Source organism: Equus przewalskii, chromosome 23 (genome assembly GCF_037783145.1).
Source record: "Equus przewalskii isolate Varuska chromosome 23, EquPr2, whole genome shotgun sequence".
Taxonomy (NCBI): domain Eukaryota; kingdom Metazoa; phylum Chordata; class Mammalia; order Perissodactyla; family Equidae; genus Equus; species Equus przewalskii.
The window spans coordinates 11,898,149-11,959,096 of record NC_091853.1 but is presented as its reverse complement, the minus strand read 5'-3'; the positions used below and the strand labels follow the sequence as shown (position 1 = coordinate 11,959,096).

Sequence of the window (60,948 nt, the reverse complement as noted above, 5' to 3'; positions counted from 1 at the left end):
CGCATTTCCCCTCATTTCCGCGAGGATCAACCCTGAGAAGTGGAAGCTCTTCACAGTCAGAGGCATCTGGCAGGAGCAGAGGGACTCAGGCGAACCAAGATTTCTGTTTGGATACCGATTAATTCAGTCTCCCCGTCCCCAGATTCCAGTGTCAATACCTCCTGCCACTTTCTGAATCCTGAGAGGAGGACTTACTTTTGGAATCAGAAAAAAAAAAATCACTGCTTAAAGGCTTCTCTTTTTTGAACCGTGTTTAGTTGGATCAGTTATAATCTCTTATTTCCCATGATAGATTTTACACAAGAATATTCATTCAATGAATATTTACTGAGTGTCTGTGGGAGGCAAGGCCTGGTTCTAGCATTGAAGGGGGATGTAAAATATACAACACATCTCTTTCTCTGTATCTACACATGTAATATAGATTATAATCCAGTGGCGGGACACAACATATGCAAAGGTGGGAGACCCTAGCGGAGAAAAAGTTGAAAAATGCTGCTCCTGGACCTCATGACTCCAGCTTGTAAGAAAACCTCTCTTTCCTTTCCTCAGGGGGAGGAGATAGTTCTGATGTCACTGAAATGTGTGAAGACTCATTCCCCTCTCCTACTGTACCCATGCAAAGGGGGTGGCCCAGATTTAAGCTCTTCATAGGGCATTGTTGCTCATTGCCGTGAGCCCCATGGGACGTACTATGTGGCTGACTGCAGGCCCCATGCCGTCATGAGAGGAGAGCAGCTCAGCGTGAAGCACGTCCAGGTCCACGCCCAGCTCCTCCACCTCCCGTGGGCCTTCGTGTGAGCTGTTTCACTTCTTTGAACCTAAGTTGCATCATCTGCAAAGTAGTAGCATCTACCTCATGATGTAAAAATTAGAATGAGATCATGTATGGACCACACATGGGACACAGAAAATGAGCAGTTCACGTAAATTCCCTCTGTTCTAATATCAAGATTTACTTTATCTTTTCTTTCTTCTTCTTTTTTTAAAATTTCCTCTTCTTTTCTCTTGGGGTGGGGGTGAATGCCCGAATCATCTCAGTTAGTCTTTCTGGGTTCCAGGCACATCTGAGATTAATCTTGGTCAGAACTTGAGCATCACGGCCAAATTGTCAGCTCCTTCTGCTAACACGTGGACCACATGAAGGGACTTCTCTCAGTGCTAGGTGATGCTAATTGCCGTCTGATCTGAAGCCAGAGTTGCTTTCCTTTGTTTAATAATTTACATCTTCTCTGAGAACACTGAGCTGAAGTTTAAAATTACAGAAAGGGATGATATATCTAAATGCCAACAAAGCTAAAGCATAGTAAAATCACCCAAAGCCCCTTTGTGGGCTGCCAATCACTCACCACCCAAACACGGGTGGCATTTGAGGGAGTGCACACGTGAGACAGTAAGAGCGTTAAGCTCTCGAGATGCTGGGTCTTGGTCAAGCCTCGCTCTGTGGGCGTCACTGGCTCGTGCTAGCTGAGAAGCATGGCAGGTCATTGAAATGAGCACAGTGGGCGTGCCCCGACTGGACGGTACTGCACTGTACTTTCCATTTATTTTTTCCTCAAGAATTTATTGAATACCTACTACGTGGTAGGTCCTCTGCTGGGCACTGTGCAGAGTTAGAAAGTTCTGGAGACTGCTGCTTCAAGCTGCTCACAGCCTGGCAGAGAAAATACACATTAATAGCCGGTTAGCCCTCCTCCCCCTCCCGACCCATGCTCCCCATGTAGCAACAGAGCAACAACCTCCTCCAGTATTTTTTCTGCTTTGTAGCACTTTGGAAGTGTGGAAGTTGGGGAGGGTGAGGGAATAAGACGAGAATAACAGGAATAACCACTTACAGCAGTTACAACGTGCCAGGTTTAGCACTAGGCATTTTTATATAATATCTCAATTAACTGGCGAATCCAGGAGGGAAAGAGATTTATGCTCCATAGATGGGAACAGATCGGGAATTTTCAGCTGTGTCCCTTCCTGATCAGATTGAGAAATCCAGTTTCACTCTACAAACACACTTGAGTTAACAAAGTTGGTGGTACTCTGACTTTGTGGAAAACTCGGTTCTGTAAGCTGACTTTGATCACTCAGGTGCTGAAGGCAATACTCCCCGTTTCAGAGAGACTGTGACAGCTGTCCCTGAGGGGCCACCAGTCAGAGCACAGTGAAAACGAGCTGATCCTTGCTCTCCCAGGTCCCTCTAACTGGCAGGCTCTAGCCCTGCATCCCCGTGGCTGCTCCCTCACTCCTCAGCAGACTGCAAGGGGCCCCCTGTCAGGCCCGTCTCCCCTCGGCTCTCGGGGTACACTGAGCACCCCTGCTCCTGGCATTCTTGCCATTCAGTTTTTCTCCATAGCAGAGACCATCATCTAACATACCTACTTTACTTCTTTGTCACCTCCCTCCCCCTATGAAAGGTAAGCTCCTCGAGGCCTTGTAATTTCTGTTCCCCTGCTGTACTTTCAGCTCCCGGAGAAGGACCTGGCCCAGAGAAGGTGGCCAACAAGTATTTGTGGAATGAATTGATGACCTGACAGTATTAGGAGGAAATGACTCTGCAGCCAGAGGAGGGAGAGAGCCTTTCCTACACGGCAGGATGATGGAATGTACCATTCATTCATTGATTCGTTCATTCACTACGTGTTCACTGAGCAATTAAATGGTGGCTGGCACAAGGCTAGTCTTTGGGGGAACAAATATAATGAGACACAGTTCCTCCTTTCAGGGAACTCAGCCTACTGAGGGCAATGGACACAGAAAGAACGCTAATAGTAGTAATGACGATGACTCACGTCTATGGAGTGTCCTATGTGCCGGGTGCTGTTCTAAGCACGTTTACGTGTATTAACTCTTCTAATTCTTACAACAAAAATGAGGTAGGGACTACTCTTATGGCCATTTTGCAGATGAGGAAACAGAGGCACAAAGAAGCCACCCTCCTAATTACAGTGCAGGGTGAGAAGTGTTCTGAGGTGCGGATGGGGTGTGTGAAAACAGCTTCCACTTTAACCGGGCACTCCCAGGGTGGGCAGGGGCAGGTGGCAGCTCTGAGAAGCCTGTCGGTGATAATTGCTCTCCTGCCCCCATCCCCACTGACCGGCCCTTTAAGTTGCTGGACGCCTCTACCCTCCCTCCTCACTCCCATCCAGCTGCTGGACCTGGTCTCCACCCCGCCCCCCCCACCCAGCTCAGTGAATGCTCTTGCTCTGACGCTCGCGACCTCCTGCTGTTCTGATCCTGAGTCTGCAGGCCCCTCCAGTGCTCTAAAGCAGGCAGATGGCTCAGCCCAGATGCCCCAATTCCCCACCCTGTGCTCTCGAAGCTGTGCCCTCAGACACCCCGTATTGAGTCCTGCTGCCCTCTGTGAGAGGGGAGAGTGTCAACAGCCCCGGATTCTGTCACTGCTCCTCTGCCCCGGACCCTGGAGGTCTCCATTCCCTGAAAGGGCCTTCGGGAGTCTCCCAAAGGAGAAAGTTTAACCCCTTCAACCTCTCTCCTTCTCTGCTCTCCCCTCAGTCCCTTCTGAGTCTTGGGTGACCACCCTTTGTGCTTCAGAACTCTAGGAGGCCACTTGTCTTCCTCGCCTAATGATGTGTTACAGAAAACAAGCTTCTATTACTTGCAAAAGTGTGACGGGAACATGAATATTAATAACTCCCATGGGTTTCCTGCAAACATCCATCACCTCGGCTTAGAAGGCTTGTTCTGACTTGCCTGGCATGGGGGTAACAGCTCCGCCGAACAATAATAAAGCATTCATGAGCCCAGCTTAGGCGGAGTCTTCCTGGGGCTTTGAACTTCAGTGCTCCTGCAGGGCCGAGGTGGGGAACATGCGCTCCTCCACCCGGATTCCGGCAGGAAGATGTTGGACTTCAGTCAGGGACAGGACTTGGCAGCTGTGCCCGGACCCGGTGGAGCTGGGGTAGGGATTTCTCTTTATCAAAAAGAAATTCTCCTTGGTGACAGAATCTTGGTGAGCAGGTGCATTTGACCTAAGCTGAATCCGGATGCTGAATCTGGAGCTGGAGAGCTACCTGGTCCAGTACAGACTTATAGAACTTCAGGGCTCAGAGATCATCATTTTGGGTAAACTGAGGCCACAAAAGGCAGAAGAAAAAGCAGCGGCAGGGTCAAAAGTAGAGAATCTGGAGATGACCATTTCCTTTGGAGAACCCTAGAGCAAGGGACATCAGGACAATGCCGTCCTTGTCCTTTACTCAGTGTTTCCATCGAAATCTGCTGACATATTCTTCTCAATGAAAGTCCTTGTCTCCTGGGAGTCTCCAAGTAGGAGCTGTTTTCTGCTCTGGGTCCCTGGATGCCAGATGAGGATCTCAAAGGGTAGGCCGAGGCTGTGATAGAGCTCACAGGATTCCCATCTCAGGCAGTGCCCTTCTAGTAAAAAGGGCTCCTGGGATCTGAAGGGAATTCCTGGCAAGGCAGTAGAGTGGATAGAGCACAAGGAGATCAGAGCCCCCGAGGCAGAGAAACACGATGGTCCTGTTTCTTGGGTTCTGTTGTCCCGGAAACCCCATGTGATCTTTGGGGGTTCATCTCCTGGTTTGATGGCTGTTCAAGAACACTGCATCCTGGGGCCCCTAGCTGAAAAGCCACTGTTGATATTTATTTTAATGTCTTGTGTGTGCTTTTCTTCTTATTAGAATTTAAACGTCATCCATATCTTTAGCTCACAAAAGTAAAATAGAAAATCATTTGGATTTTCTAGAGAAAAATATCTTCTTAGGTAATTTCAATGTGATCAAGCTAGCATCTCTTCTGCTGAACTTTAGGTCACTCATTAAATCCATGGTGTTAATGAAAATGCTCATTTTCTTGGGCAGCAGCATGCAAAATCTCTCTGCTGGACAATTAACAGTGGTGGGGTGATCTCTGCCATTTCTGCTAGCTCTCAGATTTTCTTGTGGTTAGCATTCCAATGTCTTGCGTCGGGGCAGGCCATGCAGATGGAAGTCATGGAAACAGTCATGGCTTTCCCCCTAAAAGCCTTTATTGCAGGAGGTCCTGCCCCCGCAGGGTTCTGACATAGGATGCTCTGGGTCACAGCAGCTTCTGCCTAGCTATGTTTACTTGGAAGGCAGCTTGGTATCCTCATGGAAGGAGTGAAAGAGTTGGAGCCAGAGGATCGGTAAAGTGAACCCTGGCTCTGAAATTTGCTAGCTGTGTGATTCTGCCCTTTCTGAGCTTCGGTTTTCCCATCTGTAAAAAGAAAATAAAAGTAACTACTTTTTCTACCTTATAGAATTGTCCTGGGGATAGCATGAAACCGTTTATGGGAAATTGTTTTAAAGACTGTGCATTGCTAAAGGGTTATTGTTTTGGTTGGATATAGAAACAGAGTTAGTCAAACTTTTTCTAAGGATATCCAAGAACATTCTTTGAAACATCCATAAAGTGGTTACAGGGTATGTACAATCAAAGCTTATAATACAGGAAGGCTATTTTCCAGTCAAAAAGGATGAAAATTAACATGGGATTATAACAGATAATGTTGGCTATCTATTCAACATCTATTCTTCTTTTGCTACTTCATAAGAGAACCCCCATTTTGTTTATATATCCATCCTTCGTGATGACCACATGTTTCAAGGGAGGCAGATTTTAACCCAGAAGAAGGTCTGGATTGAGCCGGTAGTTCCTAAACTTTAGTGTGCATCAGAATCACGAGGAGGGCCTGTTAAAACACAAACTTAATTGGCAGGGTTTCTGATTTAGTAAGTCTGGATCGGGTCAGAGAACTTGCATCAGGTGATGCTGATGCCGCTGGTCTGAAGACCACGCTTTGAGAGCTGCTGTCTAAGCCAGTCATGGTGGTCCCATTCTCTTCTCCAGCTGTTGGTTAGATAGAGATACATGAGGCAGTTCTGGCCAACGAGATGTGATAAGTCTGCTGGGGGCTTGTGGAAAAGGTTTTCTCACTCTTCAAAAGAGACACAAGGAAGAGGTGGTTCCCTTTCTACCTCTGGACCTTGTCTCGGGATGGAGCACCCGGGACTGCTGCAGACATTGACGGACTATGAAGGGAGAAATCCTAAGGACAAAGTGGACACTCTGAGGGTGACCAAGAGAAAAAGATGAAAGGCATCTGGGTCACTAATGATGTCCTTGGGCTGCCAAATTAACTGTGGAGCTGCCCACCTCTTATTTGCTGAACCATTTTGAGTTGGAATTCTCTGCTACTTTCAGTCAAAGGGAACTTAATGGATAAAGGATAATGTTAAAATTTCTTTTCCCACATGGGGACATGGGCATAGGTTATGGAGCCCTGAGCCTTACCAGAGACAGTGGGAGATGTCTGGCGCTGAGATTACACTCAGCCCGAAGCCATGCACCTGCGTCAAGGTCTAAGGTCTATCAGAAAAGCTGGGAAGAGACCAATTTTAGGAAGGGCTGCAGGTAGCGAGGCTAAAGGACCACAACCTGGGAGATGTGGCCACATTAGAATAGTTTGGGAGCACATGGTAGGCGGAAAGGTATACCGGGTGTCTTAAGAACAGAAACTTTTGAGGATTTTGTGGTCTGAGCGGGACATGATGGGTGGGAAGACAGACCCAGGTTTGGAAAGAAAAGCTGAGGAAATGCAAGCTAAGGGGGTCAGGATTGGAAATTAGAAAACAAAAAAATGGCAAGGGGACTTGGGAGCTTGGGTGCTGATTGGGACATTATGCCCCCACATGATACATTATTTTCTTCTATTTTGACACAGTACAGCTTGTCTCGGTTAAAACATAACGTGGGGTCCTGAAGTGGTCCTCATCCAGGGGTATGCATGCCATCAGGGTGGCCAGTAGTTTCACAATACTTATGAAAAATTCTCTTTTCCTCAAACTCTAGGACTTGTTGTGAGTGTTTTCTTCCAGTAACCAATGGGCCTGGTCTGTGACCTTCTGGGGTTTGTCCCATTTCCTTCCTCATCTCTCCAGAGCATCTTCAATGGGCCAGTACCTACCAACCCCACCTGTAAACATTATCTACTGTGGTTCTGCCCCTGCCCGTCTGCCCAGAGCCGGGTCTGAGTGTGTCTGCTCTCAGCATTGGTGAGGCAATAATGGCAAGGCGGGAGCCTTGATCTCAAGGTGCTCAGTCTAGGGCAGCGCTGTCCAGTAGAAATACAATAGCAGCCACAAATGCAAGCCACATGTGTCATTTTAAATTGCTAGTAGCCACACTAAAAACAGTAAAATGAAACAGTAATACTAATTTTAATAATATATTTTATTTATCCCAGTGGTTCTCAACCAGGGAGATTTTGCCCCCTTGGGGGGCATTTGCTAATGTCTAGCAACGTCACTTGGCAACGTCCTTAGGCAATTCTTGGTTGTCACAACTGGGAGGGTGCTACGGTATTTAGTGGGTGGAAGCCAGGGATGCAGCTAAACATCCTACAAAGCACGGAGGACAGCCCCAACAGCAAGGAACTCTGGGGCCCAAAATGTTAATAGTACTGAGGTTGAGAAAACCTGATTTAACCCAATATATCCAAAAGATTTCATTTCAATATGTAATCAAATATAAAAAATCAATAATCTGATATTTCGCATTTAAAAAAAATCTGTTTTAAAATCTGGTGTGTGTTTTATGCTCATAACACATCTCAATTCAGGCCAGCCATGTTTTAACCACTCGATTGCCACGCGTGGCTAGCAGCTACACCATAGGCGAAGGGAGTGTATAGTTACAGGGCAGAAAGCTCTCCGTGACCCCTGTTCCCTGGGCATGGCAAATATGATGAGACACAAAGCCCTACTACCTTTAAGAGACCCACACGATAAGGAATTAGGATAAAAGAATTGCACGAGGTCTCTCTGATCGTCAAACTAGGTAGGAAAGAAGTACTCAAAACAACATCTATCCAACCGCTTGCATTATTTCCTGCAAAATGCCAGCGAGAGGTTGCAGTTTATGATTCCCCTGAGGCAAAGGTCACCGGACCCGGTGGGAAGATTACTGAGCGAGACAGCTTCAGCGCAGCTCTGAGGATTTAGATATTGATCACTAAGGCTTTCATGTAGTTAAAACAACCAGCCGAGCAACACCCTTTGCCTCCTCCAAAACAATCTATAATTTTTCCCTTTTGAAAAACGAGAAATAAAGGTTTCAGGTTCAAAAGAAGGCTATCATGTAGTAATCAGAGCTTTAGAACAACCCAAACCGACCTCAGCGCCACACGCTGCACTTGGTAATCCCCGACTTGAAGGCTTCGCAGCATCTCATTAGTCTGGAGTTGCAGCGCAGATAATTCTGTATTGAGTGAGTAATTAAATGTGACACAGAAGCAGGCGAATGGATTAGCGACACACCCAGGGGTCCCTCTGAGCAGGCCTTTCCTGTCTCTGCCCGTGAGGGAAGGCGTAGGGAGGCTTAGCAGAGTCCCTATGAGGGGGATGCTGGTGCAAAGGCAAACCAAGGTTTTGTGCATTATCTGTGGGCCAGGGCGGTGTGCCAGTCAGTGTGGGGACAGGAGCTTGTGGAAGGACCCTTATGGAAGCCAGGCCCCATCGTGAGGCAACAGGGTCTACTCTGTGGTGCTGCTGATCCTTCCCGGGCTAAAGCTAGGGGTCCGCCCTTAGCTTTCCCGAGTGGGCTGCTCTTTCTGTCCTCGGTGGGACGAAAGCCTGCTGTGTTTACTTTAAGTCAGAGTGGAGAATGCTACCCGTTATTCCAGAGCCCTGGGAAACCTGAGCATCTCTGACAAAGCCAGGCTTTGTCTAAAATGAAGGAAGACAAAAGAGCGTTTTCTCATTTTTACAGTGTCAACATGACACATTTTCATAGAATTGAATGCTTGGAGAGCGACTCACCTAGTTTACCTTTCAGTTTGCAGAAAGCTTTTCACTCAGCTTTCCCACACACCTGAAAATCTATCCTATTTTTCAAAGTCCGCCAGGGAAGGACTACATAAAAATCTTTTTGGAAACAGTCCATTTCTTGTCAGCTCTCGATGAACATATATCGGGGAGGGACTCTGTGCAAGGAGTTAGGAGCCAAGAGATTCAAGGAAAGAGAAGACACAACTTCTGCTTTTCAGGAGCTCATGAGAGAGACATAAACAGATGGGGTGACAAGCGCACAGCCATTAAGGCCTGTAGGAGTTGAGAAGGGGAAACTCATTTAAGGCTGTGGTGGAGAAGAGAGATTTCCTGGAGTAGATGAAGTTTGAGTTGGGCTTCAGGGCTTGGATGGAGGGGGAGGGCTTGGCGCAAGGAAATCCCATCTCATACTCTCCCTTCCCCTGTCCTCCCTTTTTAAGTTGAGTCACTAATGTCTGAGCAGCAACGCTGGGCACCACAGCTACAAGAAGAGTCAGGCTCAGTCCCAGCTTATAATCTACAATGGACAGATGCAAATTTCCAAAAACATGGTCTTCCATAGAGACGTGACTCATGATTCACTTGCTCACTCATTCAACAAATATTCATTGAGCTTCTCTTCTGTGCCCGGTCCTGTTCTTGATGCTAAGGATGTGGTGGGAAAGAAGACAGACACAAGCCCTGCTTTATAAAGTCCATGGTCTAGAGGGGTGAAGACAACGAACTACTAATTCCAAGTGTGATGAGAATTATGAAATGGGAGCAAGACGTGCTGTGGGAGGACATAGCAAGGTATTCGACCTGGTCTGGGGAAGAAGGGTTCGCTTGGGAAGTGCCGTTTCAGCTGAAAGGTGAATGCAGAACCGAGTACCCAGGTGAAGGGAGAGGGGGCAACGAGGGAGAAGAATGTGCCCGTCAGAAGGAGGAGACGGGGAAAGCCCCAAAGTGGACAGAATGTGGCACTTTTGAGGCACTAAAAATTGTCCAAGATGACTGTAGCAAGGATGGAGATGAAGCCCAGAGTTTGGGCAGGCCCTTCCTGTGCTGGAAAGTGACCACATGTTCCCCATGGCACAAGGGTCAAAACAAATCAAAGCTGAAACAAACATTGTCTCTTGTCTCCCACCGCTAGCTGGGGGAGAGGAGGCTGCCTCCTCGCACGGTTGCGGAGGGCTAGTGAAGACCACGTGCATGTTGTCTAGGAGGGTTCCTGCACCCACTGCCTCCTCTCTTCCCCCACCAGCCCCTCAGCACAGGACTCATGGATGCCCTCGACCAACAAGGTCCGCCCCCGTGTCCCTAGGTTGATTCTGACCATGAAGGAAGTGCTATGAGATTGTGAGTTTCTTGAGTGCCTGGAGCCGAGTGTGCTCTGTGAGTGTGTCTCTGGTGAGCCAGGAGGGCGCCTGGTATTCAGCTCTTTCTTGCAGTCGAGCTGAGTCCTGAATACCTGAGAAGGCTCCAGGTGGCAGTCTTTTTAAATGCCACTGACTTAGTTCATAACTGGGCTTCTGCCTCAGTTTCCCTGCTTAATATTCTACTTACCTGCTGAGGCTGGAGTTCTGCCCGGAAACTCCAGTCCCCATTGTTTACTGAGTACCTGCTGAGTGTAGAGACAGTGTCAGGATGTTGAGGACTGCATACATGACAAAAAATAAACGCACTGGAAGACCTGGCCTGTGATCACTTATAGCTGAGTGTTTGTAATAATTTAATGTGCTGGATTATCATTAGTATTTTGAAAATGTGAAAATCATCTTTTTCATTACTTCAAAGGAAAAGATGATTCTTATTATAAATATGACACTTACGCAATTTCACCCTTTTTAAAAAAAAATTTGGTCTTTGTAGGTGCCAACAATTGCTTCTTTCTTTTTTCACTTGACAGTTTTCACATTCATTACATTTTTATGTTATGAAACCTACATGAAGTAAAAAGTGGCACCGGTTCAGGAGACAGAGTAGAGTTCAAAATTCTTAATTAGACACTGAAAGCCTTTCACCATCTAATTCCAACCTCTTCTATTCCTTTTCACTTTCTCTACGCTTTTGGCTTTCTCCTCTACATTTTTGCTCAAACCCTCCCCTCTGCCTGGAATGTCCTTCCCCTTTATCTGCGAGCGGCCACATTCTCTTCCATTCCCACCTGCTCTCACTCTTCCTTCTCCATCTCTGACTTCTTCCTCTATTCTTGGTTCCTCACTTTCCATCTTCATCTTTCTCATCTATTACTTGGTCCCCAGCTCAGACACATGTTCTCATAAATCAGCTGTGTGTAGCTAACATCAATTTTTGAGGGCTAGCCTAGAAAGCTAATGACAAAATATCTTCCTAATTGTACAATTAAAACTGTTTATTTTTAAATTTGAGAAATGTGGAAAGTATGAAGAACATAAGGGTCTCCACTGACTATGGAGCAGTGGTGAAGAGCTCAGGTTTCAAACCTCAGCTTTGTTGCTTTGTGATATTGGGCAAGTTACTTAGCTTCTCTGAGCCTTAGTAATCTCATCTGTGAAATGGAAATGATAAACCCTATCTCATGAGTTTACTGTGAGTATCACATGAGGATTACGTGCAAAATGCTTAGCACACTTTCTCGCAAGTAATAAGCACTCAATACTTGGTAACTATTGTTATTATAATAATCATGGTAACATTTTCAAACTCTTATTTATAATGTCATTTCTATTAAAAACACTTTTCACATTCCAATCAACAATCTCGAAGGCAAAATTTGGATCCATTTCATTATCAAGCTGTGGACTGCTTTTTCTCCCAGTGTGGACAAATGACTGGCCTTACATCAAAGAAGAAATCACAGGTGTCACCAGGAAATGGAACACACCTACTTGACTCTCTTATCCGTGCCTTCAGATCGTGTTGAGGTGCTGAACACAGTCATCTCGGTGTGAAACCAGCAGCAGGTGAGTGCTGAGGGCTCAGTCACTTGACTCAGTAACAGGTGCCATTTATAGCACCCAAATTCTTCCCCGGAGCCTCTTTGCATTTGTGACATGGACCGTGTGTGAAGAGTGCATGCAAACCACATTTTGTCACACGTGACACACTGACGGTAGAAACGACCTTTGGTTTTGACAATGCAGTGGAACCCTGTGGGTCGAGCAGGGGCTTCTCCTCCACCACCCAACCTTCCACCCCATGCCACTCAGGCTGTCGGGATAACTGGCTCACCTCCCGTTAGGAAGAATTACCATGATCACTAATGGGTAGTTAGGGACAGCATTTCAGTTTAAAGGTTTTCATGGGCTGTGAAAACTAGTGAGTAAATAACCATTTATCAGCCAGTCACTTAGAGGACACAGCACGAAACGATGTTCCAGGACTTCCAAAGGCATAGGAGCCATACATCATAACGGCACATAAAAGTTATATGGGAATAGGCTGTAAAACTGAACAACTGTTTACCTCCATGAAGGTTTTATTTACATGCCCTCCAGCAGATACTTAAATGCGCTTCATTTGAGGCTCCGATCACAGCTTCAAGCAGAGCCTGTAAGGCGGCGAGGCATCGGGTAGATGCCAGTTGCAGCGTGATTGCAGGGGCCCAGGGAGAGCCTCTCCGGCTCCCTCCAAGTCTCATTTTGCCTGCTCGATGCTTAAAACTTCTTGAAACTATAGCTTTATTTCTATAATTGAGGAAATTTAGTTTGACAAGTTCAACGTTGGATCCAATACGAAATACTGTGTAATGCACGGACAGCCGACATTTGTAGTGCTATATTCTTTACAGAGCGCGTCTATGTGTGGATTCTTCTTTGTCTCTTATCTGAATTTCTGCTTACACTCCGATAAGTGGAATCGTTGCCCCCAGTTATGAGGAGGGACCTGTGACGTGGAGAAGTTAGATGGCCTGTCTCAGGCACATACAGGTTATGGCAGAATTGGGACTGGTAAACACTGTACGGGAGGAAGTCCACGACTGCAATTTATACCATCCTGGAAGGCAGTTTCGCAAGGCAGAGATGTGAGCGGGAGAGTGGGTCCTCAGTCTTCCTGGGCCCTGCTCAGCTGGGGCAGCCCTGAGCTCTCCTCCTCTGCAGGGCTCCCTGCCCCCTCCTGGTTGATCCTGCCCCGACTGGCTGGGGAGTGTGCACACACTTCCTCTAAGCTTTGCTGAGTGGACTCCATTCCACACTGGCCTTCCCTGGGGATTGGAGCCCTGTTCCCATCCTCACTCTCCTTGCCTGAAGTCCTGGAAGCCTGCTCCTTCTTTGCCCGTCCTCTCGCCCAGGAAGCTAAGCTCTGTTGCTTCTGCTCCCACCCTCAGCTGGGGTTGTATTCCTCTGGAGAGATCTGCCAGAATTGCATGCTGATTGTTGTATGTTCCCTCTGACTCCCGCTATTGCAGAGAACTGCCAGTTGTTCATTATTTCTTCACTCGTGGAACACGTTTTCATTCAGCACCTACTACATTAAAGACACAATCCAGAGTGGATTCCCCCGGCCTCTCAAGGTAACCCTAATGAAACACGAGTTTGCCACGTGCCTTTGGAAACCGTACTTTGTTCTACCGTTGACCAGTTCACCAGATGCCTTGAAGCTGGGCCTTGGTTCCCTACCTCTCCCACCCACTGTCACTCACGGGAATTGACAGCTTAATGGGAGCACTGAAGAGGCTGGAGGGAGGGTGGGTCATGGTTGGGGCAGAACACAGGAAATGGGTTCTAGGAGACCCTGAAGACATGGGGATTTCTTATTATCACAAGGCCTGGCTGGCCTTAGCTCCAGGTAAGTCAGCAAGCGAGCGACTCTGCTGAGTGACAGTCGATGAGCCAAAGCTGAAGTGGGATAATTTATAGAAAAGGGTAACAAGGAATGACCTTCAGCATCATTGTTTAATAACATTACCTTCACAAGCTGCAATCTTTTAGTTTCGCAGATACCGGTGACAAGATTTAGGGAATTTTATCTGAATTTCTACTTTATTTATCTCCCTGCTAGCTTCATTTCTAAAATCACCTTTTCTGAATGACAACTCAATCAATTCAATAACATGCAATTTTACACAGCAGGAACCTATTCCCGTATTCCACTTCGTACTTGTAATTGTCAGCTGCTTTCCTGAATAGCCTGTGTGTGTTTCAAAGCCGAGTTATTTTCATCTCTGGACTCCCAAGGTGGAACGACACTGTGAGATGGATGGAGTTCTGAGGCTGGAGCTGAAGAGTCCCTCCTCTTCCCCTCTTTGTTCACATTCATCCGTCGTTTGTCACAGCCAGAGCTGCCAGCTCACGTCCAATTTCCCATCAGTTCAGTTGTGTTAAGGATGCTTCGGCTTGATCAGCTTCATTTTAGAAGCTTTCTGAGATGCTGGGATTTTTCACTTTGTTTCCCATGCTTTTGGAATCCTGCCAAAGTAAATGAAGGTAAAATGAACACGTACATTTTGGCTTTGTTTTCCAGGGCCGGGTAAGGCTTTGGACAGGACTGTATTGCTAGAGGAATTAAGGAGGAGAAGGGCAGCACGCATTGGTTGATCCACAGAGTCTGCGGGTAATGAACTGGAAAAAAACCTGCTGATTGAAAATTTGAATAATTAAAAGCACTGAAATCAACAGCATCTTTTAGAATTTCAGTCTCCTCTGATTTGCTTAGAGTCAGTGCTGCAATGGTCTGAGCCACAGGCCAAATTGTCAATCAAAATGAGCACGGTTTGCTCACGGTCTCTGTGGTTTCAAAGATTATATTAAACACTTCAAAAGGCTGCAGGAACTCTTCCAGGGCACCCGAGTGGTCAGCATGGCATAGTGTTCCCCCGACTTTCATTGATTTAGAATTTGCATTTCTCATTGTTTGCAAATGACCCTCTAGGTTCAAAATATATTATCTTCTGTATTTTTGTTGAAGCACGAATTAGAATTGCACTTGTGGCTGGGATGCTGGAGTGTAGTAGTTAGTTACCATGGCTGGTGAATGAGTCTAATACCCTGCCCCCAGCCACCCAAAGAAAAAATGTTTTTCTCTCATTGTATACCAATACCATAGGGGTATTATGTGATATAGTGGTTCTTTGTGAATCGGAGGGATTCGTGAAGGTCTCGGATAGAATTACTCTCGACTATCAGGCTGTTCTGTAAGTATATCTTATTGTAATGAAACTGAGGAAGGCAATGCCCTTCTTATCTGTGGATGACTTATCTGGACATTACGAAATGATTTCTTTTGTCATCAGTGTGTAAAGAGAAAGGGCTGCTGAGCAGGTAATGTAGATGTTCCCACACCTATCCACACTAAAACTCATGCTCTTAGCTCAAAGGTGATCTCCTCAAGTTCTCATCCGGAGCTACCCTCTGCCCCTTTTTCTCCAGTTTGGACCTCAGGGGCACAGAATTGAAGTCAACATCCTAAGACGCTCATGGCATCTGCCTGTTCACGTTCTCACCTAGGTTAGTTTATTTAGTACGCCCCCTTCATGCCCATCTCTATGCCGAGTCTCTCCCTTCATGTGTAGTAAACATGCATACTGATATGTTTAGAATATGGCATTGAAATGTATGACATTTAGATTTATATAATGGTATTTCAGTATATATCTTTTTTCTCCATTTTTTCTTTTTATTGTTTCCACTCAGCATAGTTTTTCAGGATTTATCTAGGATTTGTCCACATTCACCGCGTTTGTGAGTGTGTATCTGGTTAATTTTTCTGCTGCATTGTCTTGCAGAGAATGCGTCCACCATGTTTTACTTAGAACCCCAGTTATAGACATCACTGTTGGCTCAGTGCTTTGCTACCACAAACCACACTGTGAGGACCATCCTTACCGTCCTGGTGAGTGTTCCTGGCGTGTTAGCCCTAGAGTGGGATTGCAGATTACAGGGGATATGCACACTTCATCTCACATAGTACTGCCAACTTGCTCTCCAGAATGGCTGTTCCACTTTCCTCTCCTACCGGGAGTGAACTATTTCTCCTATTGTCTCACATTCTCATCAATATACACTTTTTCCCCAAATAGATTCATATAAATTTACTTCTTTAATTTTATTTAGCATATTTCTGGTTACTAGTGATGTAGAACATCTCTTCATATATTTATTAGTCATTTGAATTTCCCTCCTGGGAATTGTCTAGTCATATCCTTGTCCATTTTACCATTGGGTTTCTTGTCTTCCTCATTAATTTGTTGGAGTTCCATGTATATTTTAGACATCAATTTTTGTCAGTCTTATTTGATGCAAGTTTATTCTGACATCTTTTGTTGACGAGCAATTATTTTTTATATGGCAAGTATTTTATTTTGGAATAATTTCAGATTTACAGAAAAGTTGTGAAGATACTATAGAAAGCTCCCATATTATTTTCACCAAGCTTCCCCTGTTGTTAACATCTTGTATAACTTGGTACATTTGTCAAAACCAAGAAATTAACATTAGTATGATACTATTAACAAAAGCACAGATTTACTCAGATTTCACTGTTTTTTTCCACTGATGTTCTTTTACTGCTCCAGGATCCAATCCAGGGTACCACACTGCATTTAGTTGCTGTATCTTTTTCATCTCTTTTGTTCTGTGACAGTTTCTCAGTCTTTCCTTGTTTTTCAGGACCTTCTCAGTTTTGAAGACTATTGGTCAGGCATTTTGTAGAATGTCTCTCAATTTGGGTTTGACTGCTGTTTTCTTATGATTAGACTGGGCTTATGCATTTTTGGAAGAAGACCACAGAAGTGAAGTGTAGTTGTTATCACATCATATCAGCGGGTACACAATACCAACATGACTTATCACTGGTGTTGGTAACGTTGAACACTTGGTTAAGGTGATGTCTGCCAGTTTTCTCCACTGAAAAGTTAAACTTTTTCCTTTCCTGTTCTTTGTTCTTTGAAGTACTCTGTTCTTTGAAGTAAGGCACCAGGTTCGACCCACACTCAAGAGGAGAGGATTTAAGCTTCACCTATGGACAGGAGAGTATCTACGTATATTATCAGGAATTCTATAAGAAAGAAGAAATCCTTAATTTTAATGTAATCGAAATTGCCCAGTTTTCACCATACAGCTTGTGCTTTTGAGGTCTTGTTTAAGAAAACTTCTCCATCCCAAAGGCCATGAAGATATCCTTTTACATATTTTTTTCTTTATACACACACACACACACACACCCCTCAATACACTATCGTTAATATTTAGGTTTTTAATCCATCTGGATTTTAGCTTTATATGAGATGTGAAGTAGGGCCCAGATTAAAATTATCTCCAAATAGTTTTTTTAAAACTCTTTTCTTAGGGGCTGGCCCCATGGCTGAGTGGTTAAGTTTGTGCGCTCCGCTGAGGAGGCCCAGGGTTTCGCCAGTTTAAATCCTGGGCGCGGACATGGCACCACTCATCAAGCCATGTTGAGGTGGCGTCCCACATGCCACAACTAGAAGGACCCACAACTAAGAATATACAGCTATGTACTGGGGGACTTTGAGGAGAAAAAACGAAAAAATAAAATCTTTAAAACTCTTTTCTTAAATAGATGCTTCCCCACTGATTTATCATGTCAGCTGTCCCATATATCCAATTTCCAACTTGGAACTCTTTCTGGGCTCTATTTTGTTCCATTGGTCTACGAGTCTGTTATTGTGCCAGTACACAATAGAGTTATACTATAGCTTTACGGTATGCCTTCATATCTGGTAGGGTAAGTGTTGTGGGTTGAATGGTGGCCTCCAAAAAGTTGTGTCTACATCCAGATGCCTAGAACTTGTGAATGTTACTTTATTTGGAAAAAGACTCTTTGCAGATACAAATAAATTAAAGATCTTGAGATGAAATTAGCCTGGATTACCTGGATGGGTCTTAAATCCAATGACAAGTGTCCTTCCAAGAGACAGAAGAGGGGAAGATGCAGACATACAGAAAAGAAGTGATGTGAAGACAGAGGCAGCGATAGAAGTGATGCAGCCACAAGCCAAGGAAGGCCAAGGAATGCTGGTGTCCAGTAGAAGCTGGAAGAGGCCAGGAATGGATTCTCCCCTCGAACTTCCAGAGGGAATATGGCTCTGCCAACACCTTAGTTTTGGACTTCTAGCCTCCAAACTGTGAGAGAATACCCTTCTGCTGTTTTAAGCCACTCAGTTTGTGGTAATTTGTTACAGCAGCCCTAAGAAACTCATACAGCAATTGTCTGCTTCTGCCCCGTGTTTTGCAAAGTTGTCTTTATTATTCTTGGACATTTATTCTTCCATACTCATTTTAGAATCAGTTTGATGAGATGTGAAAAAAATCCTATTGAAATTTTCTTTGTGATTTCATTAAATTTTGTAAATAAATTTGGGATGAGAATTTACATCTTCACAGTGTTAAATAATCTCATCTATAAAGCATTAGGTTTTTCTGCATTAATCAGAACTTACATGATTTAATGGGTTTTAAGATGTTCTGGATAAAATTCTTGTGCTTTCCTTGTTTTTTGCAAACAATGGCAGTTTTGCTCTTCCCTTACCATCTTCATGTCTCACTGCATTGGCCGAGACATTGAGAACTATGTAAGGCAGTGGCAGTAATAGTGAGCATCTTTGCTTCTTCTCGTATTAAAGGAGGTCTATTTAAAATGCATTGATTATGTGTGAAGGTTCCTGTGGGTCTTTTTGGTAGATCTCCTTTCTCCTTTATCAACGTAAGGAATTTCCTTTTCATTCCTGATTCAAGAGGATGGGAAAATAGACCCCACATCTTGATAAAAGTAGATGCAAAATTACATTGCAAGGTCAAGGACATAGTGACTAGTGGACAATTGTGATCATTTTTGCCCATTGTGACCATGTATGTACCACGCCCCCACTGGGTAAGTTATCAGCTATATTTGGCGTAGTGAGTTTCTGGATGGAAGAAAGATGAAGAGATTGGCAGGTGTGGAGTCAGGGACTCCTTAGTCTTGAAGGAAACATCCATGGCTTAGAGGTGGGTGTTGGTGAAAGGAAACTAATGGCAACAGGGACATCATAGGGCAGAATACTGAAAAATGCAGTCATATTTTGTGAAGATTTTTTTCAGAGTAAATTACCAATAGGTAAAACCTTGTGTATTATGGAATTGACCATTAACTTGAGCACCAACCCATCAGCAAATATTTACTAAATCATTACCATAGGCCAAGCACTGTCATTGTGTCTGGAGGAAGACAAAGAAAAGGACAGTTTACCCTCAAAAATCTTTCAATCTATCGGGAAGATATGACATTCCCCCGGAGAGGGTCAATAATACAAAGTAAAATGTAACAGACATCAAAAGAGAGGCCCATAGAGCTGGCAATAAAGCATTCATCTCTTTAAAGAGGTTTAAAAAAACATGAATATGTCTTCAATAATGTAACGAAAACCAGTGGAGAGGAGATTCACTTTTCATAACTAGGCCACCAAAGTGTTTAAATTCCAAAAAGCAAAGAACGCTTATATTAAAATTTCGTCACAAATGGCACCCTACTAAGCGAATTTCCTAGAGGTTTGAAAGAATTATTGTGACTTTGAAATTAGCTTCTCACAATCCGGCTCTATGAATTAACTGTAAGAGACATGAAGAGGTTCCCAGACCTTTTGTATTTGAGTCTCTTTACTTGCAAGCCACTAATAACAAAACTAACTCAATTTATGTGTTGACGTGAGAATTAGCTAATAGAAGCCATTGCAAAGCCCTATGGGAATCTTAAGTGCCATGGAGTTAGGTCAGTAATGGACTTTGGCTTGCCTCCAGTTGCTCCTGAAAGGGAGAAGGAGTTTGATGACAGTTGAGTGACCATTTAACCTGCTAAACAGGTGACTGGAGGGTTGCCTGGTGACAAGCGGAAGAAGAAAATTTGTAGAAGACAAAGATGGTGCAGCAAAAGAGATCAAATACTATGCTTCTCAACAGAGGCACTGCTGGCGTTTTGGGCAGGACGAGTCTTTGTTGTCCGGACTTCCCAGTGTGATGAGGATATTTGGCATCACTGGCCCTTGTGGAACTAAATGCCAGTTTACCTGCCCTCCCCCTCAACTTATGAATATAGCAACAAAATAGAAGAAATAAGAAATGCCAACTAATTTTCAAATCCTTTGCCTCTCCACTGGTTGGAAATCACTGAGACAGAGAGCTGGGAATCCTTAGGAAACAATATTGCCAGGGAGTTTTGAGGGAGCAGAGTTTGAAGATGCAATGAACGGGGAAAGTGAAAGGTCTGGTTAGAATGACAGCAAGGCTTTAGTGTTTGAGCCATTTCAGTCAAGTTAATCCGTTTTGCACAGGGCTGCCAGACTATTCTCAAAAATTTGCTTGCATCTCATCATGGCTCTGCTCTAAAGCCTTCAATGACTCCCTATTGCTAACAAATGTAGACCACATTCCAAGGCCTGACATTTACCTTCCCTCCAAAACTCATTTCCATCCCCCCATCTTCCATTTTCTCATGTGGACTTTTCTGGTTCAGTTAGAGCCTGACAAAAGAAGCTTGACTGATCCAGAATGACCAAGATGGGCAGAGAACTAATGTTGAACTATTTTGTGATTGAAAGTGTTGATGAAGAGTTTCAGATGGGCTCACCCCCTAGGCGTAGTCCTTTGGTGCTCCGTACTGGGACTCGTTAGCAGTAGCACCCTAAGTCGCAACAGTTCACTCTCTCCTTGCAGTTGCCTCACTTGAAATCACCTCTCCAAAGTTGTCCTCATCACAGTCCTCCTATCTGGACGTTTGTTCTGAACCTAGGAAGCTTTGCTTCCGTATGTTTCCCCCAGCCCTTCCATCTGGTCTTCTTTGTGTGGGTTGTCATTTCCAGGGGACTGAACTTCAGAAGAAGATGCTTCGGTTGACTACAAGATCCATTGCTACCTGGAAAATTTGTCCATTTGAGGCTTCAGGGTCTAGAAATTAAGTTTGTTCTTTGTTATCCGGTTGGTAAGATTAAATCTGTATTTAACATTGTCTTGAAATTAAGAATAAGTATCATGTAAATCCAAATACTCTTAGGATTTCTAACTCATAAATTGAAGCTGGATTTCTCATTTATGACAGAAAGCTGGGACTCATTCACTTCCATCTCCTCTCCCTTCTCTTCCTAACCAGTCCCATATCCTGAGGATCTAACCTCCTAAATAGTTCTGAAATGTTTTCACTCCTTTCAATCCTACCGACAGGTCCTTAGTTCGGGTTCTTACCATCTCTCACTTGGATTATTATAAATAATCACTAAATGGTTTCTGCTTCTAGATATTCTCCCTACTCCTTGCCCTCCCCTCCCCCCAGAAAAACCCTCTCACTTCTACCCCAGGCCAGCTTTTATCACATTGCTCCCAGCTAGAACCCTTCAATGTTTCCTCTTTCATCCCAGGGTGATATCTAAAAGACTCTAGTCCTCTCATAGTCCGGTATCTGCCAATTTTCCCAGTCTCATTTCCTACCCCTCCTCCTTACCCTGTTCCCTCCAGTGGTGCCAAATGACCATAGTTACAAAATCACATTATATTTTTCATGCCATATGATGCTTTCTAAATATGCTATTCTTTTGTTAATGACTACTCATTCTTCAAGACCCATCTCTGGAATCACCTCCTCCTGGCAGCCTTTTCTGACCTACCTGTCTGGGTGGGATGCCTCTTCTCTGTTCTCTGCGAACTCCCTGTGCATTTCTCTGACTTAGCTCTCGTCGTACTGCATTGAAGTGATCTGTCCAGCTGCCTGTCTACCCCCCGACTATGACCTGGAAGCTAACGTATGCCTGATTCAGCCTTACATCTGCAAAGCCCAGCACAGTGCCTGGCACAAAAATGATGCTCAATAAATGTTCCCTGAAAGGTTGAATTCAAATTTGTAGACTTTATAGGTGAGAGAGGCCAAAGAAAAGTGTGAAGTTGAGAAATACCTGGTAATTTGAGTGATAGTGACAATTCAGACGTTTCAGTCCAAAAGACACCACACAATTTTTATGGTCTCTCAACAAAAGATTAGACCAGGAGTTTCCATTTGACCTCTGACCTCTCCTCTGCTGAGATGGGAGAATTGAAGGCAGGCCCCTGAGTTATGCAGGTCTAGGGTGCTTCTGAGGACTGACAGAGCTTCCTCAGCAGAGGGTGGCAAGGGGTGCTTATTACTGAAGGTTCCGGGGAATCAGTCTTCTCTTGTCTTGGGGTCTGTTGAGGGGTGTGCATGTGAGTGTATCAGACACATGCATGTGGTGGTTGTGACAGCAAACAGGGTGTTTGGAAGAAGCCCGTGGGCATTGAAGGAGTCATCTCCATTGGCCTGATTATAAGGTGCCAGAGACCTTGAAGGTGGAGGACTTTATTCACCAATTCTATCAACCAACATTTATGGAGCACCTGCTATGTGCCAGGCAATGTTCCAAGTGCTTTGTGTGTATTGACTCATTTGATCTTCACAACAACCCCATGATGTAGGTACTATTATTGTCTTCATTTTATAGATGAGGAAACCAAGCCACATAGAATTTAAGCAAGATGTTCAAGATCTCCCAGCTAAGAAACATCAAAGGCAGGGGCAGTCACAGGCCCTCCGACTCAAGAGCCCAGATTGAGGCTAACCTGCCTCGAGCATCATTCTATCCTGCCTGTCATGCGCTGTGATGGTCCTGAACCAGTGCTGCTCACTCTCTGAGAGCCCAGGCCTACAGCCAGTCACTAGAAATGACAAAGGGATGTTGCTCTCTAAGGAGAGGTGGGGATCCCTACCCGGTGGGCCTCTGGGTGCCGGGGCAGCCGAGCGCAGCCAGAGAGGAAGTCTCCTTGGGAGTGTATCCAGAGCTGTGATCTTTGGAGGAAGAGCGGTAATTGCTGGCCAGCCAACAGGCTCCCAGTGCACCCTCCAGTCCTGGTTAGAAGTTGGACGGGACCATGGGAGGCTGGTAGAGTGAACCCGCCCCGCGAGAACTGTGGGAGTGGAACCCGCTGGGTCCAGAGGTGGTAGTGGAGTAACACAGTCATGATCGAGAAGCTAAGTGCCAAGATCCATGCCTGGACTCTCCACATGCTTACCTGGACTCTCACACCAACCCTGCAAGGTGGATATTCACCCTGTTTCACTGATAAGGAAACAGTCTGGGGGTGGCTAAGTCACCTGCCAAGTTACAGCATTGATAAGTCTCTGAGCTGGAACTGAAGCCAGTCCTACTCGATTCCAAAGCCCATCTTTTAAACCCATACCCACTCCCTTTCCTACAGAATGCCTGTTTCTTTTCTTTCTTTCTTTTTCTTGTTTTGATCAAACTTCCTTCTGAATCTTTGAGGGAGCACTGTGGCCTGCCTTGTGGACTACATGGTGGAAACACTTCCCCAAGATCTGGGGGAGCACCAGAATCAGGAGGACTGTGACACTCCCCGCAAAAAAGTAGAGTAAAATTCACTTTTAACTTCCAGGTGTCTGCAGTAAGAATTCACCTCAAATTTGGTGTCGTTCCTTTTCCAGCTTGTCACATGCTTGGGAAGTTGGTATGTGAGCAAAAGCTGCGAGTGTGGAGCCCAGAGTACTCTCCGTGCAGCTCTAGAGAGGGCTCAGGGGGCAGCAGTGGGATGCATAGCTGCTGGGGGGCTGGAGGCCTGATGGCCGAGAGCCTGCAATTCAGCGAGGGCCTGGAGACCTAATCCTGAAAGCAACAGGCGCTCCTAGAGCCTTGTTGACTTGGAGATTGGTAAAATCAATACACACTTTCTGTGGATTATTCTGGAGACATGTGCATGGTGGGTGGGGAGGGGGAGTGACTGAGAGAGAGGAGGTGCGGCAGGAATAGAGACAATGTGATCTGGGGCTGAAATTAGACAACGGAGGGGCCCTGGGAAGCCAGGGACAGATGGGAAAAGCATGAAGATGCTGCAAGGAAGGAGTAACAGGACTTGCTGGAGTGTGGGGAGTGATGGAGAGTGCCGTGAGATGAGAAAAGTAAGACATCACAACAGAACAGAGGAAATCAGCATTGGGAACTCCTTTGGGGAGAAAGAGAGGTTAATTTTAAACAGTTTTAGCATTTTGGAGTTTTGGGGGTATTGTGAAAAGCATCAGGTTGGCAATGTTTCCATTGCAGAGATTGTCTCTTGCCTTTCAGAGACCCTGTAATTTGGGAAATGTGAATCTTGTACCCATCTATTCAGGACTCCTGAAGACAAAGATGAGCCTTCTGTTTCCAGTGATCATGGGCCCCAGATGAAGCCAGCCTGGGGGTAATAAACCAGGTAATTATCTCCATCCTTCCTGTGACAATAATGGTGTAGAGGCAGGTAAAAATTCATCAGAGGTGGCTTCGCAAGTCACCAGGGAGACTCACGATAAAGGGGCTGATTGTCAGAATCCGCCTCTGCAGCATTACACCAGGGCTCTGTAATGACGGCCCAGGGCCACATTGTGCCTCCAGAGTAAAGAACTGTGGAGATGAAAAAGAGACAGACACCTACATTCCAGCACGGTACCCCACCAAGTCTGCGTGGATGGCCTGGATCAGTAATTAGAAACACAGTGCCGTAAATATTGAAAGAAACTTCTGTAAACATTCTAGAGGACAATGAAATTGGAAACAATAAGCAGATGGGCTTTTATTCAAAGCAAATCCTGCCAGATGGACCCAGTACTTCTTCTTCTTCTTTTTTTTTTGATAAAAGTACAAAGTTGGTGATGAAGGGAAAATGGCACGTTTGATGTCATATGTTTGAACATTGTTAAAACATTTGAGTCTTCCAAGAAGGCTGATTTGCAGAATTGGCTCAGAATGCTTGGAATAGAAGCACATACCTGACAAAAAAGTTGGATAAATGCTGCTAATTGGGCAAGAGAAAGTGCTGGAATACTGGGCTGGCGGGACAGCCTCAGGAGCGGTCCTTCAAGGAACCATGGAGCTTTGCAACCTGAAAGGACCTTAGAGATCATCAGTTCCAACCCTCTCATTTAAGGCTAAGGAAACTCAACCAAAAGGAGACAATGACTGCACACAACCAGGGCTAGAAGAGCTTACTTGACAATTCGTTCTACAGAGTGAGGGCTAGGTCTCCTCTCCACCTGGCAGCTCTCGTATGTGGAAAGGAAATAAAATGTGGTCAACTACAATTCTGAAAGGATTCTCAATACACAGATGAAATAATTGGACCCTGAGCAAATCAAGGCCAAGATATAGATCATGCGCCCTTAACATGGTGCGGCCTCAGACACAGCGGAGATGGTGGTTGAGAAGTGGAAAGTTTTCCTACAGACCATGCTTCCAAGGTCCCTGCAGTTTTTAAGTCCCTTTCAATGGTATTAATTCATCATTGCTGTGAAGCTGAGAAGATGTCAAAACTTGGGGAGATTTGATGACTTGTCCAACTAAGGTCAAACAGCAACATGTAGTTGATCGGGGACAGAGCACATGTCGTCTGAGTGTAGCCAGGCTCCACCTCACCCCAATTTGGCCTTTGGTAAAATTCTGATGAAGGCCTAGCCTTCTCTTCTGCCCTGGGACCCCCTCAGAAGTCTCCGCTCTTTCTCTGCTGGGCCCTTGTCCGACTCAGGTTCCTGCCCTTACGCAGTTCCCCAGAAGCCCATCGTTCCTAACTTCACAGCCCTGCCCGAGCCCTCCTCCCATTCCCTCCCCATTCTTCGCCAGAACCTCTGGGTCTCCTTTCCTGTTTCTGCCCAGCTCTGTGCTCAGTGTTTTGTCACCCTAAAATGCATAAAGCTTTCATAAACTAATTTCCACCATTGCCTTCACAGGTGATAGTTTCACCTTCAGGAAGTCATTTCTCCTCCCAAGCCTGCTTCCTCATTAAAAAACAGAACACAGCAATGATGTTTGTGACTTACAGTGTGTTGTGACCTACAGTGAAGGAGCGTGCGTGAACACCACCTAGTCAATGCCTAATACAGGTAGATGCTCATAGTGCATTTATTTATTGATTTTTTTAAAGATTGGCACCTGAGCTAACAACTGCTGCCAATCTTCTTTTTTTCCCTTTTTTCCTGCTTTTTTCTCCCCAAATCCCCCCAGTACATAGCTGCATATTTTAGTTGTGTGTCCTTCTAAGTGTGGCATATGGGACGCTGCCTCAACATGGCCTAATGAGCGGTGCCATGTCCATGCCCAGGATCCGAACCCTGGGCTGCCGAAGCGGAGCGTGGGAACTTAACCACTGGACCATGGGGCCGGCCCCAACATTGGGTATTTATTAAGAGAATTTTAGGTTGGGAACTTTCCTCAAGGCACCTCACAATAGCTCTTCCTTTCTTATGTAGAGTAATTTATTGCCCTCAAGTCATATCGAAACACCCCTACTCTACCCGCTAAACAGGAGACCCTCTGCTTAACAGGACCCAGTCTTTTGGGTGGATTGCAGGGTGAAGCGGGAGGTAAAATGTTCACAAATGATTTTGTTCCTTTCACACATAATCCTTTCTCTGTCAGGGTGTGGAAGAGCTTTTTTAACAGGCAGCTTTTTTTTTTTTTTGAAAGAGGAGTTACTGAAATTCAGGAAAAAAATGGAAGCTTGTCTGCATTTCCTGCTACTGCTGAAAAATGGCTCCTTGGTCTTCATTGGCCCAGGTTTTCTGCTCTGGGTGACCCATGAGGCAACACAGTTAAAATAAAACTCTTGCAGTTATTTTTTGCCTTTTCTTTTCTTTTTTTTGGAAATAACCTTTATTGCACTCTTACTAGGAAACACTCTCTTTACCATCTACTATGGACTGAATATTTGTGTCCCCCCCAAGTTCATATATTGAAATCCTAACCCCCAAGGTGATGGTATTAGGAGGTGAGTCTTTGGGAGGTGATTGGACATGAGTGTGGAGGACTTGAGGCCTTCTAAAGGAGGCCTAGGAGAGACCCCTAGCCCCTTCCGCCATGTGAGGACACAGCGAAAAATGGTTGTCTATGAACCAGAAAGTGGGTCCTCACTAGACTCTGAGTCTCCTGGTGCCTTGATCTGGGACTTCCCAGCCTCCAGAGATGTGAGAGAGAAGTTTCCGTTGTTTTAAACCAGCCACTCTATGGTATTGGTTGTAGCAGCCCAAGGGGACTGAGACACCATCTGATGACTGTGGTGTTATTTTTTCTTTTACTTACCTTCCACAGAGGGGCACAGCAGCTAAAGAAACGTCCTTTCCCCGCTTCTCACGAAATGTGAGCTATTGGAAAGAGCAGTGTCTGGGGGTTACTAGACCTGTGTTTGCGTCCCGTCCTACCACACGGGGAGCCTTGGACAAGGGTCTTCACCTCTCTGTGCTGCAGCCGGTCCTGGGTCTGTTGAATTCAGTGCACTATGACCTCCCTGAGGGCAGGAAACATAGCGCGTAGCTTGTTTATCTTTATAGTGCTTGACGTAAGAGGAACAAATTTAGTCAATGTTTGGGAATCAGACCTCTAAATGCTGCTGGAACACATCATCACACACACACATCCATCGCTAACAAACATCGCTCAATAGAGTGCCAAATGTATGCCTTTCACTGCTTAATCTAACCATCGTAACAACTCTGCGATACAGCTGTTACTGTCACTATTCTGCCGATAAGAAAACTGAGGTGTAGCGAGATTAAGTGATTTACCTCTTTGCTAGTTGGTAGCAGAGTCAGGATTTGAACTCAGGTCCGTCTGCCTCTGGTCTTCTACTAACCTGCTTTCAGGGTCTATGATGCTCATTTAATAACACTTTACAGTTGCAAAGGGCTTTCGACTTTTTACGTGTAATATCTAAGAGACTTTGCTCCAACACTGAGTAAGAAGAAGCCACAGATTCTGAAAAGGAAGCTCCAAAGGGCTTTGACTGCGAAGGGGAAAAATCTAGTCTTTGAGATGTTTTTCTCCAGGACTGCCTCTCTAGGCCCCCTCCCTCTGCGGGTCCTTGACCTGGTTTACCTTGGATGTTGGATGCTGGCTGTTTTGGGGTTTGCCCCACACCTAGGTTCAGATGCTCCATCTCTTCCACTCAGAGACTTCAATGAAGTCAGCATGGTTATTGAGCCCCTGAATGTGCAGCACGTGAATGAGATATGCCTTTCCTGTTTCTTCTGGGAACTTCTAGTCTAGTGGGGAGACGGAGAAGTAAACAGACAGTTCCTACGAGGTGGTGATTACAGGGAGCCGTGCAAACACGTGGCGTCACGTAGCTCAGCCTTGGGAGCTGGGGAAGTTGGGCTACGCAAAGTGGGCTGTGTGTAAAGACCACATGATGAGTGGGCTAGCCTGGGGTAAGGCAGAGGCAACAGCCTAAACAAAGTCCTGGAGGCCATACGTAGAGAGCAGCTTAGGTTTGGAGACTGAATTTTGCATTATTTTCTTCTGATCCAGAGCAGCAATATTCCGGGAAAACATTCACCCCCCCCCAACCATACCCCAGTTTCACTCAATAAGGCCACTGTACTTATTTTCTAGCTTCACCATCAGACACTCCATCTCCTTCCCTGTCCCCGCTGGTGGTGTTTGCTGGAGTCCAGGCCTCTCAGGCGCCGACTCCTCTAATGAGGTCGTTTCAGCACTTTAGGAGCTGAAGGGCTCTGTGCCACACCTGCTCTGTATAAAATTCAGCTCAAAACCAGTACTATTACACCTGGGAGCTGTCAGTGTATTTATCTGGCCTGCATTTTTACTCAGGGACAACTGGGTGCTTAGAAGGAGGCTCCGATACTCAGTTTATGTGTTTTTTTATGTAGAAAATGTATAAAGAACATCCCAAGTGGCTTTTACTCACTTAATTATCGTGTTTCCTCTTAACCTTCCTATGCTAATAGTAAGCAAATCCTATATATTTTTTTCTCTTAAACCTTTCATTGCAATCCCCACTTGAAAGTTTTTCTCTTTCTTTCTTTTTTGTACTTCTTTGATAGGTTTGATTAATGTCTTCAGAAAAAGAAGAGATTGGTTTTTCTTACTCCGTAATTAGCATTACTGCAGAGGGAGACAGAAGCTGGAGCCCAGGGAAGAAAGCCTGGGACAATGGCTTCATCTCCAGCGTGACCTCCACACCCGCATGGAGCCAGCAGTAATGGAGCAGCCCTCATTGTGTTGAATCTTCCGTCCGTCCTATTATTTACTATCTTTGCGGCTAAAGACAGAAATCCTTCCATTTTCCCGTATGCTCGGAGAGGTCTCTCCAAACGTCCTGCCTACTGTCCCCAGAGCAAAACTATTCCTCACAATGTGAAATATGGCATGCACAACTTTTTCTAGTTTTCTCCTTCTTTTTTCTCCCCCCAGGTTTTGCAAAGTAACTCTGAAAGCAACTTCTGCAGTGATGTGAATCTGCCCACGGGGTATTTTTACCCTGAATAACAATAACTCCCCATAGAACCGAACGGCTCCTTTTGGCAGAGCTCTATTATTGTTATTTGGGACTGACGGCCTGTCAGTCTTTTCTTCCAGAAGCAGAAATGCTAATCAGGCCTTCAGCATGATGGGACTGAGGACTCACACTCCTGTGCTTTGCTTGGGCCCACGTGGACAACGGTTTTGCTGAATCTTGTTTTTGGAGGTCCTTCTGGAGAGGCGGCCTGAAAGAAACTCTGGCAATCAAGAGAATGTTGTTGTAACCCAGCTTGCTGTACGACATGGTTCACCAAATTACATTAGCATATAAAACTTGGACTATTGATTTCTTCTTGACTTGTTGCGGTTTCTGGGCAAAAGTCCAGTTTATAGAAGCAGAGAGAACATACACACACTTGAGTTGGGAGTCGTTTATTTATTTATTTTTTCTCTATTTTAGAGACTGCTGACATGATCCAGAAAGGGAGTACGACTTCGTGCTCTGATTTTCCCCACCCAATGCCTCCATCAGGCTGCACTCAAGCCTTCCATGGTACAGGCCTTCCAGACTCGAGAGGGAGGAACAGGCAGGGGACCGTTTGCCAAGGACAGCAGAGAACTTGCCTGTGTTAAGCACCTACCACGCATCAGGCAGTGAGCGCACTGTGCAGTGAGGGTACAATGAGAAAGTACCCTCATTTTGCAGATGAGGAAATTGGGGCTTAGTGAGGTGCAGTGACTTGTTCCAGGTCATCTAGAAGCAAGGGCAAGATTCATGGCTATTTACTGTGAAAAAGAATCTGGAAGTTCTTCAAAAGAACTAGACATAGACTTCTAAGTGTATACCCAGGAGAAATGAACACATATGTTCACACAAAAATTTGTACACCAGTGTTCATAGCAGCGTTATTCATAATAGCTAAAATGTAGAAACAACCCAAATAGCCATCAACTAATGAATGGATAAATAAAATGTGGTCTATCCATACAATGGAATATTATTTGGTGGCCAAAAGTAAAGAAGTATTGATACGTGCTAAGCCTGGACGAATCTTGAAAACATTATATGAAGTAAAAGAAGTCAGTCGTGAAGGACCATGTATTGCAAGATCCCATGGATATGAAATGTCCAGAATATAGAGGAGGTAGATTAGCAGTTGCTGGGGGCGGGGGGTGAGAGCTGGGGGGAGATGGAGGGTGATTGCCAATGGATTCAGAGTTTCGTTTTTGGGTGATGAAATATTCCCCAGAATTAATTCTTTGTTTGGTTCTAAATTCTAAATTGGTTTTAAAATTGATTGTGATGATATTGTACAACTCTGAGAGTATATTAAAAACCGTTGAATCGTACACTTCAAATGGGGAATGGTATTGGTATATGAATTATATCTAAATAAAGTTATAAAAAAATTCATGACTCCTGTCTACTGCTCTTACAGTGAGAGCCAGTGACCACGCAGACTGGGGAGTAACCCAAGGTGCTCCTCGTGGTAGAAAGCCAAGTACCACGTAGCAGCAGCAGCATCTAGCTTTTATCGAGTATTTACTACATGCCTGGCACTGCGCTAAGTGCTTCATGTGCACTGTCTAATGTAATCGTCACACTAACCCCATGAGCTCAGTGTTATTCTTACTCTCCTTTTCTAGAAGACGAAACCAAGGCTTAGAGAAGTTTAGTAATTCTCTCAAGGTTACGTATCTCGTAAATACTCCTGCTGCCTCCTACTGAATAAGAACCTTGGAAACAACTGTGTTTATTTGTCTAAGTGCCAGCATTGTACGTAGTGGCTAAGAGAGTAGGATCAGAGCTAGATGGGCTGGAGTTGAATCAGAATTTTGCCTCCCATGTCTTGTGTAAATGGAAACAAGTTGCTTGGGTTTTGGACTCCAGTTTCCCCATCTGAATAATAGAATAACAAAGTGTTAAACTCATAGGGCTGATGATTAAATGAGCTAATATGAAAACCATCTGGACAGCGCCTGGCACACAGTAAGTGCTCAATACACGGAAACTCTGATTATATATGGTCTTTGTTGGGGGATGGGCATAAGACACAGACTGTGGTTCAGCTAGTCCAGCGGGCAAGACAGATGTAGACATAATTGGAATCGGGACCGATGGTGACAGCAGGCAGGAGGCAGAGCAGCAGCACAGAGTCAGAGTGACGCGTGATTAATTAGAGCCACTCGTTCTTGTGGTCCTAGATCTTTGGTCTTTCAGGCTCTGGTAAGAGTCTTTACAGCAGCAGGATTTTCTTCCCTTTCCCTCAGGGTTTCAGGCATACACAAGAATTATGAAATCTGGTTGGGGAGTTTCATGATTGTGTATTTCCTGACAGCTTGGTAAAAATTTAACACTTGAAAGGGCAGAGCAGAGAGAGTAGCAAAGGTTCTTTGTCTGGGCTTCTTGAAAATTTAGCATCAGTTAGATCTTTAGGCTAACACAATAGAAACTTGATCAGGAGGTGGAAAGTCATGAAAGGAGGGTGCGGGAGGTGTGTTCATACTCTATGTGGGCAGTTTCTCATATTTTAATTACACTGAATCTTAGGAATCTGTTGAAAATTAGTCTTTTATTGATGAGCATGAACTGTCAGATTTATAAGTAAACGTCTATGTATATGAAAGTATATGTAAAAGTCAAGAAAGAGAGTGAGAGAGAGCAAGGGAGAGAGAGAGAGAGAAAATGAATTTGAAGCAGAAAACTAGGTCTCCAAATATGAAGGGGCCAAAGGGAGAGCAAATCAAATGGAGAAACTGATGCACATGCTGTGTCTTATCTCCTAGCAGAGCATCTGGTGCATAGTAGGTATTCAACGAATATTTGTTTAATGTGAATAAATAGATGGTTTGTATTCTAGTTCATGTAGGGGAGGAGGACATTTCCTCTCCCCAAATGGGGGTTCGTCTGGCCGGAGAACGAATTAAATTCACATGAGACAGAATAGCAAGAGAAAATTAAACAAAGCCTTATGAGGAGCCATGGCCCGGGGCCTTTCTTCCCGAAGGAAGAAAGGGCACCGAAGAAGTGGGGTGCACTTAGTGGTTATATACCCCCAAACAGGGTGTTTCACATATGATTGAAATGTCCCTTTTACAATAGTCACGAGGCCGCTCTGTCAGCACAGAACTCGATGGAAACGACAGATAGGTCTGCTGTCCCAGTGAACGCCGTGGGGTGGCAGGTGTGTTGCCTCGGGCTGGGGGGGGGGTGGTCACAGATGAGCGCCACAATCGGTTCCCAGCCTAAAGAAAGATGCTTAATCTTTAAGGAGATGCCAACGTTGGGAGGGGGAGGGAAGTCAGTTACAGGAGGTTACCAGACTAGCACAATAAAATGCAGATTTTAGTCCTTGCCTTTGGTATTGATTAAGAGTTTTTGGAGAGAAGGTCATCTCCTTTCTTCTTCCTGGTACAGAGAGGGAGGCACCTTTTACAGATAGAGATTTACCTTACAAATGTAAACGTGTCCTAACAAAGGGCAAGTTCCATTCCTCAGAGCCTCCTTCCCTGTCCCAGTTTATCAAAAGCAATCAGCCTCAAATAATCCTGATGCCAAAGAGACACATCTTGGGGTGGCCAATTTCAGGTCCCCACATTCATAGGTTGAAGATGACCTCTATGGCCTTCAGATTCTGGGTTTAAGTTTACCCCTGGAGGGTTTATTCAGGAAGACAGTGATAACTGAGACCACCTTTGTCACGTATTCCCAAGAGCAGGTGTCTGTCCTTGCAAAGAACAACCCGGAGGACCTGGGGGTGATGTGAGCCCACCTTGGCTGCACGTTAGAATCACCTGGGGAAGTTTTGAAACACACAGCTGCCAGGCTGGACCTCTCTGCAGACCAGTGAAACCGAATCTGTAGGGGTGGGGCCTGGGTGGTGGCCTTTTTCTTTTCAATCACTGCCCAGGTGATTCTAATGGGATCCAGGGGTGAGAAGTACTCGACTAAGGGATCTACAGGAGGGCTGGAGGAGTCTGCCAGAGACCTCTGTACATAGTTGGCCAGGGGTAAACCACAGGTTTTTCCCGAATGAGCATGTGGAAGTGTGTCAGTCACCCTTTAGATTTCCAGGGTCGTTTTCTGAGAGACCTCTCTGAGCTTGGACTGAAGACATCCCAGCACAAGGACAGGAAGGGCGCCGGGAGGGTGGATGCAGAGGAAGGAGCTAAGCTTCAGTAACTGGAACAGGCACTGAGCCTTCAACTACTTCGTTGCTGTAATTTTGTGATTTCGCATACCCTGGACTAGGTACCAAGAGGAGTGTGTGAGGGAGAGAAGGGCGCTGAGGAATCCTGGAGCTCCGGACCTTGCCTCATTGAACATACTGGGCTGGGTCAGCAGGAGGTTCAACTGCCTGTTGCAAAGGCTGCAAGCTTTCCCTGAGACCCGGCTCCCACAGTGCGCTGGCTGCACCGCACCCTGCGACTCCCACTGTCACTCTACAGCAAGCCCATTAAGATGATCAAAGAGTCATCGGAGAGTTGTGAGCGGCTCTGGAGGGTCCATGGAATGTGACTGTGACCTTGGGAGCACATTTCGTCTTGCCCTGAACCAAACTTCTGAGGGACAATTCACTGGTATTTTCAACAGGATGGGGGTATCAGTCACCAAATAGCTTGGAGCACTCCTCTAGTTAGCAAACAGCATCCTGAAAAGACATTAGAAGTTTCTATAGGCAGCCTGTCTCATTTGAGATCTAAGCGCTCCCTTAGTGAAGGATGTTGTTGGGTTCCATGCTGAGTTTGGGGAGATCAGAGAAAACGTAGGCTTAGGGAAGGAAATTTTCATTGTACTTGAATCAGAAGAATTAGATTATCAACATAAACCCTTCTCTAACCGGCATTTGAGCTAACACTCTGCTTCCTGCTGGCTGCCTCCTTCTCCAGAATCTCTCTGCAACCCTTCCCCCTATTCCACCTTGGTCCCTTCCCTCTCTCCCTCTCTCCTCCCTCCCAACGATTCCATCTCAACCACATGCGCTTGATAGAATCTCGCACATGGGCACATTTATTATTGACCGGCTTCTTTATCTTGGATAGTATGTCACCAGTAGTCAACACTACAGCTCTTGAAGGTAGTTTCACAGATTTAAGATGAAGAAACAGTATCCATATAGTTCTGGAGTCAAGAAAGTCTGATAGCCAGCCAGTGAAAAAAAGCAGACTGTTGTTGGAGGGTGGAATTTTCCTCCCTGGAGCCGGCTTGGACTTTAGATATGAAACATTTGATTTATAGTTTCTATTTCACTCCACTAGAAGACTCGGCTTACCCTTATTGGAAGGTCGAATGTGTTGGGTTCTTTAGCTAAGGTAGCTGTTAAAATTTATTTCACAGTCAAGGAAAGGGGCACTTGTTATTCACCATGTTGCCATTTTAATTATGATTTTCCTGGCGTCATTTTTAACAAGAATAACCTAAGGCCTGCAAGGAGTGATTTCCCTTAATCAGTTCTTAAACCCGCCCTCCCCCCTCCAACTAACCGCCAGAGCTGGAGCTACACAGATGAAATGAAATGGAGAATTGAGCAATTACCTGAGGATCTGAGCAGCGTAGAGTCAGCTGTCAATTAGAATAGTTCAATTAAAAACTCCTCTTTTCTCTCTTCTTTTTGCTCTGTAGAATTACCACCTTAACTCTGGCCACTCTGTCTGCCCCATGTTGAAGCTCTTCCTTACCCTTCTGGCCCTGCCGACCCCAGAGCCCTTGACTGGATGGCCTTGCCCTCTCATCTCTACTCCTCTTGGGGAGAGGCCTCACATTCGTCATCCCCCAGTTGAGTGGGCTCAGAATTGAGCACTCCCTCATGGTAGGCTGACCCCTGACTTCTCATGTCGTTTCGCGAGTATGAGTCCGCATCCCCCTTGCCTTCTCAGATTGTCGGCCTGGGCTTCTAGAACTTTCCCCATTCTGAGACTCTCTTTGCACACCTTGTTGGCTCCTCAGACTCTTTTACTGATGGGGATGCTACTTAGTTTTGCCAGCTTCCCTCACTGGGGACTGATGCCTGACCCTGGCCAGTGTGAGGAGGGGGCCTGCTCCCAGGCACAGTGCTCTCAGATAAGGGCGTCCAGCCCCAGAGGCCTTCTGAGTACAGCTGTGTCGCCTCCAGTTGGGACCTCCAAGGACTTCCTTTTCATCGCAGTGTCAAGCACCTGTCTGCATTTTGATTAGAGATAGCCAATTCCACATTTGACGGATCCTCCCCTGTCAGCCACATCTTCTTCTTGGCACCAGTCTGGTTGTGGGCCTAAATATCATTCCTCTGGCATGTTTTTCTGGGAATACGAGGCACCGTACTAGACATTTATTTATTTGTTAACATGTATTCACTTAATACATGTTTATTGAGCAGCAAGTATTCCCAAGCCCTCTGCTAGCTGCTGGGCACTCAGAGTTCAACAACATGTACTTCTTACCCTTGAGGAACATGTGTAGTTCGCTGGGGCTGCCATAACAAAGCACCACAAACTGGGTGGCTTAAACAACAAAAATTTATCTCACAGTTCTGGAAGCTGGAACTCTGAGATCAAGGTGTTGGCAGGATTGATTCCTTCTGAGGGCCGAGAGGAAGAATCTGATCCCGACCCCTTTCCTAGGCTCGTTGATGGCCATCTTCTCCCAGTGTCTTCACATCGTCTTCCCTTTATGCACGTCTGTGTCTGCGTCCAAATTTCCCCTTTCTCTAAGGACATCAGTCATATTGGATTAGGGACCCACTCTGCTCCAATATGACTTTATCTTAACTAATTACATCTGCAATGACCCTATTTCCAAATAAGGTCACATTTGGAGGTACTGGGGGTTAGGCCTTCAACATATTGTTTTGGGGGGACTCAATTCAACCCTTAACGGTGTGCATCATTTTATTGGGGCGATGATGATAGTGAGACATGTATATATATGTTCACTGTGGATCCAGTGGGTTGACTAGTTCCTTTTCTTCACTTTTCAGAGCAAACACACCCTCAAGATAGCTAAAATTTATAAAGTGCTAACCATGTACCAGGATCTGTTTGTATTTCTTTTTTTTTTTTTTAAAGATTTTATTTTTTCCTTTTTCTCCCCAAAGCCCCCCGGTACATAGTTGTGTATTCTTCGTTGTGGGTCCTTCCAGTTGCGGCATGCGGGACGCTGCCTCAGCGTGGCTCGATGAGCAGTGCCATGTCCGCGCCCAGGACTCGAACCAACGAAACACTGGGCCGCCTGCAGCGGAGCGCGCGAACTCAACCACTCGGCCACGGGGCCAGCCCCTATCTGTTTGTATTTCTTGAGCACTTACTCTGTGTTGAACACTTTTCAGTGATTTACATGCACGGACACAATCCTAGGAAGAAACCGAGGCCCTGAGAGGTTAAATAAACAGCCTAACTCCACATGTGCTTGACAAGTGCTTAACACTGCAATGAAGAGGAAGTCCTTGGAGGTCCCAAATGCAGAGAAGCAGACCAGGCGTATTTTGTGGGAACTGAATCACTTACACCTTCTCCCCCACCTCCCAGCGACACTGGGCTCTGCCATGGAGGATCTCTCCATTGCTTTAGGCTCCACCCCCTACAGGGCCCGGCTCAGAGGGATTACCATGTGAGGAAGCTCTCTGAGTCGGGCAGTGCAGAAGCCCTACTGCTCCAGGCTTCTAATCCTTGTGGTCAGAACCTCTGCCCCTATGTGCCCTTAAAATAAGCACCTCCAATTTATCTCAGGTCCTGTTTATTGCCTTCACTATATCTGTCAAATATAATCCTCATTCATTTGCTAACTCATTTGTACACAGAATGTAAGCCCCATGAAGCAAGGACCAGCATTGCTGGTGCCTAGCACTCTACCTGGCCCACAGAGACATTCCGGAATGACCTTCTGGTAAGTGGATTTTGCTACAGATAAAGCAGATTTCTTTGGGGACGTCTCAGAAATGAGATTTTATTTTTTTTCCAAGTGCAGGGCACAAAATGACTCTAGGAACTCATATATTAAATAAGTACCAATGGGACATTTAGAGCATCATTACTCATCCCCAGCACAGCTGTGGAAGACACTGAAGATGTGGCTTTCTACACCAAAGCCATATTACAGGATTTATTGATAACTATCATCCTAAGTGGAGCAAAGAACCTTCACACAGCTCTAGCAGTGTAGCTACAGGTGTCAGTTTCACTTAAAGTACTGCCTTCCCATCCAGGGCTCCATCAGCATTTTCTCTCCTAACAGCAGCTCACTCCCACTGCTCTGTGAGAACAGGCCAATATTCAAGGCAAACTTGACCGGACTGAGTTCATGTGTGGGAGGGTGATGTAATTCACGGACACTCCGCTCGGCTGAGGTGGTAGAGCGGAGAGGGTGGGGCTGGCAGCCGGAAGGCCTGTGTTCTTACTCTGGGCCACAGGCAGCTCACCATTTATGTTGAGATCGAGTGTCCTCATGTGGAAAAAAGGGCAAATGATTCCTGCCCAGCGTGCCTCACCAACCACTGCAGGGTTCAATTAAGATAATGCGCAGATAAGTGCTTCTGGCCCAGCATACACACATGTAAAGAATAATTACCTGGGAGCAGCATGGTGTAGTGGAAAGGGCAGGAGCGTTGGTATCTGACAGGCCTGGGCTCAAATCCTGATTCTGCTACCAATTAGCTGTGACTTCAGCTCTTTAAAAATCTCCGTGCTTCAGTTTTGTCGTCTGTGAAATGGGGGGAACAACACCAACCTTGCCTGTTTATGAGGGTTAGAGGGAATGGTGTGTGAGGGGCTCTCGGCACATAGTCGGTGTAATAGTAATATTTTTCCCATTCATTTTACTTGGTCACTTAATCAGATAACGCCATTCTATCAGTTTTCGATTGCCGTCATAACAAATTACCACAAATTAAGCTGCTTAAAACAGTACAGATCTATTGTCTCACAGATCTGGAGGTCAGAAATCCAGCGGGCTCGGTCGGGTTGGTTTCTCTGCCTGTCTCACAGGCTGAAGTCAAGGCGTTGGCAGGTCTACCACCAAGCAGGATAGTCTGCTTCTGGGCTCATTCCATTTGTTGGCAGAACTGAGTTCCAGGTGATTGTAGGACTGAGGTCCCCCTTCCCTTGCTGGCTGGCGGCTGGGGGATTGTTCTCAGCTGCTAGGGGCCACCCATACTGCTTGGCTCGTGCCTCCTTCCTCCATCTTCAACGCCAGCAGTGGCAGGGGCAGTCCTCACATTTCATCACTCTGACCCCCTCTTCTGCCTCTCCCCTTTTTAAAGGCCTATGTGATTACACTGGGCCCACCCCGGTAATCCAGGATAATCCACGGTCCTGTCTTCAAGTCAGGAACCTTAATTTCATCTGCAAAGCCCCTTTTGCCATGTAACCATATTGTACCAATGTAATACATTCACAGGTTCCAGGGATGAAAATATGGACATCTTTGGGGGCCAGTATTCTTCCCACCACAGCCATATGTTGATATCCTACTGTTTTGTATGTATTAACAATGTCTCCTCTGCAAGATCTAATATTCAAAGTAATTAGCTCAATGCCTGGCATAGAGTAAGCTCTTGACCAATATTAGTTTCTGTTTTTGCTATTGATAAGCAGATGACAATAAGTCTCTTTTTCTCCACAGATCCTATCAAACCCACCTGGCTGAGAGATACCTCCTTTACTGCTTATCTTCGATTTTCTCCAGAAAGCCTTTCTGATCTCAGTGCTTGCCCACCAGGCTGGGTTCAGGGCCAGTCTTCTGTGTTACCGAATCATAGTCCTCATCTTGTTTAATTGTCCCTGTCTCTTTCCTTGTAACTTTTCTACCAGACTCTGAGCTTTTTGAGGATAGAAACTAACACTTTTTCTGGTATCATTTAGTAGAGTGTCCGGTACATAGTAGATACTCAATAAGTGTTTATTGAATAAATGAATGACGAGAAAATCTATTGCACTCTTAAAAACAATTGATCAAATAACAGCTGGTTGGGATGCCTCCCTTAAACGAGAGATACGGAAACATTCCTTCGAGAAGGGTTAATGCATGCACATGGATGCCGTACTTCCTAGGAGAATTATCTTTACACAGAGGTTTCTTGAAAAATAAATATAGGTGGTGTTCGTGAATTGTCTAGATCCAGATCTTTTGGGGGAAGGCAGTTCTGAAATTGCTGCAGACTCCTGGCAACTATTTCACTTGGAGTTTACAGAATGATTTTGTCACTTTTTTTCTCTGAATGCATCAGGGAACAGACACACACAGTATTCAAAGAAAGCCACATCAGCTTGGCTTACTTGTCATTTGCATACTTACTGGGACTTATTATATCTAACAGCAAAATTGGACCCAGTGTTATTTCTCTTGGAAATGCACAAGTAGCTCTTCCTTCTGCTTTTTTTCCCCAGTATGTCGAATGCTCATTTTCTATCCATTTTGTGAAGTACCCTAACAATACTGCAAAGAGTTAGGGACAATAACGATCAAATAAGAGCAAGGTTCATTGGGAAGTACATTTACTGTTGCTCCATGCGTGTTTGTTTTCTGTACTTTAAAATTTTGCCTATTTCAGTTTGTCAGTCGGCCCACGTCGACTCAGATCAGCCGGGAGGCCGGCTCGTCTTGCCTGGGCCAGCATCCTTTCACAGCTGTCTGGAGTTTGGCCGGTCCTTTGCAATGATTGCTCCCGCTCAGGGACTTTGGTCTTTTGATACTTATTTTTAGGTTCAATATAGTCTCCATTATTTTAAAGGAACAGTTTTATTATCTGAAACGAACAACCACAAATGGAAAATTGGAGCCAAATCACAGGCCTCAGGACCCAGATGAGGAATAAAGAAAAATTGTTTATAGCCATAAATGCTTTCTTTGCAGTTTTCCTTCTGTCTATCAGGCTGGGGTACGTTTGCTATGATCACAGACTGGTGATTGGGCATCAGATTATGTCTTGGTGTTACAAATGTGCTGCCCTCTATTGGGAGTCTGGAATCCTAATTTCCTTTGGATTCAGCACTCCATTTTGGGATTGTGGACCAGCTCAGATGTGAGTCTCGTATGTATCATGGGATAGTTTTAGTGAAGTCAGTTCTCAACGGCCACCTCTGATTGATCTTGCTTGCACAATTACTTTCAATTCAGCAAATATTTATTGAACACTCACTGTGTGCCAGACATCATGTGAGGCACCTGATAGATGCGCAGATGCCTAAGACGTAGTTCCTGATTTCAAGAAGCTTATGACTTGGTAAAGGAGACAGACTTATACACAAATAAGTAGAATAGAAAGCTGACTCTGTGAAGTTCCATGGCTCCAAGGAATTTTAAGTGCTGTGTAGGCAGAGGCACGGCCAAGGAGAGTCCGGACTTAGTACTGGACCAATTGTTGGCTCTGTGCCTGACATAAGGTAGGTATTTCACTGTGTGGTGTGCATGATTTTGGGAAGGTGACACAATTAGAACATGGAGGTCAGGAAGGGCTGCATAGGAAGGGACGCAACCAGAACCTCATTGGCATCTTCTTTTGCTCACGCTCTGAGCCTTACAAGAACCGTGATGGGTGACTTCAGCATCAGCACAGTAGGGTGGCAGCATGATCAGGAGCAACACACTGATGGAGTGTCCAGCAAGACCTTGTTCATGAACAGACATGGCAGACTGGTGTCACACATAGCAGTACTGTGCAAGTCTGAATATGTGTATGTAGAGGCCCAGTTTACTGAGTCTGGAGAGCGGGCAATGGGGGACCCAACCACACCAGCCACCCAGGTCCCTTTCCTAGCCTAGAGTTCTTGCTCCAGTGTGACCCCTCTCTAGGAATTCACTCCTCCACAAAGTCTCTGAACAAAGAAAAGTTTTAGCTGCAGTTGAGGCAAGCTTTGCAGCAGGGCCTACAAGGCCTTCCTTGATCTGGGCCTTGACTATCATCCGTATCTCCCCACTTGGAACTGCTCCTCCACCCCTCTGCTTCCTCTGACTGATCCAAGCTGCTATAGTTTCTTCTTATACCTCCATGCCTTTGCACCACCTTTCTGTCTGCTTGGAATGACTCTTACAGAAAGGTCCTACATATCTTTTAAGATGTAGCTCAAAGGCTACCTCTTTTGCAAAGCATACTTTGGCCTTTGTAGACAGTGAAGCATCCCTCTGAATCTCCATAACCCTTGGTCATATGTCTGTCCTCGTACTTACTCCAATTCTCCAACTAGTTGGCTCTATGGTCATCTCCCCAGAGGTCAAATACTCTGTCCTATTGGTCATTTTAGTCCTAGGGGCCTAACACAGTGCCTGGCATGTAGCTAGCATTTAGTGAATGATTTTTTAATAAATGAAGTGGATTTGTTGAAAAACTCTACCCGAAGAAAGGATTAATGGAATGCTTTTTATCTCTTATGTATAAATGTCTACCACAGTAAGATGGGCCCATTCTCCATAACCTGTAGTGGATCTCAAGGACTGACAAAGGGAGAACCCTTCTCAGAGAGCGGAGGAAGGAAAAGGCCAAGCAGGCAAAGCCAGAAGGCTCTTTAGCGGACAAGAGAGCAGAAAGGGTGTGAATATTTGTTCACAGCTGGTCTTGTGAAATGCCTGATGAAAAAGGAATTTGTGTTAGAATAATTTTGGGAAATGCTATTTACTCTTTTATATTCATTCATCTCTTCATTTAACAAATATATTTAAATGCCTACTATGTGCTAGGCATTGGTGTAGACACTAGAGATACAGCAGTGGACAGCACAGATCAAAGTCCCTGTCCTCATGGATCTTACATTCTATCTAGTGTGACAGACAGGCAATCAAAAAATAAGAACTTGAAGTTCGTAGTGTTTTAGAGAAGGTATTAACTACTAAGGAGAAAAAAAATAAAGTGGGAAAGAATATTGAAAGTGTTGGGGAGTGGAGTGTTGGAGTTTTGAAGGGGAGGTCAAGGAAGTTCTCATCAGAAGGTTACATTTGAGTAAAGACCTGAAAGCAGAGAGGGAATGAGGTGGGTGACTCTCTGGCTAGAGAGCAAGCCAAAGAGAGGGAGCTGTGTGTGCCCAGGGTTTAGAGAGAAGAGTTCGGAGGCCAGTGTGGCTGCAGCCCAGGAAGGAGGGGAGAAGATGGAAGATTTGGGTAGAGAGGTCACTGAAGAGTGATCGTGTAGAGTTTCAGGTCATAGAAGGACTCTGGCTTTCATCCTGAGTAAAAGAAGAGGTCATTGCTCATCATTGCCAAAACCCATCAAAAGAAGGGTTTTGAGGAGAGGAACTGGGCATGAAGAGAAAGAATCAGATGAAATGGGTATTTAAGAAGCTTAGAATCTACAGGGTTTGATGGCCTGTTAGCTATTGTGGGTGATGAACAAGATTGTATGATAACCCTGAGGGTTCTGGCTTAAATCGGATTTTCTGTGATTACCTGCATCCCTTAGAGAGGGCAACCAATGCACGCTGCAAACTAACAATCTATGCAATTAACTTTTATTTTTAACATGGTTCAAGTTATATTCTAATGAAGAAAAATGTGAACTGATTTAATGTTCAGACAATGTTCCCTTCCACTTTTGTTATTCGTAAGTTCATATTAGTTTTTTATTAATAGAAAAACATTTTAAAAAGGTACTCGATAGAGTGACTATGATGGACTGCCTGAATGTGTGGGGGATTATCTGGTATTTTCTTTAATATTAACAGCTATATTTTGGAATTGAGGTGTTCTAATCTTTTATATGGAGAGTGCAGATTTAAAAAAAAAGCAGATTATACTGACCTGGAAACCATTCCTAGTGGTAGGGTTAAGGACCTTGGATATACGCTTAGGCCCTGTTCTCCAACATTGGGAAAAGGTGGCCGACACTTCTAACGTTGCTCATTTTGATTTTTCTATGTTCAGAATGCTGGTATTCCTTTGGCTCCTCCATGGACCCCGGAAAGAAGGCATGTTTCTCTAGTGTAGCTCTGGGATGTTTGAAGCCTTTTACCTTTTTAAATAGCCTCGAGCTTGCAATAGTGGCATCTCCCAAATAGCTTAGGCTCCAAACACCAAAATGAGAAGCAGAACCAAGTTGTCTAGGGTCTTGTGAATGATGCTTAATGTCACCTCTTGTCTGCTAATGAGGCACAGAGGAAAGACCTTCAGTTTGACATCTAGTTAATTCTTAAGAATAGAATGAACATTTTTTGAGTAGTAAATATTGGTTCTGTTCATAAATATTTCTAGTTTTCTTCCCTCTAGGCATATTTAGTAGGATTAAACTTCCCAATCTGCCTTATGAAAAAGTAGTCATGTGACTTACTTTGGCCAATGAACCGTAAGTGGAAATGACTTGTCTGGATGGAAGTCAGTAAGAGCCACTGTATTATTTGCCATGTTCCCTTTCCCTTGTCATGGCGACCAGTGGTCCTCCAGACGATGCAGGCTCCATCAGTTTCTGGTCATGAGTGAGGCAACAGGAGGAGGAGGCCCTAGTAGATTTGCAACATTTTTTGTTTTAAGTGACTGACATTTGGGGTTGGTTTGTTATAAATCCTATCCTGACTAATACACTTTTAATCCTTTATTTACATCATTTTAAAATGCTGCTTGCATTTTCTGATTACCATATGTTCCCTGTGGAGAATTTTGAAAATACAGAAAAGTATGAAAAAGGAATAAACATCCACTGAAATCACCTACACAGAAATAATTTCTGTTAAAATGTTGATGTATTTTCTTTCTTTCTCTCATATATATATTAAATTTTAAAAATTGGGATCACATTACATATACAATATTGCCTTTTTGCTTCATAGTATATCATAGTCTTTAAAACACATAAATTTGCTGCATAATATTAACTAGTGAAGGAATGTTGCAATCTATTTTTATATTTATATTGTATATTTTATATTTATATTATACAATTTATAACAAAGTAATTTTTTTTGTACTTTTTCTTGTACTTTTTTGGACTTTTTCTTGTTGAAAATAACTTCTCAATGAAACATTTGTACCCAGCCTTGCTTGGATTACTGCTTATGTCCATAGGGTGGATCCTAGAAGGGGAAGGCCATGGAATATGCATATTTTCAAGACTTTCGCTACATATTGCAGGATTGCCCAGGAGAAGGGTTGTACCAATGAGCACTCCAGCAGTGAGAGATGGGCCATCTCACCACCCTTGTTGAGTATTAGAGTTCCTTTTAATCTCTGTTAATTTGATAGGTGAAAATGCTATCTTGTTGTTTTATATTTGCATTTCTTTGATTATAAGTGATGTTGAACATTTATTTCATGTGTTTGTGAGTCATTTGCATTTTTTCTTCTGGGAATTGTCTAAATGGATTCTCGAGCCCCGCAAACACCAAACTGTTAAGCAGAAAGCAACACAGGAGGCAGGCAGCGCCGCTCGGTTGCCAAGGAGCCTCAGCGTTCGTTTTGAAGTATGACTGTTCAACAAGCTTCTCTTATTCCCTCTCATCTTCTTGTTTTGATTATTTTCTCTCCAGTCATCTCCCTCCACAGGCCATGTCTCCCTCAAGCCTTCGTCCCCCTCCAAGCATGTTATTGCACTGGGCTCCAGTCATGGCTAAATCTGAAATTTTGGAGACAAAGGGACGAATGTGACCAAAGTTAGTTTTGAGTGAAACAGAATGATTGTGGCAAAATCCATCACGTGTTCCCCTTACGAAGGTCCCTCCCTACCAACTGATATGTTCCCATGGCAGAGGCAGTGGGCACACCCTCTCCTTGAGGGTCAGTGATGAAGAGCACAGCCTGCTTCTCTGGCTTTAGGCTTGAATCCCTGGTGGTAAAGGTGAAATTACTCTTCCTGGAAGCATTCTTATTTATTTCATAGATGTTGCATTACCCTCGATTGTCTGTTTGGTGCTTTTAAGAAGGGAGAAGAAAGAATCTAAATTTCCCCAAAGTGAGTATTACTTTTTAGCTAGTGTGAGATGAAAGACAGATCGAAATGGAGCCAGAGGGAGCTGCCCTTCACTCTCCATCTTCATTGGAGTTGGAGGCTCACATTGGTATGTCAGGCAGCAGCTGGCAGCCTCTTTTATCATCATTAATTGTCCGCTGAGTTGTCACAAGGAGAGACTAGAATTCAGGTTTAATTACATCTGTATCATCTCTGATAAAGTTCGGGAGATTCTGGTGGTGCAAAAGAGGCGTGGGCCAGTGATGTGCCAAGGATACTCCGTGAAGCAGAAACCGTGTGTATCCTTGAGGGGAAAGGTGAATTAACTGAATTCCGAGGGAAGTAAGGCTTTATCAAGGCTGGGCAGCTCTCCTGAGATGTTGTGAAGGGGAGGGGGTAGAAGGGAAGCCGCTAGTGGCATTGAGCTGGTTAAGGGTAATTTAGTTTCTATGGGGCAGGTGTAGGGGGCCTTCCCAGGGAACAAGCAAAGATTCGTTGAAGGAAATTTCCTCGTTATTATGGATAATAACCTACTGCCAGTCAGGGAGCAAAGAAATACATTAGGTTTTAGATAAAACAGTGGCATTCCCACTTCTTTTATGGGCTAGATCTCTTTGGATGGGCTCTGATTTAGTCCTGGAAATACTGGTGCAGAGTGAGGCTTAAGGGACAACGAAGCTGGCTTTGGCTACAGCGAGAACTGATGTGCAGCTTAAGGGAAATTGCAAGGGGCAGGTGGCACGGGAGCTGAGAGTATCGGAAGCTCATTGTTTCACGAAAGAAGTCAGCAAGTGCTAAGAGCCTTTGCTGCACTTGTGACAATGGCCCCCCTGCCTAGCTTAGCCCACAAGGTCTCCTGATCGTTTATCAACCCTTAGGGTCCTCTCGTTCTGCTTCTGGTCCTTTAGTTACTGAGCAACATCTGAGCTTTGTACCTCAGGTAGAGCTGTGGCCCCTGCTCCATTTCCCTTCATTGGCGCCTGGGTCTTGTGCTACGAACGTTAACCACTCAGCTTCATCTCAACTCTCGCTTCCTGAAAGAAAATCTGAAACCATCTCATGAGCCATCTCTTGTGGAATTAAGTGCTTTCAAAGAATCATATAGATAGGCCATCTGGCCCTCTGCTTTTCAAAAGGATAATTTCAGTGCTACTCCCACATCTTAAGAAGAGCAATTTATTTTAGTCCTTAGGCCCTCTTTCAGCCTTAAAAAAAATAGTAGGTCACGTAAATGAAACCTGAGAAATCTAAAAATAATAATTGTATTTGTGTGCATGTGTCTCTGTAATACTACACACAACAAAAGGGTTTTGTACACATTTGAAGTCTCCAGTAAGAGAAACTCTTCCCAATCTGAAGTTTGTGGTCTCTTATGTTAAGCTTCTCATTCAAACCACAAAACTAATCTTTGCTCTGATTTTTATAGCCAGGAACAAAACTCACAGGGGTAACTTTGGAAAAACAAGTAAATCAAATTCAGAGCTCTAAGAATTTAAAATACATGTTGACCAAGAACAGATACATAAGAGGATTAAAACAGAATACGAGATATATATAGGCATACCAGAGTTTGCATTGATTGGAAGTTTCTTGAAGCCAGAGGCTCTACATTTGTACTTCTATCCAACAATCCTAGGCACAGGGTAGCTGCTCAACAAATATGTATGGAATGTGGAAAGTATTTATTGAATGTGTTAAACAGCTTTTGCAGTTACCACATACCCTGGTGGACCAATTCTGTTAACTGCGATGTGAGCAGAAGTGGAAGGAGCTGCTGTATGCTGAAACACGGAGCTGTGGCTGAGCTCGTCCCAGTTCATGGAGCCTTCCAGAGCCACCCGTGAGGTACGGAGAGCACCTGCCCCCAGCCCTAGGGCTGGGCCTTTGTGCTGCAGGGGCTGGCAGCTGGTATAACAGCAGACCTCCGATCATGGAGGAGGATATATATGCACATGCAACCATGGAGGGGAGTCAGGTAGTCACTTTTGTTTGTCTCCCACTGCCTTTCTAGGTCCACTCTGTGGGACTAATTTTTTCTTTGTCCCCCGGTGAAATACAGACACATGCTATGACACATGACACATGCTACACGCCAGAGTAGCACAAAGAGTTCTCCCATCACTTCTAGGCATGCAGCATCATCTTAGGGTGGTAATTAAGATATCTGCTCCTGTGCTATAGTTAAAACTCTAATTTTGTTTTAAAAGAAAAAATTCTCCCAGTTCACACTTATTCTAGGCAGGAGGCCCTCATGGGGACAGGGGGTGTTCTCAGCCCCTTATCTCTCCCCTCTCCTCACCCGGCACTTCTAATTTTCCTTCCACGTTCCACTAAGTCTTGGGTTCTGACTAGGGAGATCATACATCCTGGTTTACTTGGGCTGGTCCCAGTTGCTTGTTGCCCGGACCTAGTTATGAATAGTTCCCCTTTGTATCAGGGCTCTTGAGAGAAATAAAACCATATATATAAAATATAGGTATAATATTTATAATTGGCTCGCACAATTGTGGGGGCTGGCAAATCCGAAATTTGTAGGGCAGGCTGGCAGGATGGAAACTCTAGCAGGATTTCTATGTCTACAGTCTTCAGGCAGAATTCCTTCTCTCTGGGAAACCTTACTTTTTGCACTTAAGGCTTTCCACTATTTGGATGAGGCCTGCCCACGGGAGTGAGGGTACTCTGCAGCACTTAGAGTCAGCTGATTGTCAATGTTAACCACAACATAGCCTCACAGCAGCAACATCCAGGCTAGGGTTTGGCCAAACAACTGGGCACCAGAGCCCAGACAGGTTGACACATAAAGTGAACCATCACCCCTCTTCCCTCTCAGAAGTCTCTCTGTATGTAAAAGAAATTATATGGCCACCCCAGAAGGGTGACCCCTCTCAAGGGCATGCAGGAAAGGACAGCAAGAAACTTCTCATTTGGTGCCTACCTCAAGATACCCAGTGTTGGCGCTCTTGGGCTTGGCAGATGTTTAAACAGGACTCTTGCTCTTGGGGGCATTTTTTGGGGTTCTTTGGAGATGTTACCTTCCCTTCCCCAACACTAGGTATCTCTACTCTTGGTTTCCCACAGCGCACAGGCACCTCTCCTCTGGGAGCCCCAAGACTTGGCCCCCATGTAATGGATTCTCTTTCACTCCGCCATCAAGCCAGCTAGGAAGCCCCGGGCTCACCTTTTAGGTTCACAGGTGGGAGTCAGGTGTGTGCACAAGAAGCACATATTAGGCCCTCCAAGGAGTTCTTTTGAAATCTCTTCCCCTAGGTGTGAGGGGAGGGCAAGACCCCCCACCTCTTATACATGACTTGGTTGGGGGGAGTTCAGCATATAGACAACTCTTACCAAAGGCCCTTTCCAGAAAACATTATTTATGTATATATATTGATTATAAATATCTATTTATATTACTCACACATAGTCTGAATGATCTCTTACTCTTGCAGTCTACACCCTTGATGTAAGTGAGAGGATGAAGGGTTGAACCGTTTTTGTTTACCTCCTTTGAAATCTTGCACATGACGAAATAACGTCTGTTTCAAGACTTTAGCCTGAAGTCCCATTTTAACATTCTGTACAGACACACACAAATATGCATACCGGTGTACGTTTATCTATAAACATCGTCAGTCCATAGAACTCCCAGTAGCGAAGAAAAAGCGGGCTGGGGACTGTGCCTCACACTAGCCCTTCTTTGTTTTCTGTTTAATACTGTTCTCTATGTTTGTTGTGACCTCACTTTACCGGCTGGTGTGTGTGTGTGTGTGTGTGTTTGGAGGTGGTGGGGAGCCGGCGCGGGGTATGACGCTGCAGAGGGTGGTTAGTCTGGCCCTCGTGGTCCTCTGGGTCTCACATCAGAGGGGCTGCCTGGATGCTCTTTAAACCCAGCAGCAGGAGGAAGGCACCGCTGGCATCCCCCATCGCTACAAAGGCATTTAAAACAAGGCTCGAGGCAATTAGGACATCAAATAATCCTATTGCTCTTATAATACCTAAATATTGAATATTTAAAAGGTAAGCAGGCTGGAAATTTGTAATGGAAAGAAAATATGCCTCATGAAGTCATTAAGGAGTCTGAGGAGGGCTAAGCCTTTGAAAAATAGTTGGAAAAGTTTGAAGAATTCGTAACTCAAAAGAATCTGGGTTATCTTCATAAATATGTAGAGCTTAGAGTAATAAAATAAGGGCCAATTCAGAGGTCCATTTAGGAAGGTGACCAGAGTATAATTAAAGTAACTGGCTTCATAGCCAATTTGGAATTCTGTCTCCAGGAAAATGGTTTCTGTGAGATGTTCACAGACATCCCAGAGAAAATGAGCATACAAAGCTGCAATGGAGAAGAAAATAAGCTAAGGTGGTTAAGAGAACAGAAACAGACCCTAATTCTGCCTAAATAATTTATGATCGAGGTGGCCTTAGGCACCTGTAGAACTTTTCTCTGGCTTAATTTTCTCACCTGTAAATTGCTGCCTGACTCATAGGGTGGTTGTGAGAAGCTTGCAGTGTCCTCGTATGTAGTAAGTGCTCAATAAATACATTATTATTATATCTAGGTTATATTTTTTCTCCTAGAAGTACCAGGAGTCTGACACAAAGATGAACATTTCCAACAAAGAGAGGTTGTCAGACAAAACTGGTGGATCCCAGCTATTAACAGAAAGAGAATAGTTTGGATTTTATATTAATTGGATTTGACTGTACAGTCACAAAAATGAATAACTGACTCAGTTTCAGATATAAAAGAGCCCAAGTGTGCCGAAGAAAGTGTTTAATTCCACAAATAGAAGGAGAGACTTTGTTTGCTCTGGTTTTTTAGTGTTTAGTTTACTGAATCGCTTTTCTCCAGAAGAGAGGAAAATTCCATGAAAATTGTTTCATCTTCTGATTATATTGTTTTTTATTGGTTTATATCTGCCTATTACAGACTCAATTCTTTGGTCATGAAGATGTGACCCATATTAGGTAGAACCGACTCTATGCTGTAACCAACAAGCCCCAAGTCTCGTTGGGGATTGAATTAACAGAGGTTTACTTCTCACTCATGCCACAGCCTGCTGGAGATCACACAGTCTCCAGAAGGGTGCTCCTCCCAGTGTTGATATGGGGACCTAGACCCATTTTATCCTGTGGCTCCCCTGTTTCCTTTGTGGCGTCTTCCATGGGATCTTCGGCTTTCCCCGGCTGATGAGCAAAGATGTAGAATGAGGATGATTGTCTGGGATGTTTTATATCCAGCTTGGAAGTGGCAATCATCATTTATTCCCAATATTCATTTGGCCGGAACCTGGTCACATGGCCCCAACCTAACTTCAAGGGAAAGTAGGAAGTGTAGGTTTCCTGTATTCCCGTGATGGGAAAAAGAGACCGGAGAGCATTTGTTAGCCTCTGCTGCGTGAATTTGTCGATGTGAAATTAAGGAAGAGTTTTTGTGTTGGGTAAGGCTTTATAGGATGGGATGCAGCAAGGGGTGTTGAGAGACCTTGGCCACTAGATCGAGACAAAAGCTTTTTGTACTTCAAAATGTGAATACATGCATTTATCTGCATAGTGGAGAGAACCTCTTTGAGTAGGATGGCCCCTGATCCACTGGGTAGGCAGAACTCTTTTCTACTTCTTTAGATCAAGATGCTGAGAAACTGGCAGTAACCTTTTGTTTGCTAGATGTTCTCACAACATCAACACCCTTCCTGGTTACTCCAGAGGGTGTTGAAACCCTTTTCCTCTGGCTGATCTAATTTAGCTTCATGTTCACTTGATATTACTTATCTTCTGGGTCTCCTCTCTTGAATTTCCCTTAGCATGCTTCAATTTTTACATCTAAGTCCAGACTTAAACTTTTATATCAAAATGGCCCTTTCCTTGTCCTTAATCATGAATTTATATATCAAACAGTTATTAAGAAAACACAATTAGAATAGTTTTGGGTATATCTTCAGCTAATAAGGTGGCTTTCCAAAGGGGTAGAAACTTTCAGTTCACAAAATAATCTATTCAATAATAGTAGTTTGTAGAAGCACAATGCAATGTCCCAAAGTAATAATCGTACTCTTTGGCTGCCAGCTTCTCATCCGAGTAATTAGTGCCATGAGAGGGTGAACAAATACGGCAGAGTGTTGATACACTTCGAGAGGAAGAACTTAAGGTTGCCCTCACAAAGTTTTTGAATGTCAAGTGGGCTGTATGATGTATGATTTGGTACTATTTTGGTCAAGGCTGGATTGTCTGTGGACTTTAACATCTCTATCCCTTTGTTTCTCCATCTCAGTCAATTCAGTCAATGATAAGCTGGACCAGATCATCACTGGAGCTCACTGCAGCCCTTCGAGGGGATCATTTGTTCTTTCTGCCATCCAGCACACTTAAGGACTGGCTTGCTCTACTTCTTCTCTACCCTGGTGTGAGCCCAAGAGAAAGGAAAAGCAATTTAATTTTAATGTTATCTGAAGTCAGACATAATTAGGAAGACAAATCTGCTGGAAAAAAAATCTGCATTCCAAAGCCAAATACTGTGGCATTGGCAGTCAGATCAAAACCCAACCTAAAGCATTAACTGCGCTCTATGAGGCTTTCACTGAAGGTAATAGTTATGTTTCAAGGGGGTGTGATGTGACCTTTGGTATTTCCAAATTCTCAAGAGTAACAAGCCATGAAAAAATAGGATTTATCTGCATGCATGAGTTCTAAAAATCATCCTTTGATTTTGCATGGTAGGAAGAGTATCAGACTGGGGCAATGTTATCAAAGGGCCATCTAGGATGTTGCAAAAACACAGATTTCTGGGCCCCACTCCATCCTTATTGAGTTCAAATTTCTAGGGTAGGACCCAATAATCTGAATTTCTGACCAACTCCCCAGTTTGAGAGCTCATTAAAACTTTGGCACCATTAAGCAAGTAGTCACGTCATAGAACTGTCCTCATCTATAGAAGGAGAATATTAACACTTGCTCTGTTTGTCACTCAGAGCTGTTTTACAGGTTAAAAGGAAACCACGGGCCCTGAGCCCTTTGCCAGATGAAAATCCCACTGTGAATATAAGCTTGTGTTGTTATTGTCAGGGGCAAAAGGATAGACAAACAGCCATCTTTTGCTTTTGCATTCTCGTGAGAATGTCTCAGGTCCCCCTCCCCTCAGGAGCGTAGGCAAGGAGTATCAGAGTGTGATGCATTTCTCCCGAACCCCTGCCTTTGTTGAGTTTATGCCAACTGCAGCGCTCCGGAGTGTGTGTGGAGTTAACTATAAGCAAGCTTCCATTTGCGCACTTACAGATTTTAAAGGGGACAAGCGCAATGTTCTCTTCTGTTGATCAGGGACACAAACAAAACTATTAACTCTAGGTCTAGGGAAAGGAAAAAAAAAATCACTTTTCATATTGCGCAACCAACCCTGAATCAGGTCAATCTCTCCTTCATTCCTGGCTAATATCCAAGTCACAGTGAAAAGCTTCTGTTTTTGTTTAGAACGGATTTTTGCAGTGTTTATAAACCGAGACTCCTTGAAATTTTCATTAGGAGGATCATACAGTTCACCTCTTGTCCTGCCCTTTATCCTTTCTCCTGGAATAGTTGAGTGGTTCTGAAAATTCTCACTAGTTTAATTGATTAGGAAGGAGAGTTATTTTTGAAAGTCACCTTCTGCAAAGCAGAACCGAGACTGACATGCAGTGAAGACTCTATGACCTTGGTTTATGCAGCACAGGGAATGACGAGAACATGACCTTCATTACAGCTTTGCACGTGTGAGGAAGGGATGGGAACATTCATTTATGAACTCAGTGCTGGGCACTGAAGAGCTGTGCTTTGCTGGGCACATAAGACCCATTACGTCATTGAATCCTAGAAATTGATAATCCTGTGACATAGGTATTATTATCACCATATTTATAGGCAAGAAAACTGAGGCTCAAAGTGGTTAACTTACTAAGAGGTGGTGGACCCTGGATTATTTCCCTGTAACAAACCACTCTAAAACTTAATGACTTAAAACAATAATTATCCATTATTGCTCACAGGTCTGCAGCCTGTATCAGTTGACAAATCAGCCAGGCAGTTCTGCTTATCTGAGTCAGGTTCAGCTCATCTTGGCTGAGCTTGCTCACGTATTTGCAATTGGCTCTCTAGTTGGCTGGGGGATGTATGTGTGTGTCTGACTGGTTTAGGATGACCTCACTCCCCTCTCTGGCAGCTGGTTGACTGTTGGCCAGAGTACGGGGGTGAGGGAGATTGCATTTTCCAAAGAGGGCCACCACAGTATATTCTATCTCCCATGTTCTTTTGTTTTGCTGAGGAAGAGTGGCCCTGAGCTAACATCTGTGCCAATCCTCCTCTATTTTGTGTGCAGGATGCCACCTCAGCATGACTTGATGTGTGGTGTGTGGGTCCGTGCCCAGGATCCAAACCTAAGAACCCTGGGCTGCCAAAGTGGAGTGTGTGAACTTAACCACTACACCACCAGGCTGGCCCCTGTCTCACGTGTTCTTTTAGCAATGGGACATTGAACTTTCTTCATCTCTGTCCATTTCCCTTGAATCTTGGCAGAATTTTGTGACTGCTTTGACTACAGAATACATCAGAAGTGATGCTGGGCTGATTTCCAGGCTTAGGCTGGTGGCTTCCATTTTCTTCCCTTCAGGACTTTGCTCTTGAAACCCACCTACAATGCTGTGAGGAAGCTGAGCAGCCACATGGAGAGGCCACGAGTAAACATCCAGCCGACAGTCCCAGCTGAGGTTCTAGTTGACAGCCAGCATCACCCGCCAGATGTGTGAGTGAGTGAGCCTTAGATGGTTTCAGCTCCCCATCGTCGAGTCACCCCCAGCCTTTGAGCTGCCCCAGCTGACGCCATGTGGAGTGGAGACGAATCGTCTCTATCAGGCCCTGCCCTGAAAGCTGATTTGTAAGGAAAATAAATGATAATTGCTTTTTTAAGGCACTGAGTTTGAGGAGGTTTGTTATGCAGCAATGGATAACTGGAACAGAGAGTTGTGAGATCACGTCTCCTATCATTCAGCAGGCTGGACCTGGCTTGTTTGCAGGGTGGCCAGGAGGATTCCAGAGAGAGAAGAGAAGCACAAAGAGGTCTCTTGAGGTCTAGGCTCAAAACTGACACACTGTCACCTCCAATGCATTCTGTTGTGCAAAGCAAGTCACAAGGCCAGCCCAGATGCAAGGGAAGGGGAGATAGACTCCTGAAAGGAGGAGCTGAAGAGTCACATTGAGAAGTGCTTGGGTATAGGGAGGAATGAAGTCTGCAGTCATCTTTGCAATCTACTGCGTTATGCAACCTCCCAAGGCTTGTGGACAATTCAGGTCAGCAAGAAAGGTGAAGTGACACTTTAAAAACCCTAGAAACCTTAACGATTGTGTTTCATATAACAACATATGGAGAATAAGGCCTGACTTCTGGCAAGCTTGGCCATATAGAATGTTACTTGCATGAAAAAAGGGTGAAGAAAACAGCTCTTACAAAGCCCATATGCTTTACCAAGAGAAGAGGCATGGACTCTCCCACAGGCCCCAGTGGAGTAGCAGGAAATAAACCTGGAAGGAATGAGAATAATTTTATTCCTTTATGCTGCAGAATGCACAGGGCATGTGTCAAAACCTGACTTACATTCATTCGTTGATTCATTTGAGAAACAGGTATTCAGTGTACCTGTCAAGAGGTTGAAGTGATGGTCTTAGAGCTATTGTCAAGGCCCCTGCTGGGTCTAAGATCATGAACCCCCACCTCTGAAGGTGGGTTATCTAGGGTGTACAGGAAGCCAGGTTCGCTCTGGGGCAAACAACATATTTGGGTCAGATTTGCAGTAAGTTCGGTGGCTTCCAGTAATGGCCTGACTTGTGGAAAAACTCCATCAGTCACCAACTTGCTGGGCTGGGGAACACATGGAGGGTCCTCTGCTCTGGGGTGTCCAGAGATCTAGGCCTCTTTTGACTTTTTCATACTAACTGAACCAGATTCACTTCAGTTCAGGGCTACTCAAATCAACAAATAGTTATCGAGTGCCCCCTATGCTCCAGTCACCCTCGTGGGTGCTGAACACACAGAGCTAAAATAAGATCCATGGGGCTGGCCTGGTGGTTCAGTGGTTAAGTGCACACATTCTGCTTCGGTAGCCCGGGGTTCGCCGGTTCGGATCCTGGGTACGGACATGGCCCTGCTTGGCACTCCATGCTGTGGTAGGCGTCCCACATATAAAGTAGGGGAAGATGGGCATGGATGTTACCTCAGGGCCAGTCTTCCTCAGCAAAAAGAGGAGGACTGGCAGCAGTTAGCTCAGGGCTGATCTTCCTCAAAAATAAATAAATAAATAAATAAATAAAATAAGATCCAGGCCTTGCTTCATGAGTGTTCACGGTCTTGAAATAAGTCAGTAAACAAATTTTTACCATTCAGTGTACTGACTACTATGATCATGTCGATGAGCGTGTGATCAGGAAGCAGTGGAGAGGGACACTGAACTCAGCCTGCGGGTCTGGGAGGGTTTCCTGACAGCCTCTGGGATGAGGTGAATTCCCCAGGAGAAGTGGGTGCCTATAGGCAGAGGGAACAACACATGCAAAGACCCAGGAACAAGAGGAGAGCTAGAGCAAAGAGTCCGGATATGTGCAGGAGAAAGGCAAGAAACGAACTCACAGAGGAAGGTGGGGCCCAAGGGAAGTGACATGATTGGATTCGATTTTAGGAATCAGGTATGTGGAGAATGGATTCAAGGGAGAAAACAGACCGGGGAACTTTGAGAGGTGGTTGTATTCTGGGCCAACAGTGATGAGGGACCTCACCCAGGCAGCAGTCATCGGCCTGGAGAAGAGGACATTTTAAGGAAGGGCTGTCACTTGACTTGGTTTTGGATGGAGCAGCGGGGAGTCCGGTGACGCCCAGATTTTGAACAGTGGGGGGCTGGTGCAGCCGTTGTCTGACAGAGGGCACATAGGAGGATGAGAAGGTTGAGGTTGGGACAATGCTGAGTTTGGCTTAGAACATGCCGCGTTGATGGACCCATGAGACATCTAGTCCAAAAAAGTATACCCTGAAGCCTTCAGGACTGTGTTCTGGGTTGTTCCAATTCTTATTTTCTCCCTCTCTTTGCCTGCTTCCATCGTTGCCTCCCCTATCCCCTACAAAAACCAAACTTCAAACCAAAATACTGAAAAATGCATTTGAAACAGTCTCTATGTTCATATGGAGTATCGGACATGCCTTTGCCATCTCATGGAGCTGCAGCATCCTCCCTTCAAAGACCTGGGTGTGTACAGTACATTGCCTTATACATTCCATAAACAACTGTTTATACGAGTGTGGTCAAACACCAGAGTGAGGCCACTCCAAGCTCGCTTTAATGCACATCTTGGAGAGTAGAGCCATGGGTCTGTCTGTAAACACCCTATATCTGCTCCCAAACGTAAAAGCTATTATGTAGTTTTCCAGTTACTGTACAGGAAAGTTGCTTCCTTTGGTTTTATAAAATTTTTCAATTTATGAGTTACAACTCTAATTTATACCTCACAACAGTCATCTCATGCCTATAGGAAAGATATTTTGAATTCTACTTTGTTGATAAAGAAATTGAGGCTCAGAAAGCTTGTCACTTACCAGATCTGGAACATAAACCGGGGCCTTCTTCTCCAAGTCCAATGTTCTCTCTGTTCCAGCATCTTGTCCCTCTTTGGGCAAGAACAGCCAAGAAACGGGGGAGGGCCTGGGACCAGATCCTCTAAGCAAGCATGACATGGTCTGGCTTAGGTGACATCAGCCTTACCTACAGAGGTGAGCCTTCACCACTGTATCCTGGGTTGTTTCACTGGTCAGAGGCTGTTGCATTTGTCTGCTGGGTCTTTACCGAGGTTGTCTGGTTACAGTGGAATTGCTACAGAACTTTTGGGAGCACTAATTATATGTATATCTGTATTGATATCCATGTCTGTCTATATCTATATCTATATCTGTATCTATATCTATATGAATTACAGCTTTCTGCTTTTCTGCACAGGTATTACTTTTTCTTGCCACATCATATTTCTTTCCAGCTCAGTAGCCAGTGAAACGCAAGTACCACCACTACATCAAGGGTCAAATTTCATCATCTGAAACTGACGAAGTGGGTGTGCAGCTTGGCAGTCCTTCTCTTACAGCCTGGGTCGACAGGGCCAGGGATCTGCAGAGGGCAGGATAGGGTAAAACTCTCTCACTTTTCTTGGTTACTTGCTTGATGAGCCTTGGTGTGCCAGGCAGATAGTGGGCACTCACACAGAGTGTTTGGAGAGGGTATATTTTAAAAAGATATGTTACAAACATTTGCTGGCAACCTCTGTGTTCCCACCCATATGACAGGAGTGGTATTACCCACAAGGAGGGGGAGCTAATGAGAATATAATTATAAAGGACTTTAGTGAGTGTAAGATAAAGGACGCTCAATGTAAAAAAGAGAAAAATACATATAGGTAAAGAGTCTAGAAAAATGGTTCCCAAGAGGCATTCTTTGAATAACTGATGGGTCATTTTAAAGTCATTGAAAGATATAGCACCAAGTTTCAGTATGGACAAATGGGCATATTCTCACGAGAATAAATGCCATTATTGTTATTCATTCTGGGGAGAGATCCTCTACTTTTTAGGAAATTGCCAAGTGATAGTGACTTCCTGGCTATATTTCCCTGCCCAGTGGCTCCCTCGGAACTCTGGAGATTGAGGGTCACTTGGCAGGCATGGGGGGCTGCTGAGCCAAGAGTCAAAGAACCAACATCTCAGTCTTCCTTAAGCCATGGGCCTGCTTTGTGGTCTCATCTCACTTTCTCCTCTGTCCACTCTCCTACGCAGAGACGTCATCAGGATAACTGAGAACAACCTGTAGGAGGGACATGAACTGGTGGCACGACAGCTTTGAAGCCTTAGCAAGTGCCGTCCGAGAAGAACCCCAGGGATAGACGAAGCACAAAGAAGCCAGCTGGGTTCCTGGTCACCTCTCCCTGAAGCCCTTTTGGGTTGACGTGGAGCTGGGCAGCAGGAGGAGACAAACAGGCCTGTGGATCTCACAGCACGTGGTCCAGGCTCAGGAGCCTCTGCTCTGGCCTGTTGAAATGCCAAACCATACCCTCTCCAAGCGGGTGGTTGCTATTCCTACACTGCCTGCTCTATTTTAGCTTTGTCTGAATCATTTGGGAAGTCCTTCATTTGTTCAGAGGCAGTGTGGCTTTTTGAGAAGAGCCCAAACTGGCAGCAGAAGTCCCTAGGATCAGAGACACTCAACAGTTAGCTTCCCAGAAAGTTCTACACCTCTAAGACAGGAATGAAATGACTATATATGGGTAATTCCTACCTTAATGTTTGCCTGCAATCAGAACTCAAAAATAGTGATTATTATACTTTCGCTTCTGCTGTCAATGGGGCTGGACGAAGGTGATAGTGGAGCTCCCTTTCTGACTTTCCCTAATGCTGTCCCCTGCCTGCCCCTGTCCCCATGGTGCGCTGTCACTGCTGAACTCTCCTTGATGGTTCTTTGAGGGTGCTGCTGGTTCTTGTCCCCTTGATAAAGATGATCACCCAGCTCTGCGAGTCTACTGCAGCATGCCTTGCCGGCCCATTCCAGACTCTCCCAAATGTGGATGCTCTCACTCATTGCCTCCTGCTCCTTCCCCAGGCCCCAGGTAAAGCAATAAAGAGAGGGTTGGGTGACACCCTGATAGAAACTGTTTCTCCCAGGCTGCAGATGGTTTTAATAATGATGATAAAAATGTAATAATAGATACCAATTTCAGAATACCTGCTACGTGATTAGGTGCTTTCCCTTATCATTTCATTTGCTCCTCATTGTAATCCTTTTGGACTCCAAGAGCATGTTTGTTCCGCTAAACCTTGACCAAACGTGGAGGTCCCACCATCCTGCCCTTCTTACGCACCATCCATTCTTAAGGATTCCCAAGGCCTGGCGTTTAAGCTCATTTATTCACTAGGAGTCAGCTCAGAAGCCACAGAAGGCGATTAGTTTCATTACCTGATAGTCACAACTGGTTTCCTTTCTACATCAATCAACACCCCACAGCCTACTGGACGATTTAGGAGTATTCTATAAATAATAGAATATAGCTTATTATGAGAGAACCTCCAAAGGTTCACCAGTGGTTCTCAGCCCCTGAGTTTCTCTGTGACCTTCAGCAGCACCGCTAGCCTTAAGCCAGCAGGAGCTTGCAGGGAGGGTCTGCAAAAGAAAGAGAGGTTCCTTTGGGTGTGAACATCTCAAGCCTCGCTTGAGCCTGGTCTCCGGGCATGCTGCCTCCTTCCTTAAAGCCCACACAGAAGGGCACTTCTGACTCGCTTGTGCTCATGCAGTAGGACTCACGAGAGAGACGAAAACGTGAAGATGTGTTTATGTGGGTGTGTGTTGGGGGAGGGGAATGGAAAATTGTGCTTCAGCTGGGTGACTGATCATCCCAATTTCCCTAGGACTGAGGGGTTTCCTGGGACACACGGCTGTCGCTGCTAAAACCAGGATCATCCCAGGCTAACCAGGATGGTTGGCCACCTTAGCTATAGGAGGGGGTCACACTTATTCAGTCATTATTCTGGGAGGCAATGCACTGTTGTGCTTAATGGTTTGGAGTTGGAGTCAGACTTCTTGTGTTCAAAGCCTAGGTCTACCATATACTGTGAAATCTTGGGCAAGATAGACACCGTGCCTCAATTTCCTCATCTGTAAAATGGGTTAGTAAATGTACCTACTTCATAAAGTTGAAGATTAAATGACACACCAAATATAAAGCCCCCAACACATAGAAACAGCTGACGGCCACTGTACTGTTACCTCACCTGGGAGCACAGCCTGGTCCCATGGACACTCTTTCTTGAGACTAAGACCCCCCTAGAAGCCATGGTGACAGTGTCTGGTACAGAGACTGTCCCATCTGGCGGCTGTATGGCGACTTCCTGTGGGGTGTTTGTGAGTCTATTGGAGGGCTTTTTGCCAGACTGAGAGCTCTGCAGGGGGTGGGGAGAGCCGGAGCTGCTCCAAGACTGCATCTTTCCAAAGAGAGCGTCTGTGTTCTGAGCACAGACTATGACAAATGTCATAGCCTAAGAAGGGGCAGCTTGAAGAGTCAGCTGGCAGAGGACCCACGTCCCCATTACTTCCCGTCTCAGAAGAAGGTGTGTGGGCCTCTAATGTGGTGGCTACCAAACACTGGGGTCAGTTCCATAAAGGCACACCAGGCGTTCTTGTCATCTGATAGTCACACTGTGATGACGCAGTCTCTTTTTACACACACACACACGCTTTCTGCTGGTTCAGCCATCCTCCAGAAGGCAAGTTGTATGGGTTGCTTTTCCCAAATTGCTTGATTTCTCTTCTCATCTCCATTAGATGTGCAGACGCTGCAGACTTCCTTCTCCAAATTTCTCCTAGTGCCTATTTCTGTCCCGTGCCTGACTTTTCTTCCCTTTGCTTTGAAGAGTGGGGACCCTGCTTTGCAGGATAACAAATAGAACTGTCAAACACATCAGCGCTGCTGCCTGCAAAGATAAATGGGGCGACACGTGGAGCAACCTCTGTGGATCCTGGGGCCCCAGCAGGAACTGACATTGTGACAGATGGGGGGACAAGTGGCACTGACACAATCGGGTCGCAGGAATGTCGAGGGGGTGAGGGTGGTATCTGCTCCTCTGTCGGCTCGCCCTCCCTCTCTACCTCACACATATTATGTTGCTGGAGATCACAAAGAGATAGCAGGCAGGTCACAGCTTCTTGCCAGCCTTGTGAATCTTCCTGTTGGCGGCACAGGGCAAGGAAGCAGGCAGAGCATCCTGCTGTCTCAGGGGTGACAACTGAGCTACCTTGCAAAGAAAGCCAGTCCTGGGCTAAGACCAGGGCCAAGTGTATTGTTAACCCTAAACCTCATCTTCTTCCAGGCTTGCCCTGCTTGTTTACACTTTCTCATCAGTCCTGTATATCCAGGAGGCTTACCTCTTCTCTGACTCTCACTCAGAAACCCCTCCCAGGCCTCTTCAATCAGCCCATGCAATGGATCTTTCCATTCCTTCCTCGTATCAAAATTGTACCCTCTATCTCCCATTTCATCAGGAATTGGAAGGATGTCCTGCTGATGGCTCCCA

At 45.0% G+C, this 60,948-nt stretch overlaps 1 long non-coding RNA gene across 2 annotated transcripts; it reads left to right on the top strand.

Annotated features, from left to right (window-relative positions):
* Positions 1-18,631: 18,631 nt before the first annotated feature.
* On the top strand, positions 18,632-29,356 carry LOC103554874 (uncharacterized). Of its 2 annotated transcripts, none has more exons than XR_545829.2 (4): positions 18,632-18,727; positions 23,851-23,977; positions 25,485-25,637; positions 28,963-29,353. It is a non-coding gene; the product is annotated as an uncharacterized lncRNA (long non-coding RNA). The 2 variants fall into 2 exon arrangements; XR_011531997.1 differs by having other exon boundaries at positions 18,637-18,727; positions 28,593-29,356.
* The last annotated feature ends 31,592 nt before the right edge of the window (positions 29,357-60,948 follow it).